At 49.0% G+C, this 70269-nt stretch overlaps 2 protein-coding genes and 1 long non-coding RNA gene across 3 annotated transcripts; 2 read left to right on the top strand and 1 right to left on the bottom strand.

Moving 5' to 3' along the window:
- Positions 1–212: 212 nt before the first annotated feature.
- Positions 213–11536, bottom strand: LOC138114944 (uncharacterized). The gene is made up of 3 exons (XR_011152888.1): positions 5588–11536; positions 4119–4292; positions 213–2528 (listed from the first exon to the last, which is right to left on the bottom strand). It is a non-coding gene; the product is annotated as an uncharacterized lncRNA (long non-coding RNA).
- An 87-nt stretch (positions 11537–11623) lies between these two features.
- BCL6 (BCL6 transcription repressor) lies at positions 11624–29922 on the top strand. Its single transcript, XM_069024955.1, has 10 exons — positions 11624–11692; positions 20275–20313; positions 21321–21488; positions 22558–22779; positions 22918–23901; positions 24504–24685; positions 25768–25935; positions 26998–27128; positions 27558–27695; positions 28600–29922. The coding sequence occupies exons 3-10, from the start codon at positions 21328–21330 to the stop codon at positions 28741–28743; spliced, it is 2130 nt and encodes a 709-aa protein (XP_068881056.1). The 5' UTR covers positions 11624–11692; positions 20275–20313; positions 21321–21327; the 3' UTR covers positions 28744–29922.
- An 8910-nt stretch (positions 29923–38832) lies between these two features.
- SST (somatostatin) lies at positions 38833–40172 on the top strand. The gene is made up of 2 exons (XM_069024821.1): positions 38833–38970; positions 39852–40172. Exons 1-2 carry the CDS (start codon positions 38833–38835, stop codon positions 40062–40064), a joined length of 351 nt encoding a protein of 116 aa, XP_068880922.1. The 3' UTR covers positions 40065–40172.
- The last annotated feature ends 30097 nt before the right edge of the window (positions 40173–70269 follow it).

The following is a 70269-nucleotide window of genomic DNA, read 5'->3' on the forward strand; positions in this document are numbered from 1 at the left end:
AGACCTGATCTCTGTAACAGACCTGCTCCCTCCCGAGGGAAAGCTCTGCACTGTCTTTTTGCCTTACCCAGACAGACAGACCAATGAACCTTTGAGATATTGGGAATGCCGGCTACTAACAAGGTTGGCCAATGCCTGGGATGTCTGGGGGCTTCAGGCATCTTAGCTGAGCTCTTCCTGCTCAAGAGAAGGCTAATTAATCAGCTCTGCTATTCTGGCATCACCCAAAAGTGAAAATACTTTCTGGCAGGGCAGCAGGCACAAAATTAGCTGCTGCATTAAACTGCCAAATCTCCTTTACTCCTTTATTAGTTGCATTTGGTGATGATGAGGAGTGAGGCATTAACCGGCCCCTGATGGATAAAGAAACTATTACTCTGCTTTCTCTTTGCAGCTGGGAAGAGGAAATAGGTTTTATTACTGAGATTTCCTTGAAGACATTCACTTGACTTTGTGGCATCAGAGACGAAAGAGAAATGAAGAACACAGGAATCTTGGCACAGCAGGAGAGATTGTGCACGGATAATAACAGAGAGAAGCACCAGGTCAATTGGGAGCTGAAATATACTTAGGTGATTGAATCCTTGTGTCGGGTTGAAGCTCTGACGATCTGCTGGGCTCAACTAATTTCAGCATTACAGCCAGGATCTCTGTGCTGGCACTGAGGGCCTAAACGAGGGAACTTGCTGGGAAGACACGTTCAGGGTGGATCAGAATGGAACAGAAGAGAATAAAATAGCATAGAAATGATAGATTATTAATTCTTTGTTGTTTGGTTTTGTTTGGTATTTTTACCCAAGATTAGATTTACAATTTACCCGTCCTAGTTTTAGGCCTAGATCCTGGTTAATATGACATGACCCTACTAAAGGAAGGTGCAGACTGGAAAAGCCCATGCGAATCACAGTCCATGCCTTGAAATCTCAGAGGGTTCATTTTGGAATGAGATACTGAGTTTCCTAAGGGATAATCCCAAATTCTTGAGTCTGCTACCCATTTGTTAGCAAGACAAACACAGCCTGGACAGAAATGTCCAAGATATCTAGAGCAGACCAGAGCAAAATGGCAGAACTGGTACAGAGCTGACCTAAGCACGGTGGAGGACCAATGGTCTGTGAACAAATACTGGGAGGAAACTGGAAGAAACACCCTAACATGTGGGAACAGAGGTCCTGTGACAGGCAGGCAGAGGCAAAAAGCCAACCTGGCCAAAGAGGATGTGGTAGCCCACGTCTGTGCGGACCAGGCTCCAAAGGCCAGCAGGTCCCTCCTGTTCTTGGTCACTGAGGGACCCTTCTCATCTCACGGGCATGTGGAGCCCGGTCAGGAGGAGGGCTGGGAAGGGGAACCACAAGAAACCGTCTTGTCCTATCACTTCTGATAATGAGGGGAGATGACATGGGCAGCTGGCCAAGGGATATCCTCCTGGACAGGGTGTATTTGAACCTCCTAGGAGGGAAAGTTCAGGCTCCCAGCTCAGCAGCTGGCACAAATATCAGCACAGCATGGTGAGATGAGCTTGTCTCTCAGGACAGATCAACCAAGAGGCCAGCAGAGGCCAGAGCTTTACTTCCAGTAGCTCTTGCTGGCTGCTGCTCAGGGCACCGCTCCCTAACTCTGCTGTACCTCCAATCCTCTTGCCTCCCTCCACCTCACTTTCCATATCTGGAAGTGGAGCTAAAGCTAATTACAGCCCCTAGAATGGAGCTGCATCACTTGGCTTTACCAATGTTTCAAAAGCACCCGGAGGTGAAAGGTGCTTGAGAGAGCAGAGTATTGTTATTACTAATAATTACAAAAATTAACCAAATATTTGTCTAGCAGCATCCATCCCTGCTGCTGCTCCTTACATAAAACACACACATGCTCTAACTGCCAAGCCAAAGCCCCAGAATCACTACATCAGCCCTACAGTATTGAGAAGGGGGGCAAAAAGTGCCTTGGGTCTAAAAAGGGTTGTCTGTTCCAGCAATTAATTTAATTGTCCTAAATATAACCCAGGTATACTGCAGATCCAAATTGCTGGCTGACAACAAACCCAAACAGGGCCCAGAGGCTGCGAGGCAGCAGGTTAAACGCTGCCTCTGAAGCTGCTGGGCTGATCCTGGCACAGGAGAATATTTTCTCTTGGTATTCGCCGCCGCTTGCTGCTGTGGAGTTGAATTCTCGTAAAATGTTTATCAATGCCTGGGCATCTTCCAAACCAAGAAAGGGTGCATGAGAAGTGTCCCCTTGCAGTCAGCAGGGACGGGATATCATCACTTGTTTTAATTCCCGTCTCCATAATTTTATTGCTTCTTTTTTCTCCTGTTTTCTAATAAGCTCTTCTAACACCTAATGAAATCAGTTCTTTTTTCCTTCTACTTACCTCCCCCTGCTGCCATTGCGATTACCTAGACTAGAAAAATACAGAGCACAGGGTCCTGCAGGCTGAGGTTTTAGTGACTGATTTCAACTGACGTGAGCAGAATCGGCAATAAACTTCAATGTCATGGTGTTTTGATTCTCTTCCATATTGCGTGAAATATCTGAAGGGGACAAATGCCAAGGAGTGAGAAGAATTCTTTTGGGTCATATAACCAAAAATGAACTAAGAAAGGAGCCGTTTCCAGAGGGGGAGATGCAGTCAGCTGTGCAATCGTTATCTGTAATAGATGGCATCTCTCACTGACGTGATCTCTATTATCCTCCAATCTCAGACTCTCACAGGCTTTAATGGATTCTTCCCTCCAGCATCTTTTCAAGACTGTGCCATTGTCCTACACACATTTTACTAACTGGGACCAGAAGCACCAAGAGGCCAAGACCCAGCTTCCCTAACCTATGCTGGCACTCAAGTTCCCGTTGGTCACTGTCTAAAAACCCATCTGTAATCTGGGCACTACGTTATTTAACTGGAAATTTATTTGCAAAGGTAAATAAAGTGCTCTGTGACCACAGAGAGGCAAACAAATCTCATAAAATCCAAGTTTGTTATTTCCTGCTCTGCTTTCAAAACAAAACACAATAATTTTAGCAGACAATTAAATTCTCTGATTTCCAAGGGAGGCAGGCATACAAATACTTTTGAGGATCTGAGCCCACATGATTATGTAAGGAATTAGTAGGAGGGAATTAACCCAGTCACTGGAGCATCGTTGTGGAGAGGATCTCATCCACACTTGGGGCTGCCATATGGGAACATGTCAGAGCAAAATGTAAAACTCAGAAATACTTAAAATTTAAATCAGGGAAGTGCCAAAAAATGTCATTGCATTGCTCCATGTCAAGGCAATATCTAGCCTGACCCCTTTCTACCTCCTGCCTCACCACCATGCTGCCTGTACTTCAAAAAGCCAGGGAAAAAAGCCCAACCTCGCACGTACTCCTTCCAAGCATACGGGACCTCTGTGCGGGACAGTTGCCCATGGACTGGTTGTCCATGCATTACCCTCTGTACATAGACACAGCCTCTGTGTCAGGGCAAACAGTCCCTGGGCACCCAGGAGACATTTGGCAGGAGGATTAGGCATGCCCCATGCCGAGCAGACACGGCAATGTGGGGATGAGGCAGTACCGGGGCAGGATTTCCACCACCCGGCAAGGATCTCGCATTTCTCCCTCCACCCTGGGGCTGCTCATTAAATATACTGTGATATTAAAACAAAGCTACTTTAGAAACATAAAAATAAGCAGGAGCGAGCAGGATTTGGGGAAGTAATGGGGAAGGTTGTGGGCCTGATCCTGCTCTTCCTCAGGAAGGGGTAATGAGGAGCATTGGGTGAAGGGTGTTTCAAGGCAGGCTCCTTGATTCCAGCCTGGATGGGACATAAAGATCTGGCTTCTTTCCCATATTTTAATGCTTTCACAGTCGAATTTATCATGCTGAAAACAGTGGAGTTATTTGCAGGAATAATAAGGACTGTGGCAGCAGCAGACCTGGGAATGCAGAATGCGGACAGTGGGAACCAAACCTCCCTGCCTGGGATGGACGCAGCTCCCAGCACGCCTCTGACAATAAAAGCAAACCTCTCCGGGAAGGCAAAGGCTGCCTCGACTGTCACTTTAATTGAAACCTTCTGCAGTCGTATGCTTCACCTTATGTTTAATGATTCACCTCTTAAGCAGCCCACTTGTACCTTTGTAATCTTTCTGAAGGTTAACTTGTTGATCCTCAAAACTTGTCCGGAGGGAAAGAGGCAATTCGCAGGGAGGCTCGGAAGGAAAAAGTATCAAGTTTTCTGATGAAAAGTATTTTTATGGAGGGAGAAGAGAGGAGAAATGAACTGCAAAATTCAGAAGAGCCGATGAGACTCTGGAGAGAAAAAAGAAAATAAGAAAAAAAAGAAAAAGAAAAAAAAAAAGTCAATTAAAAAAATAGGAGGGGTGGGGGGGAGCAGTTGGGTTTAGCTCCCAGCTCCTGGGAGATGGTTTATTTCTGCTTTACAGAAATCAAAACTATATTTGTCATTTACCAAATTAAATAAAAATAATCTTAGCATTAAATTATTTTTAGGACATTAAGAGTTACATTCTTATGGGTAATAATCTATTTGGAACACCGTAATGGAGTAACTGGCAATTTTATACAGCTTCAGGATCGATTTTTTCCTATTCGCCATGTACCTATGCAAATAAATATCCCATTTGATTCATGTCCATATCATAGGATCTGCCTGCTTCTTTCTTACTCCTTTAATATTTAATTATTTAAAACAAGGAGAAATCTCACAGGAATTTTTGTCTCAAAAAATAGCTGACTTATTCTTGTCATTTGAGAATAACAGAAAAAAGATGTGAAAATCTAATTCTTTTTAAGTCCTAAAACTGAAACTCAAATAAGGACGAGAAGAAAAAATCTTAAACCCCAGAAACCCAACTTCCTCCCCTCCTTTTTTACATTAATATTCTGAGTTTTTACTGTAGCTATTCATAGTCATACCTAAATGTAGTCTATAAATCTACTAATATATTATTTAACACTCCAACTACTGGTATAAAAAATTATAAAATATTCTGTTGGCAATACATTTAATTGAATTCTTTTTAGAGACAGCTTGTTATTGCCAGACATGCTTTTAGAGATAGTACGGAGAAATAAAAGAATTTCTGAAGGCAGTAAAACAAATAATTACCATTTTCACCATTACTTCCAGATACCCTCCTATCCAGTCCCTAAATCCTTTAAGTCTAAATCAAAGACTTTCCGTGAAGAAAATTGCACGGATCATTTCAAAGAATATAAAAAATTACGTCAATGTTTTATTTGAAGAGAGAAATTGAAATTCACATAGCACTCTACTGGTTGAGACGTCTGGGGAGTTACTAGAGAAAAAACAGAAATAACCCAGGCTAGTTTAGCCTGAACTTTAGAGGCCTGTTTCAAAATGATCAGGGTCAATGCAAATCCCTCTTTTAATTACAGTGTGCTTGTGCTTGTAAAACTTTGAGGCATCATCCTTCTTCTTAGGTTCTCAGCTGCTTTTTAATATCAGGGATCGGCAAGATTCTCTGAGGCATAGGAGCAATAAATAATACTATAAACCATCCAAAGCAAGCACTGCCTTTTATTCTTTTTATTATTTTTTTCCCCAACAAAGCAACTTACACATTGGGTTTGAACTACCTCAGCACAACTCCTAATCAGAGAAGTATCTGCAGGGGTTAGTGAGTTTTTTTCATTGTAACATCTGAACGCTGACAGATCTGCTGAAAAGGAAAGAGGTCAGTAGTGCTGCTCAGCCACGGGCCAGGGATTTTCAGCTTCCACAGGTCACACACCTCAGTTTGGTGGGTGCCAGGATGAAAGATTTGGGGACAAACAAGGGATTGGGCTGGGAATGCTGATCAGATGAAGGCTCCCCCACTGTGCCCCGCCAGGAGGCTTCTTGCCCGGCACAGCCCCACTGAGGCACGGACAGGCTTTGGTCCATAACTGGTTAAAAATCCCTTGGTGCAGGGAGGGGTGGAAGGTAATTATCTGCAGCTTGAAAACTTCTGGATGAAGTTTCCCTTTTAAATCAAAGATGGGGCAGAACAGACACGGGGCTGTGTGTGCTCAGTGGGATGGGGACAGTCCTTACCCACCTTCCGAGAACTGTTTGTGTGCAGCCAGCGTTTGGGAGATCAGGCAGGAGACAGGCAGGTATCTTGCTCCTAAGTGGCAAGAAAGTAATTTTTGACAGGCAAGTCTGCACTGTCTCCTGGCAGCAAACACCAAGCAGACATGCCAGTTATTTGAGCAATTTTGCTGGAATATTATCCTGGGGGTTTATGTGCACACCCCTCCATCATCGGAGCAGTTCTTCTTGCAGAGTTTTCATCCGAGTGCGATTCATTACCTCAAACGGGATGTCTGGACATGGCATGGGGGTGACAACGCTTCTCAGGCCGTGTGGGGAGCCGTGGTGTGGCATGGAGACACTGCAGGCCGGCCAGCCACACACCCCTCCACAGCCCCTGGCTGTCCCTCCCTCCATCCATCTCCTCATCCCTCTGGTCTTGTCCTCCGGGGGCACCCTGTGCTTCCCCTCCCAATACCAGTCCAGCTGCTGGCAGATGCCAAGTGGTATCTGCGGCCACCTAAAGCCTCTGCATGAGACGCGAAGGGAGTAACACAAATTGGGCCAGGGCCTTGTGGCCAGTGGGCTCAGTGGGAGCCAGGCTGGGCGAGGGTGAGGTACGGTCAGGTGTGCCCAGGGTGTGCTGGGACAGCCACGTTTTACCACGACATTCAAGTTTTTCCACTTCCAGCCCTTTCCCTTGCAGCAAAGACCGAGTTAGATCACAAATACTCAAATTTAAAACAGGAAAAAATAAAAAGAAAGCAAGAGAAAGGAGCCCCGATGAGCATCGCAGCACCCCACTCCCTGCCATTCCCATACTCCCAGCTGCTGCTCCCTCTTCTCCTCCCAGCCGGAGCCCATGCCTCTTCCGATACCCAGGAAAACATTTTGTTCCGCGTTAAAGGCTAAAACTAACACATGACCAGCAAGAGGCAGCAGTTTGTTTAGCTCTTGGAGTTTATTTTAATTGCGGCCTTGTTTTGTAATGAGGACGGCTGCAGCAGGGGGAGCCTGCTGGGATCCAGGGGGCTGTTCCAGGGGAGTTTCCTTATCAATAAAAAGAAGTCTTGACTATTTAAATTAACAACAACTGCATGGCATGCATGCTCAGCTGCTTTGTTTTCTGGGAAGTTAAACTGTACACATTTGCTTATTAAGGATTTCAGTGGCCGTCTGGGATCACAGATCCCCTCCAAGTGCCACCTTTCACAACCCCAACCTCCACCAGGGAAGAATGAAAAGGAGAGAGACCTCTGTTCATGCTGACAGACACAAAACAGCCTTAGTAGTTTGTTATGATGATGCATGAAAAAAAGGAGGAAAAAAGTAAAATCATGTGATTTTTATGCAAATCAGATGAATTGGACGGTTAAAAAAACCCTAAATGTCAGGTAGATAAGATCACATACACCTAGAGCAGTGTCATGATGTTCTCTGTACATTACATTCATACTGGAAACCAAAACGTGTTACAGAAATCAGACACCCACAAAAAGCTCTGAGATTGCACTGAGAACAGGTTCCTGCAAAGCACGGGCCTCTGACCAAAAAAAAAAGAAAAAGAAAAAAAGTAGGTTAGATTAGAAAACAAGATAGTTGAATTCAGGCAGGGACTCGGCTGTCCCTGTGCAGCCTGGCCTCGCTGCATTTGCATTAATATGCACAAAACTCCTTTTAAGTAATGTTCATGCAGCAGCACCCAGCTCCAAAATGGGCAGGCTGTTCCCGAAACCCATCCTCGAGGGCCACGGGCAAGGGGAGAGGTTCACAGGCTCTCTTCCGTCAGGCTAAACTTTTCTCTCTTAGACACTTATTTTTTTTTTCCCTTTAAAAGTCCTGGCAGTTATTTTGTGTGAGGATGGGGAAGCCTTATGGCCTGAAGGAGTTAATTTCAAAAGAAAAAATTATAGTGGGGTACTGTTTATTTAAGCAGTGTTTTGTAGAAGACAAGGCACTTCTTTCCAGGGGTGCGGTTCACCTGGGAAAAATACGCACTGGCCTCGATATGCCATGAAAACCTGCTCTGTGTCCCCTGGAGGGAAACAACCCAAGCCCGGGGACTCCCCTCGCTGCCAAGCAGTACCTCCAGCTCCGAGGCCCTTCAACATCCAGCTGCAGCTCCCAGGAACGGCTGAATAATTTCACACCGCTCTATGCCCTGCACGCCAGCACACAGGCAGAGGGGGTTGCTTTTCATCCCAGGAGCTTTGCCAGAGGAGGACATGAAGAAGCTAGAGAGGGACAGCCCGTGGGGGGGTGCGAGGCACCTGTGGCGATGCCCAGCACTGCTTCTGCCTCTGCTCCTGCTCCTTGGAGCCGCTCCAGCGTGACCAGAAATACCCCTGCCAGCTCCAAGGGAGACCATTTCCCAGCGGCATCGCCCCTGCTCCAGCACCACCACCGCTTTGCAGGGTGGCACTGGAGGGTTCAAACCCCCGCCTGGGTGAGGAGCACTCTGCAGCGTAGATGGTGTTTTTGAGAGAGGGGTGCGTGGGGCTGGCCCCCCAGCATGGTTGCCACAGCCTCCCACAGGCAGGGCCGAGCCGCAGCTCCTCCACGTGCCACACAGGCACCCCGAGGGTGTGCAGGAGCCACGCCGAGCCCGGGGCCGCTGAGAAACGTCCCACGGCCGACATGGGGGCTGCTGGTGGCTTTGCACACCCCCACCAGCGAGCCTCCACACCCTGGGGCCACCGTTCTCCCCCAAAGAGAAGCCACTTGCTGTCGGCTTGCGGAGGCGGGGGAAGCTGTCCCACCGCGACATTGCCGACCTGGCAGGCACCACCACTGCCAGCGGCTGCCGTGCTGGTCCCCAGAGCTGGGACAGGCAAAGGAAGAGGGTGACAAGGCCTCACGCATCAACGATCCCTCTGGCCGATGGTGGGAGAGGGCTCCCAGGGAAATTACTCCATCCCCAGCTCCCTGAAGTCCCCAGCAAGGCACCACAGGGACCACTGATGCTTTTGGGGGCAGATGGAAGCAGTGGGGAGCGGAGGCGGGTGGCAGGAGCCCTTGGGTAGCTGCAGCCGGGGCCTAAGTAACAGAGAGGGAGTAGGAGAAGGTAGGACACCAGAGCAGAAAGGCCAAAAACTCAGCAAAAGCACCCAGGCCGCCCAGTTCCCAGTCCGAAAGGGATGCTGCTGGCTTCTCCCTATGTCCCCATAACGAAGTGGGTTAGGATGGAAACTCTGATGAAAGCCCGGCTTGGCTGTGACCAGGCAGAGTGAGAAATCTCCCCCTTAAGAGCGCTACTTGAACGGAAGCTGTGCTCGACCTCGGGTCTCCACCAAAAATCCCCCAAGCGGCAGCCCTCTCGCTGCTGCTCCCGAGCGTCCCGCGGGCGCCGGGCTCGCTGGGCTCCGGCTAAAGCGAAAGCGTCACACGCTGCAGAAAAATGACAAACAGAACAGATCTGCCGCCCGCAACAACCCCCTTCCTTTGGATTTCATTGCTGAGGAAAAAGAAAAAATCCAAACAAATCAAAATCCTGGAGCCGAGTTGCTTCTCTTGGGTTCGTCCCTCCTTCGGTCACTTGCAGACCTGGGAGCCCCCTCCCTGCCCGGGATCGGAGTGGCACAAGTCACACAGCTCCAGCTGCACTCACTCCCTGGGAATTCCATATTGCATTTTAACTACAGGAAAGCCTCCTCTCCTGCATATCTGTACCACCTCAAGTGTCTCGGGAGTACCATCCTTGTCTTGCCACCGGGCTATTTTTAATGACGCGTCGTATTAGACAGAAGGGCTTTCTTCCTAATTTATTACCCCCCCACACACACACGCACACACACCCCACTCCAACCTCCTTGCTTTAAAGTGTTTCGGTTCAAGAGCTCAGCTGAGAAATCAAAATAAAGGCAGCACCCGGGGACTTTGCGTCCAAGGTGGCCGCTCCGTGGGCTCGCCAGTGGGGGAATCAGTAGCTTCGAGCAATTGCACCAGTGGACCGAGGGCACCGTGACCTGCGGTGGTTATTCTCGTAAACAGATTTCTATTAATCACCAGGGCCCGGGAATGCCTTCACAGCCCAGAGCGTGCCTCCCCCTGCTCCCCACCACCCCGACCGGCAGCTCGCAGCCCAAAAACCCGACCGGGAAAGCAAAATGAGCCCTCTGAACCACCCCCAAACCCAACCCTTGCTGCAGGCCCCCAAGAAATAAACACGCGAGGCTGGGGGACAGACGCAGTAATCTCCACAGATTTACACCCAGGGAGCTACAATTCCACGGAGGAGCAGGGGAGGTTGGGGTGTCATGTCCCCTCCCTCTGCACCCCCTGCAAAATCCACCCGAGACACCGATTGCCAAGGCTTTGCATTATTCCCCCCTCCCACCTCCCAGCAAAGGCCTTTGCCCAGCAAGAGGCAAAAAGTGCAGAAATAAAATCCCTTTCCAGAAAAGCCAAAGCGATTTTGCATCCCCAGCACAGTCCAACAAATCCATACAAGCAGAATATTTATAGACTTACAGGTTATTTTGCAACAATAACAAAACAGCTACACAGAATTAACCCACCACTTGAGAGTCCTGGAAAGGAAAAGAGAACACGGATGGAAAAAAAAAAATAAAAAGAGAGAGAGAAAAACATCAAAATCATCATCTTTTGGTTTTGGGGTTTTTTTTTGTCTGGAGAATCCTGGCAAGGAAATAAAAAAGAAAAAAAAAAAAGAAATTAAAAATAAAACCAAAAACGAATATGGGGGGCTCACGGGGAACTGTCTTTAAGGAAAAAGCTTCTTTCCCCAAGAGTAAATCCCATTGGAGGCCCTGAGCCGAGTGTGGCTGTTTGCAAAAAATTATTAAAAAAAAAAAAAAAAGAGCTGAATGAGGGAAAAAAAATAATTAAAGAAAAAAAGTAAAAATCCAGAACAATGCAACTGGCTCCTGGCTTTGCTCGCTCGGTTGTTTGGTTGGCTTGGGGTTTTTTTAATGGGGAGAGGGTGTTTTAGAAACGCGAAAGTGACCCCCCGCCCCAAAATAAATAAATAAAAAAATATTAAAATAGATAATAATTAAAAAATATAGATATTATAATTTAAAAAAAAAATGCTCTTTTTTTTTCCCCAAGATCTCTTCGCTCTTTTTCAGAGAGGGTTGGGAGAAAAAAAAAAAAAAAAAAAAAAAAGAAGCGGCGGATGGTGGTGGTAGGGGGGGTGGGATGTGTGTTTGCACCGCCCGGAGTTGTGCCCGGGACCCCCCGTTTTCCTCTCCCGCCGCCGCCGCCGCCGCCGCCGTCGCTGCTCGGTCCGCGCCGCGCGCGCTGCTCCGCGCCCGCGCGCCCCCACGTCACCGACAGCACCCGCCGCCACGTGACCCGCCGGCCGGGCGCGACCACTGGCGAAGGGGGGGAACGGGGAGAGGGACGAACGGGGGGCGACGCGGTGGGACCCCCGCCGCAGCCGAGACCCCCCCGGAGTGCGCGCCCCCCCCTCACCGGCCCCGTTGGCGGCCTTCCCGGGGGGGGTCGCGCCCCGGGAGGGCCGCGGCGGCGGGGAAGGCGCGAAGGGGGGAGGTCCGTGGCCCTCCCCATGCCGAGCGCGATGGTAGAGTCCGCAGCTCAAATTCCGAGAATTGGGCTCTGTTGATTCTTAGAACTGGGGTTCTTAGAAGTGGTGATGCAAGGAGTTTCTAGGAAAGCCCGGAGACCAGGTGATTGCTGCTTCTATTGCCGCGGCCGATTTTACCCTTTAATTCTCTCGCTCGCTTTTTTTTTTTTTTTTTTTTTTTTTTTCTCTCTCCATTTTTTTTTCCCTCCTCTTTCCCTCCCTGCCCCGCTCCGACGCTTGGCGCGGAGCCGCCTCTATATATTTCTACCCATTTTTTTTTCTCTCCCTCCTCTTTCCTTCCCCCTCCTTTCCTGCTGCAGGTGCCCTTTATTTTTTTTTTTTATTACTATTATTATTATCATCTCAATTTCATTTCTTTCCGTGCTTTATTTATTTATTTAATTCACATACACATCCCCCCTCTTCCCTTGCCCGCTGTCAAGCGTGAAAAAATTAGGGAAATAGGGGTGCCTGCATGTCTTTAACGCTGGGAGCGTGTATGAGGGGAGGGGAGCGGGGTGGGTGGGGGTGTCTCCCCTCGCCGTCCTCTCCGGGGGATTATCGGTTATCTGGGATTATTGGCTTTCCCGCACGCGTGACGGTCGGGTGGGGACGGGGGGGACGGCGGCGGCTCCTCTCTGCACCTGCAGCCGCTCCGCGGGCGCAGGACGGCGGCGAGCGCCGGCGGCCGCCGGGCTTGTGGCGTGACTCGGGGTCCGTTCTCAATGGCTGGATCCTTCGCTCGGGGTGTGTTATTTTTCTTTGCCTTTTTTTTTCCTTTTTTTTTTTTTTATTTTTTAGAATTTTTTTTTTTTTTTTTTGATGTGTGAGTGTTGTGTCGCTGTCGTCGTTTCGCGGCCGCACGAAGCCGCCGCGGAGCGGGGCTGGCGGCAGCGCGGGGGGCTCGGCGGCACCGGGCACCGGCCTTTCCGCATTAGCCCCCCTTTCTCTCTATTTCTGTTATTAAAGCAGTATTATTGTTATTCCGTTCCCGGTGAAACCGCGGAAGGGCTGGTGCGTTTTGCAACCTGTGGCGGGGCTGCGCCGTGATCTGTCAAGCCCCGGGCTAAGAGCGGGCGGTGATGGAGAAGACTTGCGGCATTTCCCTGCCCGGGGAAGGGGGGAGCCCGCGGGGAGGCTCGGCCGCCGCAGCCTGCCGGCCCCGGAGCACCGCGGAGCGCCGGCCCGGGGCGGCGGGGTCCGCGCTCGCCTCGACGGTGCGTGCGGGGCGGCTGCCGGCCGCGTACCCAGCCGCGATGCAAAACTCGGGAAGGGGCAAAAGTGTATGAAGCGACTCCGAATATCACGCTGAAAATAATAATAACAACAACACCGCCACCACCACCCGCGGGGAGGAGCGAGGGTCCCTCGCCCGGAGGAAGGTGGCGGGCGGGGGAAGCGGAGCGCAGCCATGCGCGGGACGGAGTCCGGGGCGCGATGCGTGCGGAGCCCCCCGCTGCCCCCAGCGCAGCCCTTCCCCTGTGTTTACTACCGCGGCGGACTTGGCGCGGGGACAGGCGCTCGTAAATCTGCCGCCGGCAGCCGCGGGGCTGGCCCCCGGCCACACGCTATTCCTGGAGCGAACGGCCGCGGGGAGCCGCGCAACCCCCGCGCCGCTGCGCCCCCGAAACCGCCGAGAGCAGGCGGGGAAGAGAGAGCGCTATTTGTTTTGGTTTGTTGGGGTTTTTAAAATTTTTTTTATTAGGTGCGTGTTCTTGTGTGCTTTTTTTTTTTTTTTTTTTTTTTTTTTTTACGCTCCCCACCCCCCCTTTAAAAATAAAAGGCAAAACAAAACCGAAAAAGCCCAACTTTGTTATGAAAACTTTCGTGGTCGGACGGCAGCGACCTCTCCCGGCCACCCGCCCCCCCCCCCCACCTCCCCGCCGTCCCCCCCCCGCCTGTAGTTTGCAAAGTCACAGTATGAAATGTTATGAAATCGCCTCTTGGGAAGGAGGGAAACAGAAAGCAAGGCGTTTGTTTAGAAAAATCCGCGGCAGCCTCTCAGATGTGCCTAAAGAGCTGCCTTCGACCCCCCTGTTGCATTTCCAGGGAAGAGGCAAATCTGGGCTTAAAATCATGAGTCAAAATCAACGAAAACAAACCCGTCCCTGGTTAGTTTTTTCCACTGCCTTCAGTAGGCACAGGATCAGTGTGAGGGGAGACTGGGGACAGGCAGATGAGGCTCAGTGAGAAGCTGCTATGTTGGTCCAACATCTCTCTCTGGAGCCAAATTCCTACTTGTGCCAGTAGAAGTGTCAGCAGGGCCAGGTTTGGGATCAGGCCCTTATTTGATCTGGGAATCTTACTGATTCCTCTCCGAGCTTTTACATGCTTTAAAAATTATTATTTGCCATACTGTTTGAAGGATTTAAAGGATAAGAGCTTTAGGAGCAAATGCAGACTCCTTCCTCCAGTCCTTTGAGGGGGTTACAGTTCAAAAATTGCTCTAAAAATATTTTAGGGGAATCCTCTCTTTATATATGCATAGAGAAGGCAGAACCAGAGATTCTGTTATTTTCTACTAAGGGTAGGATTGCAGGTTTAAAAACTTGCATTAGAGATGGTAAACATTTTGCCCCATGAAACATATCACCTAGCCATTAAAATATTCAAAAGGTGTCAAGAAATTTTCCAGAAGAATGGATTTTTACATTGTTCCAGTAAGAAGAGTTCATCTCTTGTTCAAATTTGATTGGCAAAACAGATCAAAGATCTGTTGAGATGCATTTCAATTCCAATTTCCAATCTCCCTCAGTTCTGACTGTCTTGAGTCAATATTGGGAGAGGAAGTGGAGGTTAACTGGTTAGTTATTATTACGAAGGAAGAAGTTGGAATGAGAAGTGATTCTTACAAATCCCACCCCAAAAACAAAACAACAACAAAAAAAAATCTGTCAAAAGTCTTTGTGACACTTTTTAGACATCCCTGTTTGCAGTGCAGGGAGGATTCAGCCGGCTGTCAGATGGTACAAAAATAAACCTAGCAGAAACATTAAGTTTTTCAAAACAAGGCTGGAAAAGCTCATAAAAATAATGTTGCTCAGATGCGTTTTAAGAGAAACAGAATTACATCGACAAAATTATATGTTTTCCAGGTTTGGTTGGGGTGTTTTATTTTCCAAGGGGAAAAATTGTTCCTGCAGCAAAGCGAACTGGTGCCATCTAGTGTCACCTCTCGCCGCTCCGCGTGGGGCTGGCGGGGCCGGCAGCCTCGGGAGAGTGGGAACATGTTTATTAACTGCTCGTTAAAAAAAGAAAAAAAAATGCTTGCCAGCTTGGAGGAAGGTGGCAGAGGAAACTCTGGATGCCACTGAACTTATTTAAGGAGCCTAATTGGAAACAACCGAGTGCTTATTAAAGTCACTGACATTTCCATATGGAGTTCTCTCTGGGTCTGGTCATGAAATCACATGTGAAAATCTTTCCGAGTTGTGGTGTTAATCTGCCCTTGAATTTTTGCCTAATTTAGGATGTATTGTAAAGCTGTGCTTTTTTTTTTTTTTTTTTTTTTTTTTTTTTTTTTTTTTTGGATCGGGGAAAGCTTTTAGCCTCCAGCTGCAGCAACCCAATATGAATTTGTAGGAGTAGTGTTTGGGTTTGGAGCACTTTTTTTTTTTTTTCCTTAGTAAACAGTAACGTTATTCTCAAAACCCCATACAAATACAGGTGGTAAAACTTTGTGTGCCAGTGCTGTGTGGTAGGACTGTCCTCTCATTTTATTTGGATTCTCCATGTAAAAGAAAATCTTTTTACGAAGTCTATAGATGAATAAAACAAAGCTCAAACCAGGAGGTGCATTTCTTAGTGTGCAACTTATATATTTTCATATGTTTATGGTGTTAAGGCTTAAGAATTGTTTCATGCCTGTTTTAGTCCATGTGCTGTAATACCTGGGCTGGGAACTTCTCTCAACGAGCTTTTACTGGTTCAGCTGGAGCCTGAAATGTTGTTTTCAGGTTTCTGAGAAGTTGGTAAAATCTAAATTTGGTGGAAAGTTGCTTGTGTGCTCACAACCTCTTTCTCCATTTTATAGTAGCATGGGAGTCTATAAACAGGAGCCTTGTATGCCGAGTGCCTGTATTCTTCTCTAGATCTATTTTTAAACCATTCTTCTGTTTGGCAAAAAGTGACACTTGGTTTCCATGTTTACAGCAGGCATTGGCAAACCTCAGGAGTTCACAGTTTGCAGTTTGGTTAGATCAGTATCCAAAAGTCAGCATCTGACCAGTAAGCTCCTTCAGACTGCAAATTTAGACTGCAAATGTAGTCCTTTTTTCTTTTCTTCTTTTTTCTTTTTTTCATTTTTTTTTTTTAAATCCGAGCTATATCTTATGTGTTCTCATCACTGCATGATGGCAGCCAAAAGACACACACCCCCAAACTGGAGCAAGCATGTGGTCTTCAGGACTACTTTAAAACCCCAGTAATCTCAGTGGAGCTTCCCATCTAAACCAGAGAGAGAACTAGGGGCATTTGGGAGAGGGGTAGGAAATTATTGGTCTGTATTGTTTTCCTTCCCCTCTTTCTCCTGGTCATTTGCTGTTTTTAGGCTGTGTGCTGGGTACCCATGGGGAATGTTGGACCCCTTCTTATGGAGGAGGGAGCTTGGAACAAGCACCCTGCAGGACAGGGGCTTCTGAATGGGTCCTGAAGAAAGTGTCCTGTAGGACTAGGTACCCTCTGAAATGCATCTCCTTAAATCTGTTTGGTTAAATATAGGGGCAAGGGGGTGTCTCATCCCATCCAGGCGGGATGCCAGAGCAATTCCTTACTGCCAGAAGGAGTTGAACCACCCTCAGCCCCAGGAGTACAGAGACAGGGAGGGTCAGGTGCCAGCTGGTAATTTTCTGTCCCAGTGCAGGGTAGGGATGATCAGACACCTCCTGGGAGCCCAGCAGGGCCAGGGACCCAGCTCACCTGCTGGGGACACCCACCTCCGGCTGCACCCTGGTGCCGGGTCAGCATCTCAGTGCAGGGTTCGGCGTTGGTAGGGCACGGAGTCCGTCTTCTGTTCTCTGGAGTAGCTCCCTAGATTTGAGCCAGGACATGGTTCCTGCCTTCCCTTGAAAAATTAATGTGCCAAATTGCTTGGGGTCGTTTGAAATGCTGAGGAAGGCTCGACTCCTTGCTTCCCAAGGGCATGCGGTGCTGCTGCCTCACAGCCAGAGCTTGGCTCCGTAGAGGGCAGGGGAGTCCTTTTTAGTAGGAAAACACTGGAGCCAGTTTTAACGTGCTTACCCCCTCCCTCCTCTGCGTTTTCTTCTGCAAAGACCAAAACAATGTGGAGACTTGAGCTGGGCCAGCTTTCAAGGGCAATCCTTTAAAACCTCTTTTGAAGTATGAACTATAAAGTTCCCTGCGGCGCTCGAGAAAATATGCAGTTTTCCTGGTTCCAAATGCTGATAATAAACCCGTCCAGATAATGTATTGCATTTCCTAGAAACATTTGTTTGCTGGCAGGAAATTGGATCAGATTGAGACCGCTCGATAGAGCGAGTGCAATCCGCTCACGGAAGGGTATGGTGGAAAATACGACAGGGCTTGCACTAGTGATGCTGCTTTTGATCTGTGCTGACGCTGTGGACTTCTCTCAGTCTCTTCATGGGTTATTATTAACCCAGCCACGTTTTGGCCTAGACACTCACCAGAAGCTACTAAACTAATAAAACTCTGCTGTGACAGCTAAAGGACACTTAGTGCCTCTGGATTGCATGGTAGCAGAAAGCTGAGCTGGGCACTCACACACCCCCAGCTAAAAGCATCTTCTTCACTGTGGCATGTAGCACCCATGGCTATGCTGGGGTAGCCACCCATACCCCACCTCATTTTCTTGGTTGTCCCCTTGATGCCTGTTCTGGAGAAACCAGGCATTCCTTGGCAGGGTGGAGAGGCAGCTGGCAGCATGCCCTGGCAGGCAGTGGGGATGTTCCCATGGGGCTGGGACCCTGCAGGGTGCAGGGACTGGGGGAGGAGGAGGGCAGGATGGAGCTTCCCCTGGGCGGGCAGTTTCGGAGCAATGTGTGGGATGAGGCTGTGGGGAAGGAAGATTTCACCCAGCCACTCCTCTAAGGTGATGTGAGTGAGTCGGCGCTGCAGGCTCTGGAGGGGTAGGAGATTGGGGCCCAGGGAGGGGGAAGTCTTTGGTGCTCTCCTCCCTGGCTATGCACTTGGGGGTGGGAGAAGGGTTAAGACCATGGGGTATTCCCCATGCAAAAAAGGATAGGGGAGCAAGGAGTTCCCCCTGTGCACAGAGTGGGAGGCAGATGGATGAAAAGGGATTTCCTCTAACTGGGAGAGTAGATGAATGGAGAGGCATGGCAGAAAAATGGATTGGAAGTCCCTGGTTGTCCCCTCTGCCCTAGGGTAAGTGAGCAAAGAGGGTCTCCCCTTCGCATGGGGTTGAGCTGAAAGAGGTTGCCCCACATGAAGGTGCACCCTCCCTATGCTCTCTGAGCTGCAGGGAAGGCAGAGCCAGCACTGGGCTCCTTTCCAGGAATGGGTTTTCTCGGGGAGGTGCCGGCAGGGAAGGGCTGTTCCCTGAACCGCTGGGGCAGACCCATTGCCTTCCTGGAAGGCAACAGCAGTGACAGTCCATGTGGCTACCCCCAAAATGGGCCCTGCGCCTATTCCAGATCTTCCTCTATGGGGATAGCAAGCCCTGGCACACAACCTCGAGCACTACTGGAGAGCCCACACCTGCAAGGTACTGGGCAGGAAAACTGGACGGGGGGTGTGGGATGATGCTCTGGCCCCAACTGAGCCTGGAGGAGCCTCATGGGATTTGAGGGGGTTTGGATGGCAAAGACCATGCTTGGCTGCACTGGTTTTTTTCTGACCCCCCATCACTCGTCTCTGGTCCTTGTTGCCATCCTGTTCTCTCTGGTCTGAGTATCCTCCTGTGCCGGGGTACGGAGCTGGTGCTGTGTGGGGACTGGAAGGGACAGGGTTAACCCGACTCAGCACAGCAAGGGGAAGGAAAGTCCCTTTCCCTTCGCATGCCCACATCCTGCAGCCGGGAGCTGCTTGGGATGCACGTGCCCAGTTCTTGGGGCTGTGGGCGTTGACACAGTGCTGTGCTGGGAGGGATTATTTGGAAGGGTGGGGAGGGGGCTGTGCTCTGGGAGAGAAGCTGGGTATCCCCCCGGCAGTGCTGTGCCCTCGCTATGGATAAGGGAATTTGGTGACCATAGCAGCTTCTCACATGATGCTCACGGGTGCAGAGTTCATCTTGCTGTTTGTAGCTTTGTTGGTTTACAAGTGGATCACCTCCTCACCTCTGTGACACTGAGGTGACTCCCCAAAGCTTGGCAGGTTATGTCTGCCACTGTGGGTGAGGTTGGGGTGCCAGCCAGCTGCCCCAAATGCACACATCTGCTCATGTGGACACAGGGATGTGTGCTGGGCTCCGTGCAGAACGCTGTGAGTCCTTTGGCTTGCAATTGACAGCAGTGAGTGGCTGGCAGTGAGCGTGTACAGAAAGGTCAGAGTCTGCAGTATTTGGGAAATGAGTCACTTTTTGTATGTGCATAAAGTTTTAAGCTGGCCAGGCTCAGAGCGGCTCTGAAGATTTGTGTTTGATGGCTGGAATAAAGCTGTAAGACACCCTCTGGGTTTTGCGCGTGATACCTTGCCTTAAATCTCATCTCTTCATCCCAGTGGCTCTGGGGATGGGAGGGGAGTTTGGGCTCCAGACCTGCACATCTCCTGCAAGGGAGAGGGAAGGCAACACTTGTCCTCACAGGGATGACTGGGCTTTCTGCAAGCGCCTGGCAGTCTTAATAGTCTGGGGATTGGTCCTCAAAATAGTGTGATGAAGGTCTTGGGGTTTGTTGGCTCACTTATTTATTGTGCTTCTAGCTGCTGAGGCAACTGCCTGAGGACCTTCTTCCTGCATTGGTGCCAAGTAAATTTGGTTTGGTTTTAAGTAAATTTTGGAGGATTAGTATGAGTTCTGGAAGGCAATTAACTCCTGTGTTTCCTTGCTGTTCCGCCCCAGCTACATTGCTGGTGAAGCCAGTGCCTGGAGACACAGCTTGTGGTTTAAGGGAAGGCTTTGGCAGCAGCAAGGGGAAGGGGCATTTGTTCTGCGTCCTCATTGTCTCCACCACTGCTTCCTTTGCAGTCCTGGCCAAGTCACTTTGGTACTTGATGCCTATATCCTCCCAAATCTGTTCAGCAATCCCATGCCAGGGCGTTTTTACCAGTGGCTGGAGCATGTGGGTTTCTGAGCAGAGTGGCAGCAGATGTTTGTGTGCATGTCATACCTGTTAACAAGGTGCTGGGAGTACAGCATGGGTCTTGAATGTGGCACTGGACAGAAATTCAGTCTTGGCAGGGGAAGAGTTATCTCCGAAAGAAGTGGTGAGAAAATTCTTGCTTGACTTCCCTTCCCCACCTGCCTTTAAGTTCCTGAGTCATGGAAATGAAAATCTCCTTGGCATACGCCCATGGTTTGGGCTAGAGGGTGTGGATGAAGCTATGATTGCATTCTCAAAGCCTGTGGTTGTGATAAGAATGTACTGTACCAGAAGAAACAAATGTTAACCTCACTGGAGAGTAGAAGGTTTGTTATCTCTAGCTTTTATCCAACTGATACTTGAGCGAAACAGCAGCCTTGTGACCTGCCAGGGCCAATTCATAATTACCAGCTAATGTGGTGTTTGTTTTCTTGTGCTTTATTTGTAGGTTTGAAAGAAACTTTTGGACTGTGAATTGAGGCATTGGGTATGTAAATTTAAATTTTGTGCTTTTCCTCCTAACCTCTCTCTCCCTTTCCTTAATGAACTGTTTCATTAGACCCAGCTGGAATTTGTTTTCGGGAGAGCAGCTGCTCTGTAGAAACTGCTGTATGTTCATGTGCCACTGGGGAGGGAGGAGTCAGGTGTAGGGGAGGGGATTGATTGTGGAAGAATTTGACACGAAAGATGCACATTCCAGCTCAAACCTCACGGAGATGTGGGCATCCTCGGTGCTGATTGGGAGGACATCTCTGAGATGGGTCAGCAGGTGTTGTGTTGGGGAAAGGCTTCATATTCCTCGACTAATGTGAACCTTGCTCACAGGGAGGGACTGGGCCATGGTGTGGGTAGCAGCCCAGCAGGTTAGATGAGTTCTACTCCTCACCAGTTAATTGGGAAACTGTGGACAGGTCTTCTCCAGAGTGGCCACCACTTGGGAGTAGGAAGGTACTTTCCTGGGTGAGGGCTGGTGTTCTACTGTGGGCTGGATATTCTAGATGTTGAAATAATTCGACTTCAGTTGGGACCTTAAGGCTTGTTTTGATTCCTGTGGCTGGGTTTACAGCCAGACATTGCACAGGTGAGGAGGATGGCTCCTGAGGGAGGTTGGAAGGCTAGGAGCTATGCTGGAAGCCTTGTGGAGATGAACCTGAGTGGGCTGGGGTGGGGCTGCCATGGGTGAGGCAGGGAGAAAGAGGAGATGGTTAGCTAATCCTCAGGAGGGTCTGATTGCCTTCCCCCACCAGCTTGCTGGGTGGGATGAGACATGCCAGGTCTCACTATCGGCTCAGGGACCTCACTAGGCAGCCTGGCAAGAGCTTGGTGTGGTTCAGAGCTGTTTGCCTTGGGACCAAGGAGCTGGTGCTGCCCCTACCAGGAGCAGATGGCCACCTGACCTTGTCCTAGAGCAGCAGCTGTCTCTTCCCTGGATTTAGAGTACTTGCCTGGCTGTTCTCCATTCTTATCTTCCTCTGATGCTTCTGTCTCACGCAGACTCAAGATGGCCTCGCCAGCAGACAGCTGCATCCAGTTCACCCGCCACGCGAGCGACGTCCTCCTCAATCTCAACCGCCTTAGAAGCCGGGATATCCTAACTGATGTTGTCATCATCGTGAACCGGGAGCAGTTTAGAGCCCACAAAACAGTCCTGATGGCCTGCAGGTGAGAGCAGGGTCCTTCCCTGCCTTCCTCCTTGCTCCCTCAGGCTTTGGCCTCCAGACACACTGCTGCAGTCCTGAGAGGGCTTGTAGGATTCATGGAGAAACAGAGGCAGAGAAGCAGAACTGAAAGGGGCTGCCAAGAAATTTGTACCTGTAATGGGATTAGAGCTGAGACCACTTCCCTCCAGTGTGCTGCCCTCACCTCTCTCCTTGTGTGCCCACATCTGCCCACACACAGCCCATGGAGACCAACGGGAGCACAGCAAATGTGAGGCACATCCCTGGAGGAAAAGCACAAATGTGCCACAGGGACAGGATAGAAGAGGGAGGGCTGGATGCTCACTGGGGTGAGCGAGTCCTCTGTGACCGAGGTGTCCCCTGCCACTGCTATTTTTAGAGCTATTCCTCCCCGGCTCCCAGACTGCTGGCTGCGCCCACCTTAGTTGATTCTTTTTTTTTTTTTTTTTTTTTAAAGCCTGGTGGGGTCCAAAATCCCTTTCCAGCTCCTAAGATTGCTGAAGTTCCTTCCTAGTAAATGCTAATTAATATCCCACTATTACCCAGCTGAATTACAGCAAATGCCTTCCAGGTTCTCTTGCTGACACGGTATAAAGATTTCAAAAAGTCAAGCTTTGACTATTAAAATATCTGAAAAATGTTTTGCCAACATTTCTCCTTTTTTTTTATTTTTCTGGTTTAAGACTGTGTGGATGCCTCGAGAGGCTTCTGAAAGAAATGAGTCATAGTAGGAAGGGGATGGTGGTAAGAACAACAATGGAAAAAAACCAAAAAAGCTGGGGAATTACTAAATAGAGGCAGTGGGGAGTTGTTGAGCAGGTGAGATCTAAAAGCAGGCTGTTCCAGTTGGGAAAAGTGCAGTGCAGAAGACGCTTACTAAGCTGAGAAACCAAGCTTGATAATAAGGGGGAAGCTCAGGGAATTCTGTAATTGCCTCCTCCTTCTCCCTTCCCATTCTCAAACCCCTCTGTACTCAGGGATTTCATACAAATTCTCCTTTTTCTCTTTGAATTGTCATAACACTTGTCCTCTCTACTGTCTCCCCACTGCAGTGGCCTCTTCTACAGCATCTTCACTGACCAGCTCAAGTGCAACTTGAATGTCATCAACCTGGACCCTGAAATTAACCCTGAGGGGTTTTGCATCCTCTTGGACTTCATGTACACCTCCCGCCTGAACTTGAGGGAGAACAATATCATGGCTGTGATGGCCACAGCACTCTACCTGCAGATGGAGCACGTGGTTGACACCTGCCGAAGGTTTGTCAAGTCTAGGTGAGTGCTCTTGGTGAACTTTGAAGAGTCTGGGACTGTGTGTTTGGGTGGGCAGGGGAAGAAGTGACAAAGTATCTGCAAATGTATCTTTCCGGGCTGAAAATTACTTTGTCTCTCTCCTGTTTTCCCGGATTCCAGTGAAGCAGAGATGGTGTCTGCTGTGAAGACCCCAAGGGAAGAGTTCTTGGCTGGACGGATGCTAGGCCACCCAGAAGTGATGGCTTATCGGAGCAGAGATGTCTCGGAGAACAGCATGCCTCTTCAAAACGGGTCCCTCTGCAATGGGAGGGCCTTTGCACCTGGCTTGATCAACAGTTTGTCTGGATCCCCCATTTCCTACCACGGATACAGCCCTCTCCCTCTAAATAGCTTCCTGGTGGATGATGAGTTGCGGGAGATGAGGATGCCTCTTTCTGAACTCTCAAGGGCAGGTGCCTTCCCCAAGGAAAGGATCCTGCCGTGTGACAGCTCCAGGACAATCCCCACTGAGTACGTGAGAACCATTACTGACATCTCTGCCAACATGTGCCACGCCACCATCTATGCTCCAAAAGAAGGTGCTGCTGAGGAAGCCAGGAGTGACATGCACTACAGCGTGGCCTCTGGGCCCAAACCTGTCATCCCTTCAATCCGGAACAATCCCTACTTCCCTTGCGACAAAGTGGCCAAAGAGGAGGAGCGGAACTCTTCAGAGGACGAGATCAGCCAACACTTTGAGCCCACCAACACACCCCTGGACCGCAAGGGACTCATCAGCCCCCAGAGCCCACAGAAGTCAGACTGTCAGCCCAACTCGCCAACCGAGTCCAGCAGCAGCAAGAATGCCCGTATCGGTCAGAACTCCAGCTCCCTCTTCACCAAGAGCCCCACAGACCCCAAAGCCTGCAACTGGAAGAAGTACAAGTTCATTGTCCTCAACTCTCTCAACCAGAACACCAAGCAAGACAGCGCTGACCAGAACGAGATGGGAACCCTCTCTCCTCGCACCTACGTGCCCATGTCTACTTGCCAGCAGTCCATGGAGCCAGAGCATCTCAATGTGCAATCCCCCACTAAGATAAGCGTGAATGGTGAAGACTCTACTATCCCACAAGCAAGCAGACTCAACAATATTGTTAACAGGTGAGAAGACTTCCACCCCCATACCCCTCCCCCCTGAGAAATAGGACTTCCTGCCTTGTTGGTGAGGGTTTGCAAGTGTGAAATATCTGTGGCATTGAGCTGGGAAGTCCAGTCACGAGCAGATGGAAGCCCCTGCATTTGGTGAAGGACTGCTCGTGACGTTGTCCGAGTGCCCACCATCCCCACTGTAGTGGTGCCAGCCTGGACTGGCGAAGGAACTGGGAACATTGGGTTGTGAATCCCTGGGTAACTTTGGCAGCTCTGGATGATTTCTGGAGCCTGGATTTGCCTAGCCTGTTTCCACCAGACTCCCTATGCCTCAAGCTTTACTGTTGGCTGTAAGCACTGGAGTGGCCAAAGCATCAGGGAACAATATGCTATCCTCTGGACCTGGATGTTTCTAAAGACATTTGAGGTCATTTGGTGATGGGCATCTGAAGGTTTGAGGCTTAGGGACCTGTTGCTGATCAAGGCTATGCTGTGCATCTCACCACAAAGATGCCCCCAAAAAACGTGTCTGTCCCTTGTGTTGGGAGGGGTGCAGACAAGGGTCTGGTATGGAGCACAGCAAGAGCCTTCTCACGGCTGTGTACGTTCCACAGGTCCCGGGATGGGTCCCCTCGGAGCAGCGAAGGGCAGTCCCCACTGTACATGCATTCATCGAAGTGCAGCTCCTGTGGCTGCCAGTCCCCACAACATACTGAGATGTGCCTTCATACCCCCGGCTCAAACTTTGGAGAAGAGATGGGGGAAACCCAGTCTGAATACTCTGACTCCAGCTGCGGTGAGTGTCGTATCCATGGTCATCTTTTTCAACCAGCAGTTGAAACCATCACTGAGTGCCCTGTGATCAAACACACAGTCAGACCTGTCCCTGATGCTGGTGGACCCCACAGTGCTTTACAGCCCCTTCTTAAGTGTCTGCCCAGCTGTGTGCATGCATATGAGGGACACATGTCCATGGGAATTGCTTCCTTCCTCCCCTTCCCCAGCACCATCCAGATACCTTGTGCAGGGAGTTAGTCACCTGCTGCAAACCTGGCAGGTAAGGACAGGAAACAAGTGCACCCCACCCCACCAGAACCACAGGAGAACAAGCCTGACAGATGTAATGACCGTAATGGGGATTGGGCAAACTGGTATGTCTCATGCATCCGTCATGATATCTTTATTATCAGGGAGCCCAGTATGCACATCTGGGGAAATGCAGATAATGAGGCTTGCAGTCTTGTTGCAAAACCCCACAAGCCCTAAGACAGGTATCTGTGCACTCATCTGCCTGTAGCTCAGGGAGGGGGAATGCAGCATTGCCACCTGTAGTGTGGGCAGAGATCCAAGGAGGGAACCTCACTGTGGTAACACTCAACACAACATTTAAGAGTTGGGCACCCTCCTAGTGGGGGAACCTGCCTTGTGATTTGGGTGGTGATTGTCTTCCCAAGCTCAAGGCAGACTTCTGTACATGTAAAGGTTAAAGACCTCTAAAGGTGCAGGAGTTGCTCCAGAGCTGAGCATCCTTCAGGGGATGCCTGATAACTTGAGTGCTTTCATGGACCTCTCTGAAAGATGTCCAGGTGACGTGCTGGCTTCTTGAAAGCAGCCTGTGTGTCACTAAAGGAAAGAGAGAGCTCTAAACTAGGGCTCATGGTGACTTTGCTCTCTCAAACGCATGTTGTTGTTGTGTGCACAAGGTCAGGAGGTAACAGCACGGTGCAAGCATGACTGAACATGAACATCTGCACTTGGCAGCTTGTTGCAACGCTTGCTCTGGCTGCCCCTCTCCTCCATCCCAAATCCATCCCATAGCCTATCAAGAAGGTGGCCCATGCACTGCCCACCTGATTGCTCTCCTCTCTGCCCTCCCAGAGAATGGAGCCTTCTTCTGCAACGAGTGTGACTGCCGGTTCTCCGAGGAGGCCTCTCTCAAGAGACACTCTCTGCAAGTCCACAGTGACAAGCCCTACAAGTGTGACCGCTGCCAGGCCTCCTTTCGCTACAAGGGGAACCTTGCCAGCCACAAAACCGTCCACACAGGTACAGTGTTGGCCGTGGGGACAGCTTTGGGGAGGCTGTGGGTTGGTGAGCATGTGGGTGTTTATGGCTGGGTTTGTGCCGGGTGCAGCATCCTCTATTCTGTGTCACAAGCTGTCCCTGGTGGGAAGAGCAAGGTGCTTTACTTGGCACAGCCAGAGAGCCCTTGGACAGAGCACCAAGCCTGGGAATGGGGGAGATACCTGCCCTTGCAGCAGGGGTGGAATGCAACCTCCTTTGCTATGAAGCGCTGGGCACCACTATTTTTAAAGGTGTCTTGCAAAATGCATAGCTGGGAGCAAATGTGCGGCCTCCAGGTAACTTTGTGGTAGACTTAAGCAAAAAAAAAATTTAAAATAATCAGAAGAATATTTAGGGAGAAGTCTGAGATTTATTTTTACATCCTAGAAATCCAGGTCACACCTTGCTTGGCATAAACTCTGCTGATGGGAAAATCTGTGAATGGATGGACTCTGAATCAGCACAATGAAAGCTGAGAAAGGAAGAGGATATTAAGGGTTTAGTCATTTGCTGACAAACCTAGGGCTTATTTTATTTCATGCTTTTAATGCTTAACATGTCAAAATCCAGTCCACAAGCTGGGGAAGGAAAATCTGGGCTGACAACCCGGTGCTGCTGCGCTGAATTAGACCCAAATTCCCGCAGTCACAGCTGAGCTCCAGGAGGGCTGTGCAGGGGACTGAGACAACAGAAGTGCCAGGGCAGGGTTCAAGGGTGACTACTAGCAGCTGTAGGGAGATGTAGGATCAGGAGGAACGATGCTGTTAATCCTTGGTGGCAGACCTGCCTGACTTCCCATCTTGTCCTGAAGGCCACAGCTCCCAATCCAAAAGAGAAAAGCTACCTGCTGAGCTCACCCTGCTCTGTAGACACCCTGACCAATGCTGCTTGTCACAGCCATCTCCAAAAGGGACAGGAGTCAGGGCTAGTGCATCATGCCATGGGGCTTGGTGCCTGAAGAGACTTAGCTCTGGGGAGCACCACGGATCCTGGGTGCTGAGCACACCTGTAGCTAATCCCTCACCCTTTCTTTGGGCTCTGCAGGAGAAAAGCCGTACCGCTGCAACATCTGCGGGGCACAGTTCAACCGACCAGCCAACCTGAAAACCCACACACGCATCCACTCTGGGGAGAAACCCTACAAGTGTGAGACTTGCGGGGCCAGATTTGTCCAGGTACGTGTAGCCTCTGGGACCTGCAGTGCCTGGGGAGGTGGGGTGTAGTCAGATCTTCTGCCCAAGACTGGCAGATCTTCACCACCAAGACTGGTGATGCCTCATGGCAGGGAGGAGGCTGATGATGGCCCAGCTTGCTACCTTGAGCAGCTCCTCCCATGGTGCCATGGGGTAGATACGGACCTTAAGGTTTGAGGGGGGCAATTTGGCTTAGTAAGGAAGCCTGACTGCTGGTTGTAGCTATTCTACTCCATTTGGTCTTAAGGACTGGAGATACCAGACCTCAGACACATGGCCCTGACTCCCTGCTGGAACCCAATAGACCAAAAAAGATGTCTGGGCAGAACCCCATTCCCACAGGGATACCCTTGCTCCCAGTGGGATGCCTTCTTCCCTGGGGCTGTCCTGACCCAGAGCTGCTCTCTGCAGGTGGCCCATCTCCGTGCTCACGTGCTCATTCACACCGGGGAGAAGCCGTACCCCTGTGAGATCTGCGGCACGCGCTTCCGGCACCTGCAGACCCTCAAAAGTCACCTTCGAATCCACACAGGAGAGAAACCGTATCATGTGAGTGGCCCTGCTTTTTTGCCGGTGGGGAATCTCAGCTTGGGCTGGGGGAGGATGCTGCCAAGCCTGGGGGGCTGGGAAGATGTGAGGGCATTCACATGGGCTGGTTGCAGCATCCTTAATGCCCTTTGCCAGCCTCATGAGGCCCTGCACCAAGGTCACATCCCTGCTTCTCGTGCCCCATTTCCCTCCCGAGCATTAGCTGATGCTGATGTGGTATTTTTTCAGGCGTGGCTGTGTTGGAAACACTGACATGCAGCCCAAGCTGGGTACATCTTAGTTGCTCTTTTCTTCCATCCCATCTGGAAGAAGGTCACACTTCTTCAAATAGCTATGGCTTAAATTACAGCTGCCTGTGGTGTGCAGGGATGGGGGAAAGGAGCAGACAGCGTGGCCTGAGCTCCCCTCTGATGGTGATAATCGCACCCAGCAAGCAGCCTGCCCTGCCTTACTTACAGCCCTGGGGGCTCCCAGCTTTTTGCTGGGGCTTTCCTGGCTTTCACCATCTCCTAGGGAGAGAATCCAAGCAGGGATTGACATCTAAACATCCTGGAGCCATCCAGCTTGGCAGAGGTCAAAAGCAGCTCTAGAAATAGCCCTGTAGCTGGTTTGATCGCATAGATATGGAGCTTGGTGTTATGTCTGTCAGACCCAGAGTCATCTCCTGAGGGACTTTGCCCTTTGTGCATCCCATAAACCAACATGTGCTGCTGAAAGCCTGGGATAGCGGGGCCCCCACGTGCTGCTCCTCCCACTGCTTTCCCACTTTTTCCCTCATCCACTGTTTAATGGGTGCAGTGTCCGCGGGTCTCTGGTGGAGAGCAGGTATTTGGTGGCCCGAGGGGAAGGACGTGTCCCCTGCCGTGGCGTTTCACACCCTCTGCCTTTGCCTGTCGCCCCACAGTGTGAGAAGTGCAACCTGCATTTCCGCCACAAAAGCCAGCTGCGGCTCCACCTGCGGCAGAAGCACGGGGCCATCACCAACACCAAGGTGCAGTACCGCATCTCGGCCAGCGAGGTGCCTCCGGAGCTCCCCAAGGCCTGCTGAAGGCAGAGGATTTCCCGGGAGGAGGTCGTCTTGGGGGGCATGGGGGGGAGAAGCTGTCCAAAGGATACTTGCAACACTTTAAAAGAGGAAAAAAAAAAAAAAAAAAAAGAAGAAGAGAGAGAAAGAAAAAATATTCATCACATGATGGAGTGCCTCTAAACCCATAGTACAGATAGGTGGAAAAACATTAGAAATTTAAAAAAAAAAAATTACAAATACACGGGTTTTATTTTTCCCAGTTATGTGAAACAAAAAGAAAAAATAAAATTATTCAGATCTTACTGTAAATAAAACATAAAAAAATTAAAAATAGTCATTTTAAATGTCTGTGCAGTGGAGTGTTGATAAACTCTGGAGTCTAACCTTCACAGCCTTTGCCGTTTAAAGATGAGGAATGTAATGTTGATTTATGGGAACAGATTTTTTTCTTTTGTATGCAAAATGTGTGTTCTTTTAAAGAGAAAGTATGCTATTAAAGAGAGGGCTTTAACTTTTTTAACCAAAGGTGAAGGAATCTATGGCAGAGTTGTAAATATATATAGATATAAATATATAAATATATATATAAAATAAATATATATAGACCTTTAAAAAAGCTATATTAAAAATATATAAAATGCATTAAAGGCTCAGTTGGACTCTGCAGGCAGAAGCCACTCTGAGAATCTTTATTATGATAGAGCACTTAAGGAGATATTTTAAAGTATTGCATCTGTACAAGTAAGAAAATATTTTGTCTAAATGCATCAGTGTATTTGTATTTTTTTGCAAGTGAAGGTTTACAATTTACAAAAAAGTGTGTATTAAACCAACAAAGCTGCAGAAGGAATTTAAAATAATAATAAAGTGTAATTTTTTTGTTCTAGTTCTCAGTCTGTATATATGTAAAATGTGGTTTCGCACGGTGCCTTTCTTTTCAATGGAAGTTTTCAGTGTATGGACTATATTGAGCTCAGTTTCTTCAAGGTACAGCCTGATGTTGCAAAAGGAGTTTTGGTGGAACTCTTTAGTGGGGGAATGTTTTATTTTTTTTGTTTTGGATTTTTTTTTTGTCTTATTTTACATGCTTGTGTTATAAACAATCTCGGGAGACAGGGTTTGGGCTGTGTCTAAACTGCATTAATGCGTTCTGTAAAATATAGCTGTACAAATAAAAGAATAAAATGAAGAAAAGTGACATATGATGGAGTGAGAGGTCTGTTCTTGCCTGTCCTTCTCCTTGAGCACCTGGGAGCCTTGCTGGTGCCCGGGGAAGGGGTTGAGCATCCTACCATCTGGTGTGAGCTCTCAGCCCTGTGTTGGAGGCAGGGGCCTGTTCCAGCATCAAGTGAAGGTGGTCTCTGGCAGGAGGTGTGAGCAGGACTCAGGCTTGCTGCTCTGGATCCTGGTGGGGACTGTGCCACCCCCTTGGTACTCTCTGCACTGGCACTGAGTAGCCAGCAGGAACAGGGCAGAGCCTGGGAGAGACCTTTGCTGACCAGCCCAGGGACAGTTCCAGATGGCTGAGTAGTTATTTATATTTCCTGGAATCCAGTGCACTTGCCAGAATTGCTCAGGGGAGATGGCTGCTTGCTGCTCCTCTTTTCAGAGCCTGGGATGGTTGGGGGCCTGCTGTTCTGCCTGCCTTGTGAGACGATTCAGTGGAGCAGGGTCTGCAACCCCATCCAGGACCTCACTGGCCGAGAGCATCTCTGCTTCCAGCCATTGTCCATGGGCTTTGGGCCAGAGCTGAGACAGCCCAGCCTGAGGGAGTGCCTGAGCTCGCCCTGGCAGGGAGAGGAGCTGCTGTGCTGTCTTTGGGTGGCTGTGGCTTGCTGGGAGAAGCCTGGAGTGCCCAGGCCCTGAGTTCTGTGCAGGCAGCCCAGCAGCTCTGTGCTGCTCTGAGATCGCTGGTTTCGGAAAACCAAAGAGCCACACGCAAAAAAACTTTCTCTGCCTTACAGAGGCAGGACTGGCTGGAACTAGCACTGCTGTGGAAGCCCAGGCGCAGCTCAGCACGGCCTGGGGTGGGGCCTGAGTTTCATTTTGAATTTAGTTAACTCATGGATAATTTTGGTTCAGAGCTTGCCAGATGATTCACAGTGGGGGGGACTTGGAAGCACCAGCAGGAAGGGGAGGGCCTGGCTGGTTGCAGGGTCAGGAGAGGCTGCACTAAGGAGGAGCTGGAGATGAAGAGGATGTGTTTTTCAACACACCATGGGACAGAGGTGGATGTGAGACAACAAAAGCAGCCTTGCACGGCAGGAAAATTGCAGGAAGAGGGAGAAGCAATTTGCTGTTTTGCAGGATCCTCTGCTCTGACTCAGTCTTCTGATGGTCACAGCAGGCTGAGACAACTATTGCTGACATTAGCTGAACATTTTTAGGACCAGGAGCTATGAAGATGCTTTTGGGCCGCATAAGTGGGATCATGATGACCAATAACAGCAATGCTATTCTTAGAGAAGTTTCTCCTGAGGAATTGCCTTGCTTAGCATAGCCTCTGGATTTGACCTGGATGGAGTGGCTGGTTCTCATCTTTGTGAGCTTGTGGCTTTTAAGTCTGCTGTTCTTCCTTACAACATCTTTGAGCTCTTGCTGTATGTGCTCATCTAAAGACAAATCAGTTGCCTTCTCCTGTTTGCCTCTAAATAAACATGTTGTTTCAGGCTTAAAATTAAACTTTTTAACTTCTCCTACTCTGGTCTTGTGGGACCCCACCTGTAGTACTGTGTCCAGCACTGCAGCCGCCAGCGCAAGGAAGACAATTGACCTGATGGAATGAGTCCAGAAGAGAGCCACTAAGCTGGTGACAGAGTTGGAACACGTCTTCTATGAGGACAGGCTGAGAGAATTGGGGCTTTTCAGCTTGGAGAAGGTTCCAGAGAGACCTTAGAGCATCTTACAGTACCTAAAAGGAGCCCACAAGAGAGCTGGAGAGGGACTTTTCACCAGGACATGTAGTGATAGCACAAGGGGGAAAGGCCTTAAGCTGAAGGAGGGTAGATTTAGATTAGCTATTAGGTAGAAATTCTTAATGGTGGTGGGGCAGTGGAACAGGTTGCCCAGAGAAGCTGTGGATGTCGGATGCACAGCAGTGTTCAAGGCCAGGCTGGATGAGGCCTTGAGTAACTGTAACTAGTGGAAGGCGTCCCTGCCCATGGCAGGGGGTTGTAACAGGATGATCTTTAGCATCACGTCCAACCCAAGCCATTCTATGATTTCCTGTCCCCCAGCTCTTCTGGCTTGTCTCCCAGCAGATCAGATCTGCTGGCATGAGAAGAAGCCCCACAAAAAGGTGAGGGCTGAGCAGTGAGCTGGAGGCAGCCTCTCTCTGCTCCTGTTTGATTTGGCTGGGCAGGACAGCTGCCTGGCAGCCTGCAGAAAGCACCTGCCTGCCATGGGGCAGGCATTTCATGGAGTGAGCTCTTCCCAAGCATCCTTCTGGGCAAGGGCCTATTTTTCACTCCGCAGCCTAAGGCCAGCATGAGCCCTCACCAACTTACTCATGTTAGACAGAGGATGGTGGAAAAAGGACCACAAATAGAGCATTGCCTGAAGTGTTGACAATAGCAAAATCTTGCTTTCCCACCTTGCTCCCTCATTTGCTTTCCCTTTCTACCTCTCTCTGGTGGGTTTTTAACGTTTAGTAAAGCTGGCTGTCCTCACGACAGGGTTCTGACACACATACTGCTCTCATTTGACACACATATTTAGGTTTCTCCCCTCCCTGTCAGGACCTGCTTGCCTTTGAGCTCACCGCCTCTCTGGTTACTGCAGTTGTCACTTTTGGAAGCGGCTGAGCATGGCTGACAGCTCCACTTGCCCCAGACAAGCAGCTGTGTAGCCACAACCTCTATTTCCCATTGACTTGCTCAGCTGCACTTGCAAAATAAATACTGTATTTTGCCGGAGCACGGTTTCCTCCTCCTGACTGATTTTATTTTTTTTTTAAACAGTGATGTCATGGCTTTTCCAGGCAGTTCAGCTGCCGCGATAGCAATCCACGGTCAAAGGCCTGCAGGCATCTGGCACGGATGGTGTTTGGAGAGGCGAGGGAGCCGTCACACACAGAGCTGCCCTACACCTGTTTTATGCCTGCTTTATGCCCACAAACACTGAACTGCTCAGCCCTGCCCGTGTCGGTACTGCTGGGTTGTTTGCCCTCGGAAAACTCAGCTTCAGAGGCAGGCTGGCATTCAGAGGGAAGGTCAGCACCAAACCTATGAAGTGGCTGGTTGCCAGGAAGGCCCAGCATGGAAATGGGGATTCAGACTCCAGGGGAGTGAGCAGGGCTCGGGGAGGGGACGCTTTCTTCCTTCAGGCAGAGTTGAGGGACGACCCCCGGGGCCGGGGCTGCGGCTGGGGCCGGCCGGGGCGCTCCGCTGCATTCTGCCGAGTCTCCACAAGAGGGCAGTGGAAGACGGAGTTTGAGCACGGAGTCCTGGAATTACGGAATTTGGGCTGAAAGGGACTTTAAAGATCATCCAGTTCCAACCGTGGACAGAGACATTTTCCACAAGATCGGGTTGATCAAAGCTTCATCTAGCCTGGTTTTCCAGGGATGGAGCATCCGCAGCTTCTCAAGTTTACCTATTCCTCACCACCCTCACAGTAAAGAATTACTTCCTTATATCTAACCTAAATTGACCCTATTTCAGTTTAAAGCCATTCCCCTTTGTCTGTCACTGCATGCCCTTGTAAAAAAGTCCATCTCCAACTTTCTATAATCCCGTTTAGGTACTGGAAGGTGCTATAAGGTCTCCCCGGAGCCTTTTCCAGGCTGAACAGAGATGGTGTTTATTGGGGAGATTTATATACAGGAAGAAAGCAGAGTCCTGTATTGTTTCCTGATTTTGTGTGCTCATCCACCTGTACCCATTATCTCTTGCCTTATGCTAATAACTCCTCATAGCACAGGCCAATATCTCTCTGTACAGCCTCAAACACAGCCCTGTCCCTGACTCCTGACAGCCACTGCAGTAGTACAGGTAAACACCCTGGTATTTAACTCTCATATTATACATGGTACATAACTCTTAGTTCAGCCTGTTCAGCTGTGCTTCTGCATGTGTTTGTGCTGATGTTTCCCTTGTCTTTCCCATGCATCTCCCTTTTCCTTCCCCTTTCTCTTCCCTTTCCGTTTCATTTTCCCTTCAAGGCGGCTGCCACCAGCCCTACAGATGCCATGGCAGTATCCTAGGCATCTGAGACTGGGAATAAATCTCAGGCAGCAGCGTCAGAAATCCTAAACACAACTCAGGCTCTTAGACAGAGACATTTCAAAAATTAGGTACTAGAATCCCACCTCTGAACCTCTGCAGTCTGACTGCCCTCCCTCTTTGCTACTGGAGCAGAAATCCCAGATGCTTGTAATTAATGGAGAGGCAAATTCTTTTGGATCTGTGCCCAAGTTTAACTATAAAAACAGAAACCTCTCATGGGTGTTGTTCATGCACAACCCCAATATCACTGCTCTCTGTGTAGCCCATTCCAGGGATACATGGTACCATTCAGCCAGTCTCTCTCCCTTATTGAGCTCGGTTTTTGTTGTCACTCAGGCATGACTGACCACTCTTTCTCCACTCATCTGGATCTCCCGGGGCAGGAACCTGCTCTATTAGGTTTTGAGCAAGCTGCTAGAGCTGTTGGGCTGTAGCAGCTTCCTTGCTGCCCCCCAGCACCAGCTGCATGTCCAGAGGAAGAATGAGGAATGTCACACCCTGGCTCCCAGATCACCGGTCAGCCCTAGAGCCTGAGTGCTAGAATATAAAGAAAAGCAGTTTTCCCTGCTGGCAAGGTAGTGATCCATGGCAAAACTGTCCTGCTCGTAAAAGCAGAGCTGAGAGTGTGGAGAGTGTTTTGTAGGTGATAGCGAGGGAGATAAGGTGCAATAGGAACCGGGCTGACAGCTGCGGTGACAGCAGAGGGCACGCTTCGCTGCCGAGCACGCAGCCTGTGCACACAGAGCCGCGCATTGCTGGACTGCTCTGGGTCTGTGGAGCAAGCTGGAAGCGTGGGGGTAAGGAAGCAGTCACAGGAATTCAATGCAATTCAATCGTCTGCAAAGCCACATGCCCTGCAGCGCTGCGGCAGAAAGGAACAGAATTGCCTCTGCCACAGCCGAGCGGATGATGGATTTATCTGGCTGGAGAACGAGTGCAAAAAATTCAGAGCACACTGATCCCATAGAGGAGCTGGGGGAAAGGGAACTGGTAAATCAATCTGCGACTCACTCGCTGCTCCATGCCTGCTCCAGCCATGAGGATGTCTGGAGGTCTGTCCTTACCCCTTCCCCAGGATTCCTCCAAAGGAGACAGCCCAGACTTGTATGGAGCAGATGGACTTCCTTTCTCCACTCCCTCATTGCTGGTTCCTTCAGGTCAGCACAAGGTGGTTTTCTAAACAAAAGCACATGGTATTTTTCCTTTAGATTTTCCTTGAAAGGAAAAAAATTCAGGAGAATATCAGAGTGATTCTCGCAAATATTACCTGAGAACTTTGGTCCATTCAATACTGTATCTGTCAACAAGGCTCAGACCTGATGGGAGTTCAGTTTCTCTTCTTTAAACAGGCTGAGATATTTCTAGGGGAACATTCCCATCAAAGCTTTGTCTCTGGTCCTGCCCCACCAGCCTCATAATCTCAACTGAATCCCAAAAGGGTAAAAACAGCCGAGGTGGATGTCAGAGCCTTTCTGAGGCTGCTCTGGCTCAGGAGCCAAGTCATCTCCATGGAGGGCATGACCAGAGAGAAGAAAATGACCACACTTTTGCTTTCTTTTGGTAAGCTTCTGAAATCCAGTGGGACAAATCCAAGACATTTCCGTGTGGTCATAGTTCCCCTGTTGCTGGGGGACACTGATATAATTCCTCCAGCCTCCCTCACGCAGAGGGGGGAACAGAGGGACAGCCACGCAGCTCCAGGGCTGCACTGAGAGATGGAGTAAGAGCCAACCTGGTCTTCCAAGAGTTATCCCCACGTGTCTGAAAAAGCCACAGTAGCCAGTGAACATCTAAGCCAGGTATTCCAAATGTGACTGAGGGCCTGTGCTTCCCTGGAACTGGACTGTAGGGAGCACAACAACTCCAACAATATCACTCCCAACCCTAAGCCCTATTGGGCATTATTGCTCTGCTGCAGGATGCCCTGCACTGCCAGATGGCCAGGGAGGGTTGGCAGGGCAGGGTTGCACTGGGTAGACACAAAAATGAAGAACAAATTGTGGGTGAAGACAGGGGCTAGGAAGGAACAGCTCTGGGCCAAACATCTTTAATAGACCTGGGCTCGTGCACTCAGAGGTGCTGTGGGTAGCTGCGGAAGAACGAGGTGATGAGCAGCCTGGGTTTGGGCAGGACATCAAGAATGGCCTCTCAAAACCCCTTAAGGAATCAAGTCTGATATTTCCCCCCATTTTATGGCAGCATGACCATACCAACTTCCTAAAACCATCCCTGCCAGCCCACAGGGAACCAATCCATCTCCGACTGAGCTATGCAGCTCTGCAAAATCCCATTAGGCGTGTCTGAGTCCTGCTGGCTCCACAGGAAGTTGTCAGGAAATGAGAAAGAGGGACACTCATCAGGGAGGTTGTTTCTGCACTGTGCCAGCTCCTACAGCACTCAGCTCCATGTTGGTGTACAGGTGGGTCCAAAGGGTGACAAAATGCAGCACAGCTCTCCATCCTATGCAGCAGTGCCAGGCTGCACTCCAGCTCATTGCCATACCCCGGGAAATACAGGTGCTGAACTCATCCCTCTGGCACATCAGGGCAGATCCATAGCTGTGGAAGCCAAAGGAGGATGGTACCTTAGGAGTGATGGGGGTTCCCAGTGTCCCCATCCCCTTGGGGTGGCACACTGAATGACAGAAGGGGTGCAGGCCTGGAGCGTGCAGTGGCAGGGGACATTAGGTAACAGCTTCCAGTAAGCCACAGGGGAGTCTGAAATAATCCAGTGCTGTCTCCCATTTCCATCTCTGCTCCTCCCCAGTGCGGAACCCAAGCAGGTTGCACTGCCCTGGGCTGTGGGAGCTGGGATGAGCTGGTGGGGAGTTGGAGCCTTCTGCAAAGCTGGCCCAGGCTTGCACTGCAGTGCGGCACAGCTGGGCTGGGCTGTGCAAGGAGGAGAGCCTGGGGGCTACAAAACAAGCATATTCCAAATACAAATAGAATAGGAGAGCCCAGCTTGCTGCTACTGGCACATCAGGAATAGTGGGGAAATTACTGCTGCTGAGAGAATCCTTTCCTAGGAAACCTCTCTTGAAGGCAGGCAAGAGGGCCAGGATAGGTTTGATGCCCAGCATCTGCTGCCTTGGCCATTTGCCATGCCCAGGACTGGCTCTGCTTCTTTGCCCACAGGAGGAGAGAAATGATGGCCCAGCTGTTAACACAGTGTCTTGGTGGAGAGAAAAGCTCTGACAGTCATGGCCCCCTGGGGACAACCTGCTCTCTTGGGTCCAATCACTTCCCTTGGCCTTGGCAGGAGGCTGTGTCCTGTGTCCAAAACATGGGAATGTGTCCAAACCAGAGCAGGGTCTGATTCTTCTCCACCAGTTTCCCCAGAGCAAGACCAGTGCTAGAAGACAGACAGGGTCCCAGGAGCACAGAGCCTGGACTTGTTCATGCCAGGCAGATGGGGAAAAACTGGCTGTAAATGTCGCACAAGTAAACCCAACCCTCAGGGCCTCATAAATGAAGGCTTATTCTCTCATGATTGTCATTAATTTTGTTCCACAATTTGGGAAGGATGGAGATGATGAAAGCTATGTGAGGCTGCAGAGCCTCGCTGCACAAAGGAAAGGAGGCACCATGCAGGGAGGGCAGTCGCAGTTCAGCCCAAAGTTCTACCTGGTCTGGAACCAGCAACCAATTCATCTTGTTGGACTGTGAAACAGAGCAGGAACACTTTATTTTGTGCTTCATACTCCTAGATCAGCCTCAGCAAGCCCAGCCAGCAGCACCGGGGTTGAAAGTGGGGTGGGGGGTGCACATTATTTCAGCATGAAACAAAATGTCATTTTGAAGGTTTCTGGAGACCTTTTTGCAGTATTGAATTCTTGTCCCCTCAAATCTTTGACTTTTCCTCAGCTGGAAATTGAGATAGGAGAGATTCTGATACCCCTTTTTGACAGCAGAGGCCCTTTCCAGCACATCCTGCTCTGCTCCTGCCAGCTGAGAGACAGCTGAGGAGGCTGGTCCTTCGGGGGGTTGAAGCAGCTTTTCCCATTTTGGGCACCAGCCAGCTCACAGGGAGAGGCTGGAGGAGTGGGAGAGACTGGCCATCCCAGCGGGACAGGTGCCTCCCACGGGACCAGCGCGTCCAGTGACCCTGAGATGGAGACAAGGGTCCCCGCAGGCTCAGCCAGGGACCAGCCCGCCCCGACCCGGGACCGATTTGTCATCGCTTCCCGGAGCTACAAAGCCATGGCAGGAGCCGGGGCATCTCCTGGGAAGCTCCCGCTGCCCCCGGACCTGCCCGTGGGAGGGAGTCTCGGAACCGACCGGTGCCGGAGAGACCCCCAGGGGCACCTCAGCACCCCTCACCCCCTGCAGGAGCCGGGAGCAATGGCCCATAAGGGGACCCTTTGCAGCTCCCCGCATTCTGGAGCCGTTTCTCACCCGACGGGGCGGGACCCGGCTCCAGGGCGAGGGGCTTTGGCAGAGCGACTGCTGGGGAGCTTCACCCTCCGGCGCGGGGTCAGAGCCGCGGGTGGGCGGTGACAGCCGGGACCCCCCACCGCCGCTACGGTGGGCTTGTGGCCGGGGAGGAGGGAGCGGACGGGCAGGGTCGGGGGCTCTGGAAGGGCGGTGATTTGGGGACAAAACGCGCCGGGGGCCGGGGGCGGCCGGAGGGGAGGGGAGTTCAGGGGGGGCCGCGGAGGCTTGGCCGGCGCCGGGCAGAGCGGAGCATCCCTGGCCCCGTTCCCCCCTCCCCGTCCCAGAGACCCACCCCCGGCGGCGTGGGGCGAGGGGGGCGCCCCCGCCTTGACGTCAGGAGAAGGGTTTATAAGGGCGGCGGGCGGCGAGGAGATCCCCAACGCCGGAGCCGAGCCGCAGCGGAGCCGCCAGCGCCTCCCGCCGCCGCCTCCCGCGCCCGACCCGCCGGCGAGATGCTGTCGTGCCGCCTCCAGTGCGCCCTGGCCCTGCTCTCCATCGCCCTGGCCCTCGGCACCGTGTCGGCCGCCCCCTCGGACCCGCGGCTCCGGCAGTTCCTGCAGAAGTCGCTGGCCGCCGCCGCCGGGAAGCAGGTGAGAGCCCCGCGACGGGGCGGACACCCCGGGTACCCCTCGGGCACCCCGCTAGGCACCCCGACGGCCGCGCTGCAGCCTCCCTCTTCTCCAGAGACCCCCTGATACTCCAATTCAGAACCTCCGTTCCCTGTCAGAGCCCCTGGCGCCCCTGCTGCAGACCCTTCCAGTTCCTCCCAGACTTCCCCAATGTCCCCGTTTCAGACGCTCGGTTCCTTGCTGTAGACCCCCCTTCCCCGACAAATCCCCTGGTTCCCCGCCGGGGCTGAGCCAGCGAGAGGTTGGGTAGATGGTGCTGGGAGGTGAGACAGTCCAGCTGGGTGCTGGGGGCAGTGAGGAACAGGCACTGCTGGGGCACGGGACAGAGCCCCTGGTGAAGCTCCCAAGGGTTTCTCTGGGTCACAGAATGAAGGCAGCTTCCCCAGAGCACAGAACAATGTCCTTATCCATGCTGGGTGGCAGCTGACGCTCAGAGGGACTAGAAGAAAAATAAGTCCCAGTAAGATGGTGACCAGTTCAACCTCTCCTGCCAGCTCCCCCAAAGACCTTTCCCGTGTCACTTTAGCAGCAGGTTCATGGCACTCTTGCTGAGTATGGCACTGAGTGCTGGAGCAGTGGGAAGAGAAGGTAAAGACGAGTTCATTCCCTGTGACAGCCAGGACAGGGTCTGTTCCCCACACCAGGTAGATGCCATTGACACAACTGCTGCATAGCAGCTGTCAGGATGGGCTCTTTGGAAAGCCAGGGCTCCTCTTCTCCTCCTGCATCCTGATTGTCTCTAAGCTGGGCACAGAGGTGTCTTAGAGGAACAGAGTGGTGAGCCCCCAGAAATCAAGGAGTAATTGTGGTGTCTCTTTCTCCCTTTCTTCTTGTCCCCCAAGGAACTGGCCAAGTACTTTTTGGCAGAACTGCTTTCAGAGCCAAGTCAGACAGAAAATGAAGCCCTGGAGTCTGAGGACTTGTCCCGAGGGGCTGAGCAGGATGAAGTGAGACTGGAGCTGGAGCGCTCGGCCAACTCAAACCCGGCTCTGGCACCCCGAGAACGCAAAGCAGGCTGCAAGAACTTCTTCTGGAAAACTTTCACATCCTGTTAGCTTTTGAAACCCACCTCTCTTCCCCATCCATCCCTGCCCTGCCCTGAGCAGAACCTTCACCACAAGAGGCGAAGACTGTAAATACACAATCCACAGTTATGGTGAAATTAAACAAACAAGGAAAATTTGAGTTTGATTTCCACTTGTTTTAATAAAACTTTCTGTTCCAATTGTACATTATTTGCTTGAGTTGTGATTTCTGACTAGTTCTTTGATGACATGCACTCTGCAACTCTTTCAAATGTACTATTTTTAATTCTCTGTTGCAATAAAGTTTATGTTTCAAATGGTGATGCTGAGGCTCAGTGGTCAATGAGAAAACTAAATTTACCTCTCAGGCTGCTCATCTTCGAAACACTGCCTGTCTCAGGGCAGCAAACATCGTCCACATCCACACATATGCACACATACACAGAGTGTATCACAATATGATATTTTTTCTGTGGTCTTACTAAAGTATTAGAGCCACAATGATATTTTAGAAATCAAATTGCTGCAGTTGTGACTGAATCAAATCCACAGCGCTGGCACTTCAAGTCAGTCCAGAGGATTTACACCCATCACCAGAGGCATCAGTAAAAATCTCAGATGTGTATTTCAAGTGATGGGGATGATAAAAGTGGTTCGGTACAAGTTTGCACTACACATCTCATTCCCTCCTCAGCCACAGACACTAAAATATTTTCTTACCTGGCATATTTTACTCCTTGCAGCATTCCCGACAAACACTGCTTCTGGGATTCCTTCAGAAAGTTCTCCTTTGTTCTGCTGTGCAGGGGGAGGTTTTGCATCCCTGTAAAGCTGAGATGTTAACCCCATGACACCAGCCCCTCTCCATCTAATAAACTGGTCACAGCAGTTTTTCTACCCACCTCATCATCTTGAAAGGCAATACTGAAAGGTTCAGCAGGGTAGGAGATAGCATTGTGACAAAAACATTCTTCTCTCAATGGAAGACAAATTTTTCATGCTTTTGCAGAGTCTCGGCTTGCTGGCTGTGCTGGTTTGTGCCATGCACTCACAGGTGAATTGGAGCCGTAGAGCAAACATCCTGCACAGGGGACAGGTGCCACTTTGCTGAGTAAGTCATCATTCAGGATTAAAAGTAACAAATATTTTGTAGCCATCGTATGTGAAAGGAGGGTGAAAAATGGGGGATCTTAGAGATGTTCTTGGGCGCAGGGCTGAGCAGGACTCCAGTGGAGGCGGATTCCCCAGCTGAAGGCTTGTTAAGTTGCCTCTGGTCTGTGCTGAATGTAGCTCTCTGTGGAGCATCATTCCTGATGGCTCATGGACCGTTGCTCTCATTGCTGGTCTGCGCCTCCTTTCCCTGTGGGCAGGGGGTTGTTGGATACGAGCTGGGGGGAAGGTGAATCCCTTGTCGTGCAGAACTGTAGAGTGCAGAATGGAATCCCAACCCTGCCACAGATCTCGCTGGGCTGCTCCACAGCCGACTGGCAACAGGCAAAGGCAGCAGGGACATGCTCAGGGAAGGAAGCTACTGGTATCAGCCCCTCTGAAGGGGCCAGAGGCAGGAATGGGTGCTGCCCTCCCTCCCTGGAGCAGGGCAGCTGTGGCTTAGCCTGTGTTGCAGGCAGGCCTAAGGACTGCTGCTGGGCCAGGTGGATCCTGCATCTGCTGGAGAAGCCTTGCCATGACATGATCCTGTGTCTCCCCAGCTCCTGGCAGGTTCCTCTCTTCCTCCCTTGGAAGTGGGATAGGTTTTGTGGGGTGACCTGGGGAACTGCTTGCTCCACATGCAGTGCCTTGGGGTTAGGGGCTCTGCCCTCTTTACCATAGCTGGGTGCAGTGCAGACTGGGCAGGGCACAGTGATCTTCACAGCACTTTGTGGGGACGGGGGAGAGCCTTACCGTCTTTGAGCCCCTGGATTTCTGTGGCTGGTGCAGCTGTGGAGGGTGCAGGATTAACTCACCCTTGGGGGATGGACAGGGCTGTACTGCGGGGAAAAGACTCCAAAAAGATATTTGAGATGTGAAGGTAATATAGATCAATAATCAGCCTGAAAAAGCAGGCAGGGTAAGAACAGGACCCTGTTTGAAAATGTGGAGACACTCTGTGAGGAGACAACAATGGCCCCAGCTCACTTCTGATTCCTTCACTGCTGTGTAGCATCAATGGGGGATTCAGTAAAGCAGAGACCTCCCCACCCCTGGCTGCTCACTCTTGTGTTGACTGAGGTTCCTCTTAGCTTTCAAAAAGCAGCAAATTTTTCCATGCTGAGACAGCCTCAAGACAGCAGCTACAGGAACAGGAGGGGGGTGGAGGTGTCAGGGGCTTGAATATTCTTATGCACAGAGTCCATCTTTCATGGGATATAAATAGACCACTACTCGCCTGAGGCTTTTCCCCTTGTCCATAATGCTCAACCCATGCTTCTGAAGGAAGTGTAATCCTGCCAATTGCTGGAGTGAAACTCATCCCAAATAAGGATAAGGATGATCCTCAGTCACAAGCAGGAATTAAAGACAGTGATTCACAAACTACACCAGCCTGTTTCAATACAGCTGATGGCACGTCATGACCACTTCTGGGAAGCTTAATGAAGAGGTACCAGTGAAGGCACGTCCTCAGTTCAGAGACAGAAAGACAAACTGTCAGCTCAGGAGTTCCTGGACTCTGGGGAGCTGGCTTCCAAGGCATTAAATGCAGTATCACCACATGTAATTGCACTGTGGCAGCGCCAGCAATCCCAGGTGCTGGGAGCTGTACAAACATGATGCAGGAGACAGTCTTGCCAGGCAGAGCTAAAGAGACCAGAAAAAAAAAGAAAAATTTCTTTTTTCCCTTTGATAGGTGGGTGTTACAGGCTAAAGAGATTAAATAACTTTATTTGATCCCTAGACACAGAGCCATGGACCAGAGTTCCAGGCTGGGGACACTCTTGCTGGGCAGGGCTGAGTCTGGGATGAACACACAGGTACAGTCAGCTCCCACAGGCCTGAGCTGCCAAAGGGAAGAACAGTTTCTAGCAGAGGTATTCAAGCAACATTCTCTGCAGGTCAGAGAGGAGGCTCCATGGAGGAGCAGCCTCAGCATGGGTCTGGGGGAGGTCAGGGGCTGTGATGATCCACACTTGGGTGATTCATCTCCCCTCTTGCACTTGGTGCCACAGGCAGACCCCAAGTAATCCCCCTCCTGCAGGTACCTTCAACCTGGTGATTCATCTGAGACAGTGCAGGGAAGTGTCCATAAGGAACCACATTAAAGGGCTTGAAACTGCTGCCTGAAGAGCTGCCCTTAATGAAAACCAGAAAAAGTTGTACAAGACCTGGAAACACACATCCCCTACGGGAAGTCAGTGAGGAGCTCTCAGCCATCCCCAAAGGCAAAGTCTCCAATGATGCTGGGGGATGTCTCTTGATCTAGCAAGCAGACCAAGATTATTTTTATGTGCAGTTCGAATTGGTAAAAAAGGGAAGTCTTCCTTGGTCCAGAAGGCTTGTTGAGGACCAATAGCTTGAAGTGATCCTAGCTGTGCTGCAGAGGAAGTACCTGTGGTACCCAGATTTCATATCCTGGCTCCACTCTGGCACCATCTAAGTATTTTGGCTCTGCAGAAAAGACCAAGAACCTGGATCCATGGGCACAACCTTCCTCCCCCCAGAAGAGCCCATAAGATGCTCTGTGGCGCCTTTGCCTTTACTCTGCCTCTGGGGCTCCTCACAAGCATTACACCAGCAGATTGCAGCCACCGAGATTCCCAGACCATCTGCAACCATCTCTGATTCCCAGACCTCTGCTCTCACCACAGGAAACTTCCCTTTCATCCCACCCAACTCCCAGCATCTCTGAGGAGCACCAGATCTGTCCCCAGCCCCGGTATGGGTGAGCACCAGGTGCTTGGAGAGAAGCACTCACTGCTGCAAGAGAGCCCTAATTCTCAGCAGGCAAAGCAGCATGATGTTTATCGAGCAGGGTGAGAGAAGATATACCTAGGCAATAAAAGTTATTATGATAAAGGAACAGACTGTACTCTTTGCTCACTGAACACCTTCTGACTCTTTGTCAGCTTATCACCAGAATAATGCAATAAAAGCCACTTTTATTCTTTTTTTTTCTTCACCTTTGTCTTTATTTTATTAGGGAATTATTTGCTATTTTTTCCCAACACAGTTGAGAACAGCTGTTTGGCCAGATACTGTGGGCATCTCAGAAAACTTTTTGTATCCCTGTCTTAGGAAACTTACCGCATGAACACCTTGTGGAATACAAGGAAAAAATTAACCAAGTCACCAAAAACCTCACAAGTTCAGTTTTCTTCATACATATAGTACAAATGCCAGTTTGTGCCATGAGCTATTACTTCCAGCATCATCTGATAAAGAAGCACACCTGGTCATTCAATCAACAAAATTAATTTAACAAAGGTCCATAGTATTTTCTACAAAGATATTCCCTGAGAAAACATGAAATAATGCAAACCCAAGCTTTGTTTATCACCTAGACTGGCTGCTGGATGACAGAGAAACTGACTTGGTCCCACATACAACAACAGATCATCCCTCCTGAGGCTCTCCACTGCTTGCCTCCCCCTCCCTTGCAGCTGTCTCTTGCAGCCAGCAGCCTGCTGTGCTCTGTGGTGCAGAAGGATGAAGCGCTCCTGGCCTCCAGCCCTGGAAAAACATTCCCAGGAGGTGAGCTGAGAGATGCTCTGGGCCCTCCACACTCATCCCACAACCCCTGTTAGGAGATGTCCCAGGCACAGAGCCAAAGTCAGTGATTCCCTCCCAGCCCAGCAACAAGGCTGATGGTGCTCTGCCCCAAGGTAGATTATTTACTCCCTTACACAGAGCTCTGTGCTCTGCCTTCAAGGAAAATCTCTCCTTTTGCTCATGGCTGAGGTTTAGGAAGAAAAAGGATCCCCCTGGAAATTGGCTGTCACATTTGCAAGGCTCTTTTGTAAATCTTTCCTGGCAAATCTTTTCTTCTGCTTTACTTCTTGTGCCTGTCAGGGTTTGTGATTCTTCCTAGAGGCTCAAACAGGACATTCCTCTCTCTGTGTCTCTGGCCTCCACAGCAGCGTGTTCCCCAGAGGGAGCCATGTGGGGGGACAGCGCCGAGCACAAGCCCAGGATTGGGGTGCTCTGCAGCCAGCAGAGAGAGCCAAAGAGCACAGAGAGCCCCGCTCATGGTCCGTTTCTATCCCAGCAGATGCTGAGGGTGTGGGTCCTCTGAGGCAGGGGCTGTCCCACCCCTGGCTACAGCCTCACCACAGGGACATGGGCTGCAGTCAGAGTTCCTGCAAAGAGGGGCTTTCCGTGGAGCAGCACTTTTGGGGGGCAGAGCTGTGTCAGGATGCAGGCACTGCTGTTGCACTGATGAGGATTTTTTTTCCCCAAACTAAGTCCCTGCTTCTCATTTCTAAAGGGCATTTCTCATGCCACAGTTGTCAGTTTTCAGCATGTCAGAATAAAGTTAATTAACGTGAAAATAAGTTAAGTGTTCTACCTAGGGTAAAATGCAGTGGGTTTTTTCCTAATGGCAACTTTCAGGAAACTGCTTCCATGCAAATCTTCTTCCCTCGGCATTTTTTGTTTTTCATCCTCTCCTTATTCACTCAGCTCTTCTGAAACTTCACAGTCTAAGCAGCAAAGGCAGGGGCACAGGAAGGAATTGGCCTGTTCAGAACAGTTGGGGATCTTCCTGAAGAACATAGGAGGATGCTGGGTCATATTGCAAAACAGGAACCTGGCAGGTCAAGAGTTTCTTCAACAATGTGTTTCAATGAGCAACCTCAGCATGGTTCAAACACAAGATCTGAAGTCTCTTGTCGGCATGCAGAGATGCACCCTTGAAGCTAGAGCCTACCTGCTCTCAAGGAGGAAATTCAGCGGTGGATATGGCTCCCCAGACACTGCCTCCACATTCAAGTGAGCAAGAGAGCAAGCTGGTCTGCAGAAAACACAATCTCTTTAGACTGAAAGATATAATCCAGTTAGATATGAACCCTGAATTCCAAACCCTGCTTATCTCCTCAGACAGTGATGACACGTGTCATAATGTCACCTCCACCATCAATTCCCTTACTTGTCACATTAGCAGTGGTGATACTGACACCAGCAACAAGGCAATGAAAGAAATTCAGGAGATCTTGAGACAGAGGAACAAAGTAGAAGCCATGTCTGAGCACATTAATGAGTTCCTTGTAGCCAGCTTTCAATCAATCACGTTTATCAACCAGCGGCAGGAAGCAGATAAGAAATGAGGGAAGGAACAAATCATTCTGTGATGTAATTGTGTCATCCTGTAACTCTGTCCTCCAGAAGAAACTGGCTCAGGAGGCCTTAGTGGGAATGCTTAAGGATGTAATGAACAATCTCTTTACCTTCATGCTAGAATTCCTGAATGGAACATAGAGGAAAATTGGAAGCTGATACAGACATTAATGTCCTCATGAAGAGGGTGTTGGAAAACTCTGACCAGATGCTGATTTTTTATGTCTTGCTGAAGCTAGTTCAAGGCAGCCTGACTTCTGAGGGCAGCCCAGATAAGTTTTCTGAGCTGCTGGCCAAGTGCCTGTGGAGGATCACATGGCTTCTGCCAGGCACCATCAACAGCATCAACCTGGATGCAATCCTGCTGGATGCCCACACGCTCATGAAGACTTTCCAAACAAAACACTGAGGCTGCACACAAACTCCCACTGCAGACCCTGAAAACTGTTGCATAACTTGTGCAAGCTGAAAAGAGTGAGGATGCTGGACCACCTCACCCTGACTCAGGATGCAGCTGGCTCCAAGGTAGAAGCTTTCCTCCAAAAGACAGTCAATCCTACTGCCAAGCACAGGGCAAGGGAAACAACTGTAGGAGCAGGAGGGGAGGTGCCCAGGGCAGCTCATAGGGTTGCAAAGCACAAAGCAGGTGATATTTTAGAAATAATCTTCTTGAAAATTTTCTCCAAATAGAGTTTGAAGGTCTGGAGGAGTTATATATATGAATGTAAGAACAAATGGCCTGGGGGAAGTTGGGGTCTTTCATAGAAAACCTCTCCCTCTTCTTGCAGAGCTGTGTGAAGCAAAGCCTGGCCATCATCCATACAGAACAGGACACCAGAGAAGCTTCTTCCTCCTCCTCCTCCTCCCTTGGGGGATGCCCTGAGGTGGAACCATCTTCTCTTAGATCCATAGAGATCACAGGAGGGTCTGTAACGGGGAAGAAGTTGATGCCATCCTGCCACCTGGAAGACCGCAGCAACAGCCATTCCCCTGCAGCAGAAGAACAACCTTGCAAGCAAAACAGCCCACAGCAGACTCCCTGCCAGTCAGGTCCCCTTGAAGGATGCCAATGTTGTACTTCTCCCTGGGGTGATGTCCCTGGGGGCAGAAAGAACCACCAGCTGAAAAAGCACTGGGATCTCAGAATTATCTAGGCCTCCTCCACACACACATCAGATGGTGAGATCCACAAATCAATAAAGAATAAACTCCAGCATGAATAACCACATGAGTTATCTCTTTTTGCCCTTTAAAAAAAATAGGGTGGGTAACACTGATACCTTGGGTCAAAACCGAGCACGGAGCTCACAAATCTGGCCAGGGCAGAGGGCAGAGAACCAGCTGTGCACTGGCCCTTCCTGGACAGCCTCCACAGGGGTCCTGACATTGGGTTTTCTAGCATTCTAACATTCATGATTAGCAAAGTATCAGACCAGCTGTGCCCTGGTTCCCAGCTGAGAGAGAGATCAGGGCATCCAAACAGCATCTCTACCTTCCCGCACATTGACCACCATGTTGCCCAGGGAGCCTGCCAAAGACAAAGGTTGCAAGAGGAAATTCATTGGAGAAAGCGATTTGTAAAAGTTGCGTGTTTCTCTTAGGTAAAATCAATACACAGATTTTCAAACCCACTTTCACTTGTCAGACTGAAAGACTTTGAGAGAGCAGAGTTGCTATGGACGACTGCAGAATGCCAATACCTCACCCTGGCCTATCCATCAGCTCCACTTTTCCAAGTATGCTGCTATTCTCACGTAAAATCGCCTTAATTTGTCCTTAACACCCCTCTTGTCTCTAAGTTCTTGAGGTGGGAGTCCTTAGCTTTGTGTCAGGTATAACTGTAAGCACTTCAGTGATGCTCACTAAATTACAAGGCTTTTTTACTAATAGACAATTCCGTCAATTACAAAATGCTATTAAGCATTTGTGCTCAAGCAGAGCGAGGTAGGTGCCTGGTGAACATGGCAAACCAATATTTTTAATTAAAATAAGAGAAAAGGAACACACAGGCTGATTACCAGCCAACAAGAAAATTACCTCCCAGAGATCTCAAAGAGTAATTACCCTTTCTGAATGGCCAAAATCACTGGTTTGCTGCAGACGGTAATTTTCTTTAATGCTGCTACAAAATCATGGCCACCCTCTCACCTATCCCATTCATCCAGTGCTGTACCTGCCCAGGGACTGCTCAAGTATCCATGAAATCATGCTCTGGTACACCAATGTGTGGTTTCTGCCTGATTTTCTGGCTGTGTAGCTGGGGAATTCACAATGAGAGCATGGCAAATGCCTGCAGAGGTTCTGTTCTTCCATTTCTTCCTGCTCTGTCCTTGTGACACCCTCTTTTTTTGTGCTAAAGGACATACCTGGAGTGGAGCTGTGTCACTTACATGCAACATAATTGGCTGCACTGTATGTGGCATTCCAAGAGCAAATTCATATACATGTTGAACTCTGAGGTCAGGAAACTGGATGTGCTGTTCCAGGAGTCTTCCTTGAGTGCTGTGCTCCCTTTTTCCTGGTAGCAAGTGCCCCATGAGCAGCCATTCCTGGAAATGCTCTGTACAGATGCCCAAACACCATTCCAGTAGTTACCTGGTAAGTCTGTCCATTCACTGCCTTGTCACTCAGTCCACACTGAAATTTGCCCAGTAAGGATGCTCCCTTTGCAAAAGCCTCCCTGGCCATGTGCTCTCACCAGGCTTCCTCTTGCCCCACGCAGCAGCTGCAGTGCTGCATCTGGCTCCCTGCTAGAGGGAAAGCCATTGAACAGCTGACAGAGCTGGTATGGTGAGGCCACACACTCTGTTGTAGCCAGGGGACACATGCAGACTCCTTTTCTATAGTGCTGAAGGCCTGATCCATTCCTTAAGGGTTCCAGAGACTGTAGAAAATGAGGGAAAGTCAAGTGTTTGGAAGTTTTGCCGTATTTGCCTGGCAGGCAGACTATGCACTCATGCTATCAGAGTGCCTCAGAGCCCTTGCCAGCCACCAGAAGCCTCCTGTGGTGGGTGCAGAACAAAGTCAGAGCAAGTGACAGTCCTTGTCCTGCAGATATTATATGTGATAGGAGATAACTGCATTAGCAGAGATGCCCTGTATTCCTACAGGAGCAAGCAGCCTCTTGAACATTCTCAGTGTGTTCTCTCAGATGCCCCAGAGCACCACTCAGAAGTGCCCTGAGTATCCAGATCATGATCTCTACAAGTCATTCCTGCTTGCAGCTCTTTGCCCCTGGCAGAGAACAACATGCAGTGGGGTACCATGGGTCTAGGTGCTTATTCTGGATCTTACACCTGAGAGAGAGGAGCATGTTCCTGCCCGTGAAGCAGTGGTTAAGGAATAGGTCCTAACACACAGGATGATGCTCTTGTCAGCTCCACAAGCTGAGTTTTGCTGGCTAGCAATTCAATTTTCCCTACTCCTGCCTCCCAGCCAGACAGTCCTCCAGGTTGTTCTTCCTCCCTCACAGCCCTGGGGAAGAAAAGAGAGCAGAAGAGCACCTGGGTCAGGAGGCAAAGAAGGAGAGCTGCAAAGATCTCATAAAGGAAAGCTGACCTGGTACCTTTTGCTCTTTCCTGGTTCAGTCCTCTTCCATTTGCTGGAATCACAATCAAACTGTGTTCTCAGGAGATAGCAGGGTCAGGAAGATCAAGGAATTATAAATAAGTACAGTATAAACAAATCAATCAGAGGTATAAAAACATTCGACAGAGACACACTAATTAAAAATATAATAATCTAGATAGTGGACATTTATTTAAAATGGTGCAATTACAGCTTTTAATCATCCAGGTTTAAATTAACAGCAGCAGTGAAGTGGCTGCGCAAATGTGTTCTCTGTAATGAACTGATATTAGAAAGCCAGCCTGGTGATCTCTCCCTCTCTCAGGCTAATTCTCCCTCCTCTCATTGTAAAATAACCTTTTGGTGTCATTTTCTTGTAGAGTCTTGAAGATGAAGACACAATATTGGAGCTAAATTAAATCCCCTTCACATATTTCTCTTCTTTCAAGCTGTAAAAATTGCTGGTATCAGTCATTCAATCTCTAGTGCTGACGCAACCACACTTGAGGAGAACATCTGGGGGCCCCAAGAGTCATTATAGGGAAAATAAAATCCTATATTACAATCAGTCAGCAATTAAAAGGCAGGATGCAGGAGGGCAAATCCTGCAAGATGCTGAGCAGGCTTGATGGGGAAATCAAACGTTAGACCTGTGGTGCTCTGGGGCTCTTTTCTTCTCAACTAAGTCATTTGACAGGAGGTTAGAAAATTTCTACACCTGCCCCTGCCCAGCACAAATGGTGTTGGAAATACCTTGTGCTAATTTAAGTCAGTGCTGATCCAGAGGTCACAGATTTCATGCCTACTGGCCCTGTCTGCAGGGCTGTGGTGCCAATCTTGCCTTGGCTTGGCAGGTCCCAGCCAGGCTTGGGATTCAAACAGCCATGGTATGATGAAGGCAACACTCAGCTTGCCATGTGACGCCCACGTGGTTATAGTGGGCTCGACTGGCAAGCCAGACAGGAAAGCTCTCTGCCCCTGGCATGGTTCTGACTTAGGAACACGATGGGTCAGATCTGCCCTGGGCAGCTGTCATGGCCTTTCTCCCACACATGGACCTCCACCTGCCCTGTTAAAAGCATCTTTCCTACAGAAGAGCCCTATATCTACCAAACAAGATGCTGAGGAGCTCACTGCAGTGATGGAAGTGAGCAGAATTACAGACACATGGAAAGTGAAACTGTTGGAGGAAAATCCTTTCAGACACGGCTGTTCCAAGATGGGTTCAAACCCGGAGCCAAGGAGAGGCAATTCTCCAGCGCCCGCTAAAGCTCTGCTGGTCTGCAGCCCCTGCTCCCTGCCAGCCAGCCTGTGCAGCTCTGCCCCAACCCTGCCTTCGCTCTGTCCCTGTGTCATCTCTGAACAGGGAGAGTCACAGCAAGCCAGAAACTGACCCAAAAGTTCCTGAACTCAAGACTCAGCTTCTGGCAATGTCCCACAACTCGTGTTGGTTACAGCACAGTGCTGGTCCTGCTCACAGTGTTAAGTGGCTTCACACCTCAGCTGGATTTGCTTCAAAACTGCAAGAAAAGGGACAAGAATTAAAAAACAAAATGAAAAAAAAAATTTTTGGAAGTATGGAAAGGTTTCTGTGTGGGAAATGACCACCATACAGAAGGGCAGATGTGTGACTCTGTGTGTGTGGATGCCTACATTCGTGCCTCTGTGTGTGTAAGTCACAGCTTCTCCCAGAGCTGCTCATCCACTCCTGGACTCCAGCAATTGTCACCAAACACAATTCACTTCCTGCATCCATAGTCCTGAGCACATGATTAAAATCAGGAGCCCTTTGGAAAGAGAATTTCATCTCATTAGCACCAAACCTTCCTCTCTTTCCTGTTTACCCGAAGGGTGTGCAAACATACAGCAAGAGAGCAAGAGTCACACAGTTCTCACTGCTGTGGCAGGCAATGCAATTACCTGGCATGCACAATAAGATTAATAAATATTAACTTTACTTATGTTTATACTGTCCACCTAAGATGGAAAAAACATGCTTTGCTACTTAATCAAATTAGAGCTATAAAATTATTTCCCTTTTAGAAGGCTCATTTCTGTTTGGTTTGTAATTAATGTTGATGATTGGAGTCCCATCTTTAAAACATTTTGAAATACAGAAAATGGTAGAAGTGCAACAGGGCTTTAATGGAGTCATTGCACATATCAGGTAATAAAGCATAACAGACTGTTTACTTCAAGTACTCTAATTATTTGAGAGCTTTTTAAAAAACAGAAGACCGACATATGAAAACTGTAATTTCATTTGAATTAATTTTTTAAAAGAAGCTGGAAAAAACAAACAAATAAAAACCCCAAAACCTGTTTTTTAAAATGTTTCTTTCCAATTCCCTGCAGCCAGGCCAGGTCCCAGGCAGACACTGAGAAGAGAATTTTCCCTTTTGTTTTTCTCTAGCTTTTCTCTCTTCAGCATGTGCAGGACAGGGACAACCAGTTACACACTGGGTCTGCACACAACCACTCCTGTACTGTCACTGAAAACATCTTAAGGAATCAATGCACCTTCTCATAGGTGAAGGTGCATTGTCCCACCCCTCTCTGAGCTGCAGTGGACAAAGTCACTTTCATTGCCTCATCTAAGAGACACAGAAACCCCTTCAAAACCTTTAGCACAACCAGTAAAGCATTTATCAGCTGTACCTTAGTCTGGGACACAAGTCTCTGGTGAGGCAGAGTGCATCTCCCACAACTTCTTTGTCTCTGCAGAACTAATGAGGTTTGATTCCTCTTCTTTTCAAACCAGCACCAAAGTAGCAGCACAACTGAGGCAGGGTGGGACATCTGGAGGTCTCTGGCCCTCCCCTCTGCACAAAGGGTCGAGCTTTAAAGTTAGATTGTGTTTCTCTGGTCTCATCATGCTGAGTTTTTAATATCTTCAAAGACAGACATTCCCACAGTCACCGTTTGACTACAGCTACGGAGAAGACAAAACTACAGGGAAGAGACCGAAAGGCTGGTTCCAGCAGGAGGAAGCATGGCCAAATCCTCGTGGTCTCCCTTGGCATGATTCAGTAATGCCAACAGTTTGGCTGGGACCAGCCTCTCCCACACAGCACTTATCCTGCTGTTTATATCCAAGCACACTGTTTCCCTGCCCAGTTGCCTGCAGCTTAGTGGGTTCTGCCCCACGGCCTGGCCAGCACTGATCTTAGCCTGTCCCAGCCCAGGTGACACCAGTCAGCTTGAACAATCTCTGCCGGGTCAGATCAGGCACCACTGTACAACCAGTTGCCTTGGGATTAGGTCAAGACTTTTGTGGCCACACAAAGAAGAGGGAGGTGCAGAATCTGGCCCCAGATCTGGTGGCCTGGTTTCCTGAAGCACAGCTGTTCCCCCATTGCAGTATGAGTTGCTTCACCAACCGAGTCTATTTGCAAGGCAGTACAAGCCAAGACAAATTTGCCCCCAAAGTAATAACTTTTCAATTACCTTCGTTATGCCTTGCTCAACACAACAGCACAGCACCTCTTGAGGGAGCAGCTGAGTATTTCTCTCCAGGGTGCACATTTATTATTTTAAGAATCATTTAATTTTCCATCTGAACAAAAGGGGAGAATGTAGGTCCTGAATGACTCCAGGGCCCCATTCAATACCTTGCTGTGTTATCCATCACAGCAATTACATGTGGTAATTCATCTCTGAGAAACGTCAGTGCACAGATCTGAGAGCATTTGATGTATCTGGCATGGCTCCATATTCTGGGAGCCCATGGAAAGAAGGGATCATGACTGGGAAACGTGCCATTATGCCCAAGAAACTCAGGCAAAAGTTTTGGTAATGGGACTTTTAGCATACCAACAACCTGAAATCTGGCTTTCCAGTACCTCTTCCAAACTCTGGCCTCCCATAGCACACACACTCATCCCTGCAAGTCCCATTGCTGGGGCCAATGGGATTAACAATATTTGTGTGGTGATGTTCTTCACAGTGGGTTCCCTGTTGGGTCTGACAGTGAGAGAAATGTGACTAAATGCCACCACAGCAAATGGGCCAGCAGAGACACCATCGACTCTCTGAGGTCTGTCTGTTACTCGCTGAGTGTCTATAATTCACTGTCTCTTCATCAGTGACCTGCAGGGCTTGAACCAAAACCCACTGACAGACGAATAGAAAAGTTTAATTATGATTTCCATATCTAAAGGAAATACCAAGACAGTTCTGATCTTATAGCTGAGATCTTCCCATGCTTCCAGCTGCTTTCTGCCACCTTTATTTGACTCCCAGTATCCACTTAGAAAAGGCTGCCTGTGATAGAGATGCTACTGTGGGCTGTGAGCTTGTCTTTGGCACAGATCTAGCCAGGATCTGTATCGAGAATATTCTCCAGATCCTCCTTACCTGCCTGCCTGTAAGTGAGATGAGCACAGTCCTGGTGTGTAAGGCCAGGCTGAGCAGTGCACACAACTTCAGGGTGCTTTTTCAGAAGCTCTCGCTGCCAGTTGGGAGTGGGTGGGCTCCTGCCAGCTCCTCGGAAGCACAAGAAACTGTCTCAGATGAAGCAACAGAGTTGTTCCCAGACTCAGAAAATAATGAGAACCTCAGCTTGCTTCAAAATGCTTCAGCTACAGGTACATGCCTCATGCTGAGAGGCCACTCTGCATGACTACATCGAGTGCTGATGACTGAGGACAGGAATCCCCAGACATTCCCCTTAGTGTTGCTGCCACGTGTGTGAGCACTCAGCAGTGAGGAAAGCAGACTGCAAACTGGGCACACAAGTGTGTCCTGTGATCCCATGTCTAAGGAATATCACCTCTCCAGACCCCTGAGCCCATCACACAAGCAGACTGGTGGGGGGGTCACCAGGCACAAGAAAGGGCTGTTTCCTCGGAAAGTTAAAGGTTGATAGTGTTTTTCATTGGGTCACCCTTGCCTCCTCATGGTTTTTCATTTTCCTGTCCTGCCCTGGCAGGTCACTGGAGTGAGCATCCTCACAGATCCCAAGGAAAGGGTGGCTTGAGTCCTTACTAAAGGAAAAGGTGAAAGTCAGCCCCTGGGTATCTATTTCTCCAAGTTCCAGGAAGATTAAAAGCAGTAGAAAGTCTGGTTGCATGTTGGTCTTTGGCCAGGGGAAGCCAAGCAATAGAGAAGCAGCAGGTTTTAGTAAAATCTTAAATTTAGAAATATTAATCTGACCCTATCTTTTGACATTCTGGACCATACAGTTCAGAAAACTCCACTCAGCTATCCAAGGAGCACTCCTGACTGAATGGACCATACATTTTTAGGAAGGTTTCCCATCAGTCTTCAGGCTGTTGAGCACCTGCAAGCCTGAAAAGTCCTAGCACTGCTACAACTTCAAGTATAATTCAGAACAGCCTGTATGGAGACCTCAATCCCCTCCGACAGAGTACTTTGGCAGACTCAGAAGGTCCTGCAGGCTCTGTTGGAAAAGCCAGGTGAAAGCCTCTGAGATGCAGACTCAGGGAAGAAAATGCATTAAATAAGCTGGTACTTACAGCCCAGGTGTGCCCAAAGCAAGATCCACCCATGAGGCTGTGGCAGTTTGCATCCATCAGCAAGGAATTGCTGCTGTGAGGCAGTGGGTTTCTTTAATTTTCACCTGGACAGCCTGGTTTCTCTGCAGTCCTGCAGGAGCTGATTGAGCTCAAGGGGCAGCTGAACTCAGTGGTTGCTTGGGGACCAGCAGATCCTTTTCCTGAGCCCGACCCTTTTGCTGCAGAGGTCCCTGAGACTGGTGCTGATCCAGCAGCATTTGCAGGAGTCCAACACTCAGGACAAACCCCAGAGAGAGCAGCAGAGCTCCCTTTGCCTTCATTTCTTCCTTGTCGCCACAACTGTTGCAAAGCAGCTCTCTGGCATTTTCCTGGATACAGAACATGTCCAGGTATGAACCTGTTTCTGGCTCTCCTAGTTTTGAAAGAGCAGAAAGCAAGGGGAATTGAAAGGGTAGAAATGAGAAGCAGATCTGCATAATGCATTGGTGAGTTCTCCACAGAGCTCACGGGAGGCGACCTGGAAGTTTGGCTAATTGGAAAATCATCTCTGTCAGGTAAAGGGCTGCTCCTGAATTATCACTGCTCAGAGTATCATTACTAACAGGGGAGCAGAGAACAGATACCTCAAGTGTTTGCATTCCTGGTTCCTCTCTTTTCTCTATCCAGCTGGTAAACAATTTATTTCTTTACAATTCCCCAAATTATCACAAATCTGGAAATGCCTGGCTGCTGTGTCATTTAGCAAACAGTCCCTCATAGTGCCAAAAAAGCATGTGTCACTTGGTTCAGTTTGGAGAGAAGCATGGCAATGCTCCCATGTTGTCATTATTCCCAATACAACCTCCTATCAAATTGTCCAAGGAATAGAGTTTTTCCACAGTCCACCCGAGGTGGCACTGCTTCTTCTGGAAGCGTGTGCAACTGGGAGCCATCTCTCCTGTCTGTAGGAACAGGAGCAATCCCCTCTCGCCCTGCTGCTGCTCACCACCTGGTGTGACACTGTGGCTAGAAGGGCAAGAACAGGTCTGAAACTGGGTTTAATTTGTAGTGTGCATGTTTTCTGCCTGTGATGAGGTCCCACATTCTCTGAAAGTGCCACATAACAAGTGACTGATGTCCTGTGAGCCCAGTTTCTCCCACAGCTGAAGGTCTTGCTGTGGGAACCAAAACATTTGACTGCGGTTTTTAAGCCAACACTTTGTTGTCTGGTACAAACCAGGATAACACATTCAGGTGAAGGTTTCCCAAACTCTATTTAGGTTCACCTTCTCCTCTCACCATGTTGGTGCACTTCTGCCACGCACAGTTCATGGCAGCTCAGTGAGGGAGGGTCGGGACACAGGTTCCTTTGCCAACAGGGTCCTTCAGAGTGGCCATAAGAACATCTTTGCTGCTCTACTTAAACCTTTGCAAGGGCTAAATCAGGACGTGTGCAAATACAAAATATGAGGCACGTGTAGCTCTCATCTGCCTCAGTCTCCCTCTTGAAAAACAAAGCACTTAAGTCTAATTGAGTGGACTGGCTGTCAGCTACAGAGATGGCAGCAGGGTGAGTTGCAGAGCAAGGAGCTTAGCAGATTTTTTTAGCCATGTGGAGTAGACTTTATCCAGGAATACCTGAGCATGTCAGCACTGCCAGACACATGAAACAGGGAGAACCATTATATTTTGTTAGCACTGACAGACCAAGGAGCTGTGTAGAGATGCTGATCTCCCTGAGTCTTGCACAGATTAAGATGTGGTAGAGTGAACTTTCTTTCAGTGTCATGATTAGAGGATGCTCTTTGTTTCCTTTTGCTGGTGATTGGAGTATAGCCACTATAAACATTTGATATCATGCAGGGTACCCAGAAATAACAAGAAAATAACATGGCTAATTAGCCTCGTGGATTATTTTAACCAGCTCCCTCTGGAATACCCTCATTGAACATGGTTATATTTCTTCCCTTCCCCCTACAACAGATCCTCACTTTTAATTAAACTGGAAACCTGGCTGTGCCTGGCTCAGATGGAGTGTTTTACTACATATATTGTCTTTGCAGATAAGAGACACTACTGCTATTGCACACATGGAGGAGTGGCTGCTTTGTACCTCTCCTTTGGGAGACTGCAGCTCCAGCCACCTCAAACAGTGGCAGACCAAGGCAGAGATCCAAGAGCAGAAGCACTAATTTCCATGCCTTGTATAGGCAAAATAATGCTGTCATTGATCCTTGATCCTTTCACCTAATTGGAGGGGCTAAAAATCAAAAACTGTCAGGTGAATGGGACAGAAAAGATGGGTTCAAGCACAAATCTTGCAAGGATAGTGAGCTTCCCGAATAGCTTACTCAAAAATTATGTCAGGCAGCGTTTGGAGGAAACAGGATGGCCATCCCTTCCAGAGAAGGGTATTCCAGGCAATAGATAGAGTTAGCAGCCAAGGTGAAATTGCACTTATCAAAATCCTCTGTCCCGTGAGCTGAGCAACACATTTTCAAAGAACACAAAATCAAGTCCCTCCAGAGAGGGAGGGGTCATCCCATGGATAAGACAAGATACTGGGCTGAAAACTCAGCATTTCATCTGGACCAGCCCATGATAAGACCTGAAAATGGGAACAACATTATGCTTTTTCCCCCCAAATATTTGTTTATTTAGATCATCAATTCTTTAATGTCAAGAGCTTGACCTTGTCCTTTTTTCCATGCTGTCACCATTTGTCACCCTATTATATGCTGTGTCCACCCACAGCCAGAGACTGTCTGCCCCAAGACAAGCCTTGCAGAAGGCTCAGTGGCATCCTTTGTGCTACAGCTGGATTTGGTTTCCATGTTCGACTAGCAAGAATTACGTTTGAATCACACAACCGTACAAAATTTTCATCTTCTCGAAAGCCATTTTCTTCTGACAGGCTGAATTCCTCCCCTGTGTCTCTTCTTACACTAATGTGGAGCTTTTCAGACAAAGACTTCAAACTAATTGTGAACAGCAGCAGGTTAATATGATCAAAGGAGCTAATAGGCTTTCATGTGTATTTACATGATATAAGCTCCAAGATTCAAAGACTGGATCAAGAGATTTGTGATAAATTGCATGAGGATTACTTGTCTGCCTGTTGTGCAGCAGAGAACTTGTCTCTGCTTTGTTGGAAGAGCCAGTGGAGTATTTGCCTGGGCTGGCAAATTGAAGCTTTCTCAATAACAGCATGCAACTTTCCTCATCCCTTATAGACACAGGAAAAGCTGGGTAGTGGCATTGCCCTGACCGAGATCCTCATGCAACAGAAAAGAGAAACAACCTCAGCTGTGACCAGGCTTTGCAACATTGGGAAGATGCCTTCAGGCAGAGGCTTTCTGCTGAGCAAGGAACACTGAGGCAGACACAATAGGAGGAATGAGCAGAGGCTGGCAAGGAAACTACATAACAAGAAATGTGGGGGTTTTTAACAGGAGAATTGAGCAAATTTCACCTAACACAAGCAATGGCATCTTCTGGCTGTTTAAAATTAGTCAGGCCAAGTCAGAGGAAAACACCCTGATGGAGGGGATGCTGCTCCAAGCAGGGTCCAGGCAAAGCCTAACAGGTCTGTTCTATTCACCTTGTAGAAAAGTGAAACAATTTGAATAGGACAAAATGAGAGAAGCCCATGACAGAAAAATAAAGCTTTTTTTTTTTAATAAGAGGCATCCAAATCTCCAAACTGTGCAGGTGAGGGATGTGAACTCTGGTTTCCTTTTCCCCTCATGCCAGTCCATCAGTAGAAGAGCAGTGTGGGAACACCGTATTTTTTTCATTAAAATTCCACAAATCCTTCTCTTTTTCTTTTCCAGTTCTGAAGTAGAAAACCATTAAGTTTTAAACTCTCCAATGCTATTAGCTTGTAAAAACTGTTTTAATTGTAATTATCTAGTTTTAGTGAATTCAAGCTGCACTTTGGTTTGACCTTTAAAGCTATATGAGAAGTATATATGTTATAAACTGTGGATTTGTTTTTGAATCAAAACAGATGAAAAATGGAAATCATCCAATGCCAGCATATGAATACAGGATAATTTGAGCCTCTTTTCCCTAGACAATATTGTGCTGAAATTGATATGTTTTGAAAAAGATTTTCATTTAAATCAAAATAGCCTTTTTTCATCCAAAACTGTAAAGCTTTTCTGGCCATCTCTATTAGGGGCACAGCTGATTATCATCTCCCTTCTCCTGGTGTGACTTTATTGAACACAGTGGAACCCACCCTGCAGCTGTGAGCTGTGCCTTGCAGCAATGCTGGTGCAGCTAAAGGGGAGAGTGGGTTTGAGGAGGGGGGAAAGTGTCCCAATGCTGGCACTGTGGCTTTGTAATCTCCCTTCATGTCCCCTGTGTCTCAGTTTTTGACCTGTTCCTATGAGAAAGAAGACAAAGGAGGGCATGGGGACAACAATACACTTTTACTATTGTGATCTTCTGGATCTGCAGAGCTTTGTAAAGCTCTGCAAGATCTCCCCAGGAAAGATGCTGCTTAACAAAGCCTTTGTATGGCCTTTTTATTTCACCAGCAGATTTGTGGTTTGGTTCCAGAATAGCACTGTCTCAAAAGAGAAAAATAGTCTGAAATTTGTCATCTCTTTAGAAAACAGAGAGAAGGATAAAAGTGAGAAGGAGGGGAAGATGTGCTTTTCTGATATCCACACTGCATGGTCCACAGTGCTCCACAGTCCAGCCCCAAGACTTCCCAGCATCCTGCATGGGCAGAGGGTGTTAGGCAATTAATTCCTCTTCTTCTAACACAATTGTAATTTCTGCATAGAGATACACAACCTTCGGACATGAAAGCCCATTTCCTGGAAACTGGGAGCACATCAAACACGCTGATCCTTTTTGGGGAAAGAGAGAGAGGGGACATGTCCTGGGAGGTAGGGAAGAGACCAAAGCCAGTAGGATGGGAGCCTTGGTGTCAAACAGTGTCTAAAATATCCTCTTTGCATCATATTGGTTCTTTAATTGTCACCAACCACGGAGGAACTGATTGAGCCCAGCAAGGGTCCAGAAAAATAGATAATTTCTTGCAGGCATCTAAAATTCATGAACGCGGTGGTGGTCCTGTCACACCATTGCTATGTTGTTCCACGGCCCAGAGTCTCCCTTGAAGGGCAAAAATATCAGGGGTAATATTTTTTTCCTGAGAGTGGAATACATTTGGGTTGTTAATGCACGGCTCACACTTCAGGCGGATCCTCACGGACGGGCCGAGAGCTCGCCTCAAACCGCGTGTTGTAAATTAACTCTTAATGTGATGAATGCATTAAAGGGCTGTAGGGCCTGAAGGATGTGCTCAGAAACCCGACGTCCTTATTAAGGGCTTGATTCATAAAAGCTTTACGCACCATTTGCGCAGGTTTCTTTATTGGAAGCGTTACTTGGAAAGAGCTCTTGAGTGGCTTCTTCCCAGAGAAATGGGGTTAGGAGTCTGGACACGCAGGCTCACACGTGTGCTTGCAAACATATGTACTTGCAGAGGCAAGGAGAGGGAGTGGACACATGCAGAGACCCATAGGCACTCATCACACTGTTCTGTCACCTGTGGCTGCTGGCCCTGAGTTGCCCAAGAGGCTGAGCTTCATGGAGTGGCCAATGGTCCTACTCCAGATTCAGAGCCAGGCATTCCTCCACCCACAACCTTGTTCCTGCTCAGGGATGTTTCCATGCACAGCTACTGCAGGCTGCAAAAGGGCCAGGGACTCCCCAGCCATGGGGCTGCCTTTGCTCAGGGCTTGGGGCAGCAAATCTGGCTGGGCTGGGCTGGGCTGGGCTGGGCTAGGGGAGAGTTAACTTTCTTCTCAGTGGTTGGTCTGGGGCTGTGTTTCAGATTTGTGCTGGACACAGGACTGATAATACAGAAATATTTTTGTTATTGCTGAGCAGGGTTTGCACAGAGCCAAGGCCTTTTCTGCTTTTTGTACTGCCACACTGAAATGGAGGATGGGGATGGGGGGGAAGCTGGGAACGGACACAGCCAGGACAGATGACACAAACTGACCAAACAGGTATTCCAGACCGTATGACATCATGTTCAGTATATAAAATTGGGAGAAGAAGGGGGGGATACTTGAAGTGATGGCGTTTGTCTTCCCAAGTCACCGTTACATGTCACAGGGCCCTGCTCTCCTGGACATGGCTGAACACCTGCCAGCCCATGGGAAGTAGTGAATTAGTTCCTTGGTTTGCTTTGCTGGTTTGAGCAGCTTTTGCTTTCCCTATTAAACTGTCTTTATCCCAACCCACAAGTTTTCTGGCTTTTTCCCTTCTGATTCTCCCCCAGATCCCACTGGTGGGGAAGAGAGTGAGTGGCTGCAAGGGGCTTGATGCTGGCTGGGGTTAAACCACAGCACCTCAGAGAGGGAAACCTGAGTGGGACTTATGAGATGGTGCAGAGCCAGGCTAGGGTTGGAGGGAAAAACCCTGAGAAATTACAGAAAACACTTCAAAGAGGAAAAGCTCTGGGAAATGACCCATGCTGTCTGGGGCTGGGAGGTGTGGATGGGATCCCTTCCCTTATGCCTCATCTATACAAATTTGGGGGCTTCACATTTACAAATGATTCCGGCATCTCATGATGCAGGAACTGCACTGGAGCATCCCTGGCAGGATTTTAGCTCAAAAAAAGAGAAGTGGAAGCCAGCTGCACTGGTGGAGTGGTGCTATCTGGGCTGCTGGGCACAAACAGCATGTGTCCCCAAGGGACTGTGACCAAGGCTGTGTCTGCAACCAGAAGGGACAAACCAGCCTGCCAGCTCTGCTACCTGGGCTCGTGCTCAGGGAAAAATCTGTCTCTTGAGGAGGTAAAATGTTTAATTTCCACACTGGCTGCATGAAAGGAGATATAGAGCATTTTCTGTATCTCGCATCTCTATAGAGAGGAGCAATCAGAAAATTGCTGGAGGATAAAAGATAATTCATATTAAACATGTCATTCCGGGGGGATCTGGATGAATCAGATTTTAAGTGACACCCCACGCTGATCATGACAAACATCCCACATGCAAAGCAGCCCCAGGAATTTTACAGCCTTTACTAGAATATCTTACACTGGGAAGCAAGGAGTTTGCCGAGCTCTGAGCAGTGGGGTAGTGCTGTGCTCCATTCTGCTTCTGCCCTGTGCCATGGATTGAAGGACAGCATCAATAACAGCTGCTCTTGCACCAACCCTGCTGACATTGTCAGAGTCCACAACCCCCAGGCAGCATGTTTAGGACATGTCCTGCCTCTGTACAAATCCCTGCCACCTTGTACCTGGTTTAAATTGGTATCCTGCTAGTTTCAGTGAGGGTACTGTGGGATGTAGTGAACAAGTCACCTTACATAAAACCTTCATGATTTCATCCTCCTCAAGCCTTCTCTTCTCCCTGCTAAGAATCCCAGCCTTTTTATTGTCTCTTTCTAAGGTAGCTCTCCCATCTCCTGCACTACTTCAGTCTTCTCTGTAGCTCCTCTAAATATTCCACATCAGTGCAAAGACCAAGGCTGTCCCCAGTGCTCAAGTGCATCCCCAAACCCACAGCAGGGCTTGGACTCAGGGTCTCACCACCTACCTCCAGTGCCAGCTTCTTTGAACCCAGAGCATGGCAGGCATTGTCATTGGCTCGGGCAATAGGAGCAGACCTAGTCTAGTCCTTCAAGTTCTGAATTATCTTACATTTTATACCCTAAATTCCCTAATGCACAACTACAATGTGCTCCCATGTGCTGAAGGGAAAGGAAGGATCTGTCCTCTGCATTTCACCCCACATCCCTGGATGTGCACAAAGCCAGAAGCTCTTTTCATCAAAATTTAGAGATGACATCTATCCTGATTTTAATTATAACGTGCTTCTGTGAGTCTGCTGTTAGTGGGATAGAATAATGGCCCGTTCAATCCAAGCAGTCTGCTTGATCCCAGAGATGTTTAATCAGGCATCAGCAACTGTACCTGAAATCATCACATTAGCTATATGGCAACATCCCTCCTCTCAAGACACTGCAATAATAAGCCTCTGTTCAACAGGAGGGGGGTTTTATTTGAAGGGTCTGAGGAAAATAATGGATTTTTCTGGGTTTAGTCTCAGCATTTTTTGTTATCAGCATCTGCTTTGGCCTCACAGTCAGTGTCTGCCCCAGAGCCCTGGCATGGTGAAGGGGCAGTTGTAGGTGGCTCACACATTGCACCCACTGCAGTCATGTCTGACCCTGAGTACCAATAAGTGAAATAAGTGGAATAAAGAGGAGAAACAAGTCAAAGGATAGCAAATCAAACAAAAAAAAAATTGCTCATTTATGACATTAAGAGTGTCTAATGCTTAAATGTTCTGTCAGAAACTTGCTCAGCAGGCAAATATGGGGAAGCAGCAGCCGGGAGTCGAGCATTGGCTGTGTCCAGGCTGTAATTCCACGTGCCAGGAATGATACCACACAGCCCTGCACTCCTTAGCACCCTATTAGGTCTGTCCAAGGCAGCTCCCATTTGGGGTGCAGAGTCTCTGAGGAGATGACAGAGCAGGGCTGAGCCAGCCGAGAGGTTTACCTGGACAAGGAATGATCTCCACATCTTTGTCCTGTGCTCTCCTCTGCCCATGCAGCTGGAAAAATAAGAACCTGAACAATGGCAAAATGAAAAAGACAAATTAGTTTCCCAACACTAATTGTAATGATAATAATAAAAATAAATTTTAAAAAAATTTAGTCTGGCAATTTTTAAGTAAACCTCAGATTTTTGAAGAAGGAGGGTTATGTTCACTTTGAGAATGTACAAGGTGAGCAGGGCAAACTGGAGGGCTTCTCCTGAGAGCTTGTTTACAAAGCTACTTTTTTTCCAACTCTTTTTTTTTTTTCTGGCAGAATAAAGCTGCAGTTTAATCACTGTTTGCCGAGGAACAGCCACAGGAAGCTCTGCTCCCAAGAGCAACAACCAGAGACATTCAATTTTGAAGCTGCCAGTCAACAAAAGGGCATGAAGTTATTAGCTCTGAAGGCTCCATTACCTGCCAGTTCAGACCCCAGATACCATCTTTCACAGATTTTTCTGGGGATTCCCATTTTGATTACAGTTAGAGGCCAGATTACTGCTAGGTGGTTTCCAAAACATCTCCAGAGGTATAGTAAACACAACTTTATGTTCAGAGTTAGTGCATTTTGTTAAAAACAAGCATATTAGTAAAGTAACTGTGCACAAGGATATTTCCGTCCAGGTATGTGAGTGCTTTTAAGGCAAGCAGATGAAACTCATAATGATGGGAAATTTTGTGGGCAGATGGGGCTGTTTTGCTTCCTGTGTCCCCTGTGGTCCCCAGTCATCCCCCAGAGCATCCCCTGCTCAGTCAGGGGATTCTCCTCAGTTCCCAGGGCAGGTTGATGCCAGAAGTGCCCTTCTGCAGAGGAAGGGTCTGTAGGGGCAGGACAGACAACACCTCATAGGAACAGCAGGAAAGGTCTGATTTGAGCATTGAGGAGAAAATAAATAAGGGTTTGCTGCTTAATCCCTGCTCCAGCCAGGACTATTTCAGATTTTTCAGTTTAAGCTGCAGGAGGATTTATCTCTCAAAGAACAACTTTGAACACCTTAAGAAAAATGCAGGCAGAGGCCACAAAATGATGGTGTCAGGCAGACAGAAGTCAGCAGATAACAGGGTGAGGAGTGAGAGAGGGACCAGTCCCTGTCCATCTGCCTGTCTGCCTATAAAAGTAAGTGGATTAAATGAGGAAAGTGAGCAAAATCCCCTAGAGTGACAAATAAGGTTTAAACTGAGTAGCTTTAGTACACCCCCCAATCTTGGTGGTTAATAGACATGGGGGGCGTTTTAGTACATTCCTCTTGGAGTATTTCCCATCATTTTTATCTTGAGTAATCACACATACCCTGATCCCCAACCCTTCCCTTCACACCACAGCATTAATAAGAGTTTCTGAGCTGCAGGAGCTGCTCAAAGCACAGCCTCCCAGCTGAAGTACAGGGCTGTCATTTTACAATTTGCCTGTAGGTAATGGAGTAAATAGAATGGAGTTCATGTAGTCATGATTTAAAAAGAAACGTATCTGTATTTATGGACAGAAAGGAACGTGCTCACAGATATCTTCTACTGTGAATCTCTGCATATCAGAGCTGAGTGATGCTGAGCAGCTGGCTGCAAAGATGAGGTAGTTAACAAGTGGTGGTGGCATCTGGACAAGATCAGAGAGAAGGATAAGGATCATAGGGAATTGTAGAAGCACCACACTTGATTCGCCCACACTGGAGGGCTGCCTCTCAGGACTTCAAACAGGATAAATTCACAGGGGATCCTTCCTCTGCTTTGCATGCTGCTGAGGAGGAGGAACAACGTCTCCAGGGAGCAATTTGGAGATGGCACCAAGCCTGAAGTCCTCCTTGTGCTCTGACAGACCCCTTTCTCTTTCCAGTGCCCATGGAGAAGTTGGGGGAACAGACAGCCAGCACAGTGGGACAAGGACAAGGCAGCACCTGGGTACAGAACAGCCTCAAACCACCACCATGAAGCTAAGCACTGGAATTGGCTGCTCCCCTCTGGCCTCCATGCCCTGAGCAAAGCCTCACAAAAGCCTCCTTCAGGACCTGGGAGAAACCTCTGACACCACCACCAAGCATTACAAAGCATCCAAGAGCTGTTATCTAGCCTTGCTGACACATTAGGCAGAGCTGCTATCCAATTTATCTCTACTAATCCGCTCCTCTACAGGTCTGTAAGATAGAAATCTCCAAAATGAAGGGAGAGCTGCCAGAAAGCTTTTGAATTGACTGTGGGTTGTTCAACTGTTTTAGCACACTATCATCCTAAATTGCCTGCTGCTCAGTGCTTGCGCCAGCTGCCCTAATGGCACTTCTGTACCACGCAGAACTGGAGGCTGCATCCTCCTGTGTTTATGAGAAACGAGGACATTATGTGAAGGAGGAATAAAGCATCTCCAAGATCAGTTGTTAGCACCAGGGATGTTTTATTTGCTGGTCCATGGGAGAAACTTTGGAAGAGCAGTAGGGATGCCCCAGGGGCTGAGCAGCCAGACACACAGTCATCGCCAAAGGCCAGGAGCGAGCCCTGGATCGTGAATTCATGGAGCTGATAAAACACTGCTGGCAGCAGAAGAAGGCTCATTTAATGGGGTTTGGCCATGGTTTGGAAGGATCTGCACCAGCATAACCTTTAACTGCCATTCAGAGGCTGAATTTTGAGAATAATTTTCTTTTGTTTTCCAGTGCAGGGAAGAAGACATTTCCCACCCCTGCATGGGGTCTGTCCAATGGCCCTGCAATGGTCAGAGTTCCCAAAAACCATCCTGATCATTGGCTTTATCAGAGAGCAACATTGCTAAGACCTGGAGATGTAATAGTTTTCAGGAACCTCCCTGAAACCAATCTTCTTTGAAACTTTTTTATTAGGAGACAAGTTGGAGCCTGGCTTCTGGAAGCCCGTTTGCAGCCAGTGATATAAACAAAGCTATTGAGTCAGAGAACTGCTGCCTTGAGGAAGGGTTTTTTTCTGAAACTGGCAAAAATGAACTGTGAAAACTCTTGTTTTGAAATACATCAGTGATGAAGGAGGCAGTGAGGAAGGGAAAACCACGCAGGCCCTTCTTGCACAGGGAGCAACAGGTCTCCACTCAGACTGAGTGGGGGGTACAGTGGGTCTGCTTGGAGCAGGGTCAGAGTGACTCCGACTCAGTGGACAGCTCAAGACCAGCAAATCACTGTGGCAGGATGAGCACATTCTGCTCTGCAGACATGGCTCCTCCAAGTCTCATTCAGCCTGTGTAGTTGTGACCCACTTCCCTGGTGACCCTGGCCAGACCATGCAGAAGGTTAGAACTGGAGCTCTGGGAGGCAGACCAATACTCCCATCTTGCTTCACAAAAGGTATCATGCCACAGCTGTGGGTGGGAAGGGGTGATCTTCCAAATCATGATTAGGAAGAAGATAAGTCTGTGTTGCACCCCATTGTCTGATGTGCTGGGCTACAAAGGCATCCCACATCCTGGTTGTGGGTTGCCAAGTTTTTGTTTCCTGCAGCTCTCAGACGTCCTCTAATTCTTGTCTGAGTTAAGCCAGAGCACATTTTAACAGAAGGACATATGAGAAAGCTGCACTAGCTAAAAGGAGCGAGCCAATGCCTTCATATATCTCCTGTGAGATCCCTCCTTATGTTCACATATTATTCACAACTCCCCGACTTACCCAGATCAATCATTCTCAAGCCTCTGGTGCCTGGTCAAAACATGGGGCCTGGGGACAGCAGCAGAGACAACTTCAACTCACAAAATATTTCATTAAAGCGATGCCACAGAAGGATGGTGTCTCTTGCTGCAGGGATCACTCGTCGCCAGCGTGTGAGAGCCACAGAGCGCCCAGCCCCGTGTGCTGCTGCACAGAATTGATGCATTATGTTATTTCAGAGGCTGTTGTAGTGAAGAGGAAACAAGAGTGTCACATTAGCAGCAAAGGCGGGTCATCAGTGTAATAATTGAATACAAAATCTATCCAGTGGGGGGGTAATAGAATAACAAGCAATCAACAGCAATACAGGAAGAATAAATTAAGCAGCGTGTGTCTGCTTTCATCCAGGCACAATTAATGTCATTAGTCCTGAGAGATGATCTGGCTTTCTGCAGAGAACTTGCGAGACAGGTAACTGTGCCTGCACCCAGAATGCAGCTCCAGGCCCTGCTCAGCCCCTGGGGCACATGGGTGCACAGGCACATGGCTACATCCCCCTGGATGTGTCTTCCCTCTGAATGTTCCCCTGCCCAACTGAGACAACCCAGCAGAGTTTTGCCTGAATCACTCATTGCAGCAGTTCTCGGGGGATTATGTGACCTTCAGGCTACACAGAGCTATGAATGTCTATCAGCTGGCAAAAGACTGTCAGCATGACCAGTAAAGCTATGGCCAAAAAGCTCTGGGTCAGATACCAAAACCCAAGGTATCCAGAGCTCTGAATTTGATCCCCAACTTGAAAGCAAATATATTGTTCACAGGGTGGAACAACCTGTTTACAGCCTCTTTGCTCCCAGCCGAACAGTCAAATTGCCTCTTGCCTGCAAGTTATATTTGTCACCTTATAAATTAATCACTTTCAGGCTGTTCCTCAGCTAAAGCTGTTAAGATCTGGAGAGTCTAGGACAGTTTAATCTAGAGTAAACAACTCTGCAGGAGCTCTTCTTATTTCTGCCTTGGTTTTCTTTTTTGCCTCTATCACAGAAAAAAATTGGTTGCATTAATACTTTCCTGATGTTTCCTCTCAGGAGAAAAACTTCAAAGTGATTTCACAGTCTAGCTCACTCCTGAAAAGAAATAAATCATGAAGTCAAAGAGGGTGGTGGTGGAGTCATGGCAGGGATTGTTAAAAAAAGCTGTTTCTAGCCTTCTCGTTCCTACCTCACTGATTAATGCAACAAAGGAGGAAAAAGGCTGCAACCCAGCATACACAGCACAGAGACCTCATGGGCACAAGGGACAGTGGGGCTGGGACATTGCTGACAACAGAGGCACTTGTGACAGCAACACAAATCATCTCTTCACCCCACAAAATAAGGAAAGAGGACCTGATTTTCAAAATTATTTCAATCTCTTGCAAAGGAAGATGCCCTGAGCAAAGTGGCTCAGTAAGTATTCGTACTACATGACTTGGAAAAAGAGACTGGCTTAATCAGGCTATAATTCGGAGAGTGGGGTGTAGGATGCAACTGGTGGATGTGGGAGCAGCCCCTGTTTGGTCACAGGTGATCTTGTAAGTAGGATGCTCTGAAGAAGACCAAAGGTTGCCTCTTGCTGTGAGCCAGAACCACCAAAGGGCTGGGCTATGAGAAATCTTTATGATAACAGCTCAACAAATGGGCTGAGCAATAGCAGGGCTGAGGCAGAGGCTGCACTGATTAGTGTACTGTCAGTGCTGAGGCCTCCCACACAGACAGCTCTGTCTGCCTTCCCTTCCTTCACACACTCAAGGATGCCACATTCATTAGCGTGTGTCTGAGCTCAGCGCCCTCCATCCCTCACCCAGTGTCCTCTGCCTGTTTATTCAAGCTTAATGCCAAGGCAAATAATCCTCCTACGAGGCACTTTTTCACACTCCTAGCGAGAAGCTCTGTGCTCTGGGTTAAAAGAAGCAACCCTCATCGCTACTTCATCCTCAAGAGGGCTGGGGACGGCAGAGTCAGAGATGGCTGCCACACTTTTCCTGCACTGGGGGATGTGTGACTTCAAGCGCTTCAAAGAAACACCACCACCACCTCCAGGCAATGCTGAGATGCCTGCAGGGAAACTTTCCTCCCATCTTATGGCTGACTGACTTTGAAAAGGGTGAGCCTGGTCCTTCATACTGCTAGGGTTTGGACTAAACAAGGGTTTTGAGACAAAAGGAGCTAAACAAGTGTTTTGAGCCAAGGCTGCGAGGGTTCATTGTTTAGTGGAGAAATACTAATGTTTGTAACGGGATCATGCACTGAAATTCCCATCTCTGCCCAACATGGCCTGGGGAGTCTTATGTGCTGCATAAATGCAGTGGTGGCTGTTTAAAAGTCCCCCTGTCCCATCAAGAAAAAAGGAAAGGGGACATGTCCATCTGGCCATGGGGTGCAGAGACGTCAGGGCTGAAGGCAGCAGGGAAGTCTGGGTACTCCTCACCCGTAGGGTGCACACTGAGGGGCATTAGTAGTGCTCAGCAGAGCTCTGAGAGTCTATAAAGCTCCCTGTAGACCAAGACCTCCTTCTATTCACCTCCATCCTCCTTTTACTCAAGTAACATCCAGAAAGTGTAAAATTATCTGTCTCCCTTCAGTCACAGCCCCGCCGCATCCATCTCCCACCTGGGAACGGTGTGAATGCGGCTGCTGCTATGTCATTTCACAGAAAACCCTCAAAAACATCCGCCCCTGGAGTTCTGAGATGGATTTGGGTCACTCCCAGGGAGATTTTTACT

This window comes from Aphelocoma coerulescens, chromosome 9 (genome assembly GCF_041296385.1).
Source record: "Aphelocoma coerulescens isolate FSJ_1873_10779 chromosome 9, UR_Acoe_1.0, whole genome shotgun sequence".
Taxonomy (NCBI): Eukaryota; Metazoa; Chordata; class Aves; order Passeriformes; family Corvidae; genus Aphelocoma; species Aphelocoma coerulescens.

Excerpts from the sequence above, each read along its gene's own strand:
- SST (XM_069024821.1), top strand. The coding sequence starts at position 38,833 with ATGCTGTCGTGCCGCCTCCAGTGCGCCCTGGCCCTGCTCTCCATCGCC. Across the intron at positions 38,971-39,851 it reads CCGCCGCCGCCGGGAAGCAG|GAACTGGCCAAGTACTTTTT; the intron begins GTGAGAGCCCCG and ends TTGTCCCCCAAG.
- BCL6 (XM_069024955.1), top strand. The coding sequence starts at position 21,328 with ATGGCCTCGCCAGCAGACAGCTGCATCCAGTTCACCCGCCACGCGAGC. Across the intron at positions 21,489-22,557 it reads ACAGTCCTGATGGCCTGCAG|TGGCCTCTTCTACAGCATCT; the intron begins GTGAGAGCAGGG and ends TCCCCACTGCAG. Across the intron at positions 25,936-26,997 it reads CCACAAAACCGTCCACACAG|GAGAAAAGCCGTACCGCTGC; the intron begins GTACAGTGTTGG and ends TGGGCTCTGCAG.